Here is a 69,501-nt window from a genome sequence, read left to right on the forward strand (position 1 = left end):
ACAGCTCTTGTCTATGGTACTTATGAAAAAAAATCCGTTATTGGGTATGTTATTTAAATAATCTTATTCTTAAAATTAGTATTTTATACAATATTTATAAAAATACAATACTTCTAAAATTAATCATTTTAACAATTAGTGGTCAATCTAATACAATTTCTTATTCATTTATATTAATTTATGGAGAAAAATCATATAAAAATATAAATAAAATCAATTGCATGAATGAACATAGGATATAACGTGGAAAAATTACCTAGCAATCTATTAGACGTAAAAAAAAAGAAAAAAAAAAGAAGGCAAAATAATCTACCAAATATGAGAAAAATATGCATAGTTTTACCTGATTGGATGACCCTACTCCTTAAAATCTTATACTATTAACTATTAAGATCTATAATTTTTTTCCAATGTTTCAAAGGTGTTGTAAAGAAAGATCTTGAAAGTTTGAATAATAGGAGGATGTTCTATTGTGCATATAATCCACAACATAGAATATCTTTATATATATTTATAAAACTCCTTTTAGAATTATGAAGACTTTTCTAATTCTAAAATATTTTTAAAATCCTTTTTAAAATCAACAGATAATCATAATTTTAAAGCTTACTAAAAAATATTTTAAAATTTTTTTAGAATCAAATATCAATTTAGAGATAATCACATTTTTAATCGTAATTGTAAAACTTAAAAAAAATAAAATATTCCAAAGACTTGAGAAAGTAAGTTACATTGAATAAGTAATAAAGAAATAAAATTATCAACTAAATGAATATACTACCAGACATAATATGAATATCACCACTTTTTTTTCCTTTTTTTAAAGGAATATTACTAATTTCCCCATGACTCTGTGATATGATGGACTCAGCCTTCTCAGCTAATGGGCTTTCTGGGCTATGAGGCCCATGCATTTATGAAAACATTTTGAGTCACAAAATGAAAAAGAAAAGAGAGAAAAAATAGAAAAAAATAAAAAATGAGGAAAAATAAATAAAAAAAAATAATTCTGAACACAAAAATTTGCGGTAATGCTGAAGAATAGTGATTCCATTGATGAGGGAAGTAAATCAAATGTGAAAAGAAAGAAACGTTGGGCCTTGGGTTGAATGAAAGAACACCCAAGTTTGGGATTACACTTGTCCGTCTAAGGTTTATGAGCTCAGTCTTTTTAATACCAAAAGATATATTAATGAAATAATTATTGGTGGATATTTCTTTTTCTAATAATTGAGGGTATTTATCTTTCAAATAATTGCATACACAAATTGTATTAGCAATTATTAATTTTAAATTATTGTTATTTATTTTTAATAAAATAAAATCAATTAAGAAAGATGTTAATATCCATATTTTTATAATATTTATAAAATATATAATTTATGACTTTATTATAATATTACTACTTATATTTTATTAAAAAATATTACAAATAATTTTTATTTTTAATAAGAGTTGAAATAAAATTTTGTTTATAAAATCAAAATATAAAAAGGTTTTTAGTATTTAAATTTTTTAAAGTGCTTTTTAAAATAATTTGCATGGAATCAAAATATCTTCTACTAGGGCGATCTAATTTACTGTTTGGGCGTTTGACTCCTTAAATTCATGGACTCCTCGATCCACGCTTCACAATGCGCAAATGGGCTGACAGTTTGGGCTTCTATCCCCCATCCGATGGGCCTTTTGGGCATTCTGCCCATACAGCAGACTGAAATGCTTCACCATAACATGTACGATCTGATTTTCAACTCAATCGAATTTATTGATAAGATTTTTAAGATGGTTTGAACTTTTGGTTAATCTGGACGGTCGATTTAAAACATCAATCACATATATTCCGTTACCGCATCAAGCGAAGAAGAACCAGATTCCGAACAGCACGACGATAGTGAAACGAAGGTGGCTAACAGGAAGCTATTGAGTATGGAGTGGTCAAAAAGCAACACGCCACAATGCCTCTAAACAGAGGAAAGTTGGGGAAGATAGGAGAGCAAAGAATCTCAATGCTAATATATAATCAAAACAACATAATCTGATCACAATAGGAAACCATCCAAACAATCTGGACTTTCAATTTTCACCAAAATCAATTCAAATTATCAAATCTTTGTTTTATTTTGGTTCGCATAGCACAAGAACTCAGGCAGAGGGGATGAAACCAAAGATCCTCAAAGCTGGTCTTCCTCTAGCTCTATCTGTGGCTGCTTTCATCATTGCTAAGATCATGGAGAGAAGAAGTTTAGTTCCTAAAGCTTCATCATTTGAAAACCAAGTGGATTCACCCCCAGCTAATTCAATGGTGGAGAGTGTTGATGGCCTCAACTCAGCGTGCGTGCTTTTGGAGGAAGGTGAAGGACAGATAATCACAAACAGGTCTTTGGTAGAAAGTTCGGAAATTCAGGATCCGCCTGATCATGAAGAAGAGATTTTAGCCCTAAGACGCCAAATTGAACATCTTCAAGAGAGAGAATGGGAGCTCGCCATGCGGTTTCTCTGCTATTGTGAGATTAAAGAGCAAGAGTCTCGGCTTTTGGAGCTAAGGAGCCGGTTGCTGTTAGAGATAGCGCGTGTTGAGTTCTTGAATTGGGAGGTTTCGTTAATGGAGGCTGAGAACAAGAGGCACGAGGATTTGGTAGTGGAATATCTCAGAGTTGTAGAGCAGCTTGAGTTTTGGAAATTAGAAAATAGGTTGCTTCATAGGGAGGTAAAGAAGCTTGCCAAGAAAACCAGGCAGCAGTCTCGTGTTATAAGAGACTGCAATTTGAAGATAGAAGGTATAGAGAAGGAGATTTCAAGAAATCAGGAGGAGCTGGAGAGGAGGACCACTGCTATCAGTAAATTGGATAATGAAGTTAGGGAGCTGCAGGCTACTTTGAACCAATTACAGGAGGAGAAGCATCAACTTTCAGACAAGCTCAAACTGGCAGAAAAATCAGCTCCATCCACATCTAAGGTTCAACTCTTTTATTCTTTAAGCATACAAGGATATATATATATATATGTATGCAATGATTGTGCACTGGGTTTTAAAAAAGAAAGAATACAAAATATTGTATTTCAATTGATACCCTTCACTTGTGAATGTCCTGCTTTAAATTGATTAATTATGGCATGTGATTGCTTTGAAATTCCCATTTTGTAGAGTGAAGCAGAGGGAATAGCAATGGAGGATTACAATCAACTTGTGAATGAGCTAGAACGGCTACACAAGGATCGAGCAGCCGAAGTTAAGGAATTGGTGTACTTAAGATGGAGTAACGCGTGCCTAAGGCATGAACTCATGAGGAATCAGAACCAACCGGAACAGAACCAGGAGAGCAGCCAATCGGAGTTAGATTTTGAACCAAAAGGAGAAACCGGGGAGCATGCCTCAGAGCATGAATTGGAGAGCACGGTTTTGGAGCCGCCCAGTGAACCTTGCCTAGGCGTGAGTAGTGGCAGTCATATTTCTTCAAAAAGGCCAAAAATACTTCAAAAGCTTCGAAGATGGGTGGATGGGAGTGAGAAAATAAAACCAACATCAGAGGAAGGAGAAGAGCACGAAATCAAGTGCTTTGGGAAGCATTGTGTTTTACACAAGGCAGAGGAGCACCATGTTCATAAAAATAATGCTCTGTCCGTTATCATGAATTCATAAATTCCTGACCATTCATACTCAATGTAAAAGTAAAACCCATTCCCACAACCACAGGGCATGTGTTAATAAAAGCACTGAAAGTGTTTTCACTAATAGATTGTGTTTCCTCTTGATTTTCTCTAATGCCATTTTATAACTTGCTAATTAATAAGTGAGGATGATGTGACAGCCAAGATCATCTATGATCTAACTGCATGTACAATCGATTATGGGAATGGATGAATGCTGTGAATGGGACAGTTTTTATGGGAACTCAGTTAACTTGATTTTTGAGAAAAAGACCCAATTAATTACCCATGTTGGATGGGTATGGGTCAAGTTGGGACCATCACAAATCATCAGGGTGTTTATGTGTCACCATGATTTATGATTTTGGAAACCTCAAAATGTGGATGACATTGAGGATGTTATCCTCTTTTTTTTTTCTCTCTCACAAACCAAACCAACAGCACAACAGACTCACTCCAGCTTCCCCAAATGGAACTCTCACTTCTCTCTGGTCACCAACTCAACCCCACTCTTCTCCACAAGAATTTCAGCCCCCTTCCCATTACAAGTTCTCTCTCTTTCTCTCCACATTTCTCTCTTATATACTGTGGCTTTTGGGTTTTACTCATTTAGATTAAGAAATTGTTCGAAATCCACAGGGAAGAGGTCCTTCAAGAGGAATTCATCTGTGTTGTTTTGTCAATGCTCGTTCTCGTCCTCAGATGATTCTGCAAAACCAGCAACCCTATCTTTACAGCGTGAGGGAAGGAGGGCATTGATGGGTTGTGTTCTTGTAGCAGGTTATTCATAACTTTAATTTGTTTTCTCTCTGTGTTTTTTCCTTTCCTGAATTTCAATTTAATATAAGTAACAGAAAATAACCTTAGCCTTGGATAGTGTAATTTGATCCATTGGTTCCTGCAAAACTATGCACTCCATTAGTTTGTTATTTGGTTGCTGAGAAACCTGAGGAAAACAAAAGAAATTAACTTTTGATGTGTGGAATTTTTAATTTCTGTTTAGCTCGTCTCTGGGAAGATTTTGTTCTCACTGGTGTCGGGTAATGGAAACTGGAAGATTCAAAATCATTTCCTTTTCCCGTGTTCTCTGGGAGTCTCATAGTGGGTCATTGTAAGATGAAACCATGACTCTGTATCTAATAGTGAAGGCAGTTACTTAGTTAATTGTGTGTTTCATATACGACACTTTTTCTTTTAATTTGATCTACATACTGTTTGGACTCATGGCTCATTAACTTTAATTATGATTCAGCTGCTGGAATTTATGTCTGTGATGTGGCTGGCGCTGTTAGCACGAGTAGAAGAGCTGTAGGTTTTTCTTGTTTCAAGGTCTTTAGTGCCACTGCTGGATTAAAAAGATGTTTCTTACGTTTGTGAAATTGTGTTTCTTTTGTTTGTTGCAGCTTAGAGGAGCAAAAATACCTGAGAGTGACTACACAACTCTTCCCAATGGTCTGAAGTCAGTAAATTACCACAACATATTATACTCTCTCATCCCTCATTTCTCTCTCTTCCTCACACATATACAGAAGCTTAATGGATCAGTTATCAGATGACACTAGAGAGTACTTTTGTTACGTGTTTGCCTAGTTGAAATTCTACGTGTGTCAATAGGCCATATGTGAAATTCTAAAGTCCATTAGCAAGTGTTGATATTCTCTAGAATAATTGTTTAATTTTTATGTGCATGCCTTTTCTCCTTTGTTCCTTTTAGTAACATTTTTTCACTCAGATTCTGATGGTAATGTGCTTTAGGTACTATGATTTGAAGGTTGGGGGTGGACTTAAGGCTGTGAAGGGATCTCGGGTTGCAGTACGGTTGTGACTCAGTTAAATTTCAATTTTTAACTATACGATGTGAACTACATTCAAGATGATATGAACACTTACATGTATCAGATATAAAAAAATATGTGTTAGTTGCAATGCATTTGGGCATGACACCCTTAAATGTTTGATATGATCTCATCCAAAATGCTTTGGGCTTACATCTTCCTGGTTAGAACATATGTTGTTCTACTTTTATACTTATAATAATTTGTAAATGTCTGTTTTGAAAATCACTAGCTTCTAATTTATTTCCTAAACTTTCTTTTGGGCTCTTATTTTAAATTTGAAATAGCTGATGACGCCTAACAAGAACCTCAAGAAAATCAGTTATTTTGATTCAACATGTCATTAGGAATGGTTAAGCATAGGCAGTTGCAGTTGTGTCTAGAAATCAATAAAAGTGTTCTTTTGCACTACACCAGTTTATATTTTATGCATTTGCTTTATGTTTCATAGAATTTCAGATTTTATTTGAAATTGTATTGATGCTTGGTTGTCTTAAAAAATTACAGAAATATTCTGCTCTTGTTGTCATCCATTACCAAGAAAAATCCATATATAATGGATTTAGTTGTGTTAAACTCATCTTGTAGGTCCACTATGTTGCTAAGTGGAAGGGTATCACCTTTATGACAAGTAGACAAGGACTTGGTGTTGGAGGTGGAACGGTAAGATTTGAGTTGCAAAATTTTTCACAATGCTCAGTGTACTTAATTGTAGTAAGAGGGTTAATTATCCTAATATATACAGAAGAAACAACTATAAATGGACATCTGTAGACATTGCAATAGAGTGAACCAACTAACTCCAAGATTCATTTAGAACAACTCATTGCTTAAAAAAAAAACTATCCTAGCAGCGCCTGAGACTGGTGAACAAAGCCCCAAAAATAGTTGTCATCCTCACAGTAGTTTCTTAGGTCCACTGGTTCTTCCTTTTAAAACCATAAGTTTTACTCCTGTACCAACAATAGGCTATAAGGAAGATAGTCCAATGTTCCTTACCATTTCCCATTAGGTTTGAGCATTGTGGTAGGCCAAGTCTGAACATCATCACACACCAAGATGTCCTTGCACCCCAGGCAATCTTTTGGCTCCTAACATGTTTATTCTTTTTATTGCTGCAGCCTTATGGATTTGATGTAGGTCAATCTGAGAGGGGATCCGTTCTCAAAGGATTAGACCTAGGTGTTGAAGGCATGAAAGTAGGAGGCCAGGTAATGAATCTCCCCAGTGGTATCTTGAAAATTATGATCTCTACCATGACTTATAGTTCACATTTTTCAGAAATGATCCACATTATTCCTTTTTTCTTCAGTATCAATGTATTACCACTCCAGAACAGATCAACAACAAAGAGAATTCTTATAGTTTCACAGATATAATTGTTCTTTTACCATATGTAATTGTGTAAATGAGATATGTATCTGATGCCTGCACTCTCCACAGAATGGTTTATTTATGTTGTCTTGAGATTTGTTATTATCTGTCTATATGGTGAATCTGGTGGAAGTTTATTGTCCTCTCCACAATATTGACTGTTCAATACTGCACTAGGTAGTAAGAATCCAAGTCAATAGTTCACCTGCTGCTTAATTGGATGTTTTTTTGGCTGCAGCGATTACTAATTGTTCCTCCTGAGCTAGCATATGGAAGTAAAGGAGTCCAGGAAATCCCTCCAAATGCAACAATTGAGGTGACTTGTTTCAGTTTCTTAAGTTTGCTTTCTGGATGTTAAGAGCATGTTGGATGATAGCTAGAAATTGAATGTTACCATTATGGAAAAACATTATGTTTTGCATATATTTTAAAAGTACATCCATAATGAAGAACATGGACATTTTAAAAAGGGGGTCCATTGTCATAAATCACAGTTTGGTATTGATCTCAATTATGAATTTATTCAAAAAGTTATATATGAAACATAGTTAAGCAATTCAATTTTATTGCACATCCAAATATGCCCTAAGGATTTTGGTTTTTTGGTTCATCCTCAACTGGTTTGATACCCACTTTTGTGGGTGGAGAGTTGGGTGACAGAAACTCAACCCAGTTTATCTTTGGACTTGAGGAACTTTATTTGCCTTGAAATTTTTCTCGCTTGGACATAAATTCCCTATTTGGAATCACCCATTACTAAAAGTAGTGCTCTCTATTTATCAGATAAGCATATGATTGTTGATTCTTTTACTTGTATGGAATTAAGCTCCATATTTTGTTCTCAAATTATGATTGCCTTTTTCTCTTTTCCCTTCTTTTATGGCCTTTTTCTTTTTCATTTTTTTTTTTAACTAGTATGACTTTTTTGGGTCTGCAGTTGGATGTTGAGCTTCTGGCCATCAAACAAAGCCCATTTGGGTATGTAATGGGTTCTGAGAAGCATATTGGAATGTTGATCTGCTTTCTATCTATTGTATTTCAATATTCTTTCGCTTTATTGTGCAGGACTGGTGTAAAAATTATTGAAGGATAATGTGATAATGTTCTGCTGCTTGTCATGTTGGTCCGTTACCCTGGATGAACTGAAGACTAGATGGCAGCAGCCCCTGGCAGAAGTGGTTGACACATTGTTTTACCCTTTACCACGGACCATGAACCTACAATTTATTTGTCCCTGACTAGGAAAAATGTGATTGTCTAAATCAACACGAATTTTATTTCAAATACTGGTCATGATTTTGCAGGTTTTAAGATGTTTTATGATGATGTTTATTCTGTTCGAAGTTCTCTCTCCTTCCCAAATTCTCTGCTTCATTTTTTTTAAACATTGAATATAGAAGAAGTGTTGCCCGGGTTGGAAAGAGATTAAAGGTTCCAGAGTAAATAAGTTATATAGAAGAGTTTAATGAAAAAAAAAGAGAATATTATCCAAAATAACAATAAAACCCATCAAATAAGGAGGAAAAAAGGAATTTTAATCAGATTGTATTTGGGTACCTTTAGCTACAGGTTTCATACCTTCTGTCACCATCTGATTCCCTAGATTTTTGCATGCCCTCAATTCTCCTTTTTTCTTTTTCCTTCTTCTGAATGTTCTCAAGTGGATATTAGGATACCGTTCCTTTTCTCTACATGGGATATTTAGTTCCAAAATAATTAGTAGTACAATACAAAATGATATCTGTTTCCCATGTTATCATGCAGCTTGTGACTACCCATATTTTTTTTCCTTGCATACTTGTGTTAATATGTTGGAAAAAAAAATGATTTAACATTTTTCCTTGTAGACTATTTTTGGTTATCATGAAATTTTTTGCTCCCCTAGTTAATGCATGCTGATAAAGGAGACATTATGTTATTTGAGATTGTGCATTGTACATCCCTTCTACCAATATGTATCATAAAATGATTATGTATAAGCCATGTGTATGCCATCAAGAGAAAGGAACATTGGATTTAGTGGTGGTGAAAGACTTGTTATTCTGCAAATATCTTCTCTTATACATATAAAGATCCCTATCTTGTTGATTCTTTTCCTTTCTCTTCTTTAAGTAACATTTGGCTCTGCCATTCGAAAGATAGAAATGAGGAAAATCCTTTAGTTGGCAGTCATACCTCTTCGGGTTATGCATTTCCTCAAATAGAGACTAGTCCAGAAGTTTCATCTTTATGGGCATTATAGAGGGGGAATCGAACAGTCCTCCTACAAAAGGCCATAAGTTTCTAACCAGTTTTTTATATAGATTCTTGCAGGCACTTTTCTAATCATTACTTCACCCACTTTATTCTCTTCCACAGCCCTTTATTTACCCACTTTCCTTCTTCCTTATACCATAACCCCTTCAGCTCTGCCCTTGGCTCTTGCAAAACGATGGCAACTATTCCCAGCATGAAACGATCTCTCCTTTGTAGTTCTCTTCTCTTTCTTCTTTTCTTCTGTCATCACTCTTCTTCCCAAAAGGACTGTCCAAACTGTGGCTCCATACAGGTCCCATATCCTCTAAGCACAAACCCCAACTGTGGTGACCCAGACTATTCACTCCGCTGTGATGGCGACTCCCAGAAACTCTACTTTGATGGCCTTAATGGGAGCTCTTATCTTGTTCTCAGAATCATGGCTTCATCTCAAAGGATGGTGGTGCAACCATCACCATGGCTGCCTGGCACATGTGTTACTCAAGACATGCCAGTGAGTGAGGGCCTCTGGTTAAACCAGACACGCCCCTTCAAGATCACCTCATCCAACACAATCTTCCTCTTCAACTGTTCGCCTCGCCTCTTGGTCTCACCTCTCAATTGCACACCTTCTAGTCTTTGCCACCACTACCTGGAGAGCTCAGGTCATGTTGACAGAAAGCGTGCTCTTCAGTGTGCAAGTGGTCTTGATCCCTGCTGCACTTTCGTGGCAGGTGGTATGCCTTCTGCGTACAAGATTCGACTTCACAGTTCGGGTTGTAGAGCATTTAGAAGCATCCTTGGTTTGGATCCAGAAAAACCTCCAAGTCAATGGGAAGAAGGATTAGAGATTCAGTGGGCTCCTGCTCCAGAACCAGTTTGTAAAACACAACTTGATTGCACCAGGGATTCCAAATGTTCTCCTGCTGGTGGAAAAGGTCTCTTGCGCTGCCTCTGCAATAGGGGTTACTACTGGGACCTTGCTCGGGGTACTTGCCTGAAAAAGGAGAAAAACTCCAAATTGGCCATTAGCCTGAAGGTTTCAATAGGAGTAGTTTCCTTTTTCTCTCTTGCTGTAGCAATTGCTGCAGTCACAGTGAGGAGATCTGGGAAATTTTCTAACCAGGAAAAGCTCGTCAAGGCAAGAGAAGAAATGTTGAAGTCAAGCATGGGTGGGAAATCTGCAAGGATGTTTTCCCTGAAAGAGGTAAAGAAAGCAACAAATGGGTTTTCTAAAGACAGGGTTTTGGGAAGCGGGGGCTTTGGAGAAGTATACAAGGGTGAGCTTCATGATGGCACCATTGTGGCAGTCAAGTCAGCCAAAGTTGGCAACCTCAAAAGCACTCAGCAAGTACTGAATGAAGTTGGGATCCTTTCTCAAGTCAACCACAAGAACCTGGTTAAACTACTGGGTTGTTGCGTGGAAGCTGAGCAGCCACTGATGATCTACAATTACATTCCAAACGGGACCCTCCATGAACATTTGCATGGTAAGCGTTCCACTTTTCTGAAATGGGATACCAGGCTGCGAATTGCTCTACAAACTGCTGAAGCATTGGCTTATCTGCACTCTGCTGCACACACCCCCATCTACCACAGGGACGTGAAGTCAACAAATATACTTCTAGATGAAGATTTCAACGCAAAGGTGGCAGATTTTGGGCTATCCAGATTGGCTGAGCCAGGGCTAAGTCATGTGTCAACTTGTGCTCAGGGAACACTCGGGTACTTGGACCCTGAGTACTATCGCAACTACCAATTAACAGATAAAAGCGATGTTTACAGTTATGGGATTGTGATGCTTGAACTGCTGACTTCTCAGAAGGCAATCGACTTCTCCCGGGAGCCAGACGATATAAATCTAGCAATTTATGTGAGCCAACGAGCCAGTGATGGTGCAGTAATGGGAGTTGTGGACCAGCGGTTGCTTGGACAGAATCCTTCTGTTGAGGTGATAACAAGCATAAGGCTCTTCTCAGAGCTTGCCCTTGCCTGTCTGAGGGAGAAGAAGGGGGAGAGGCCTAGCATGAAGGCCGTGGTTCAAGAACTTCAACGCATAATCAAAATTGTGGATAAAGAAGAGGTTTTTAGTGAGGCAAGTGCTTCAAAAATATGAATGCAGTATGATACTTAGTGTACTTGGCAATAAAAAAAAAAAATAGATGTATTTGGATATAGTTAATGTTTGAATATTCATGTTTGTAAGGTGGAAATAATGCAAAGCAAGACCCTTATTATGAGTTGTGGTAGGATACAGAAGCTAAAGTGATTCCAAGATGGATTTGGGTGGGGGGTGGAAAGACAAAAGAAAAAGTTGGGGATCAGATGCTTACTTTGCACAGAAAGTATGAAATGAGCCAAAAGACATGGAATTTCCGGAGATGGGTGACTGGAATCTCTTGGGATTTACTTGGATTGCACACTTGGGGCCTGGGGGGAAAAGCAAGGTTGCTTTTGTGAAATGGGGAAGGCATTTTGTATACAAAGTATGAATTGAAAATTCAGACTTGTTAAATGGATAAACCATTACTCAGTTGTTTTATAATTTCTTATTTGTTGTGCCCATCATTCACTCCACTGCTTGCATCTAGTTTGGGAAAGTTGTCATTATGCTTCACAACTTCTCCAGTTTAGTGCTACTTACATACGTGGTAGCTATAGGTGTCCTAATGGGGGAAATGCTGTAGTTTCCTCCTGGGGTTACTTCTTAGAACAGCCACATGTAGTGGACAAATGCCCTTTCAACTTTTTTCTGAATAAATTCCTGGTGCAACAAAGTCTCAAGTGGTGGGCACTGGTCATTCTAAATAAAAGGGTGTCACTGGAAGAATGGGATTAGTCAAAAAAACAAGCAATTACCATCATAGTTTCCATTGTTTCCAGAGCGTGGGAGGAAATGTAATGGATAATATTTTTGAATTTAGTGACCAACAATTAATAGTTCTTTAGAGCAGTGAAAATAGTTTATTAAACCATAAGAGCCAATGATGCTGGAGAACACATGCTTCTTTTGGAATCACCAAATATGGAAAGGATAGGGAGGCATGAGTGGAGCTTTCCAGCAATAAAAGGGGATGCAGTTTTCTAAGACTTATCCCATGCACAATAGTATAAGTATTCATGATTTTATAAAAGAATTAATAGGATAAAATGGATTGCCCTCACTTTATGAATCTACCCCTTCCCACGTATTTTTACTTGAAAAATAACTCATTTTTTATATAAATGTCCTTTATCATTTCAAATATTTACATATGGATTTAAAAAAGAGAGTTATTTTTATAAGAAAATAATAAAAACATTTTTGTGCAAATGAAATTAAAATAAGATAAAGGATTAATTTCAAAATTGGGTTTTCAATAACCTTTTTAATCATATAACATTTTATAAAACATTACAGGCTATCAAGACACCATGTTTTTTCTTTTTAAATAATTTTTTTTTATATTGAAAAATTTGAAGGAAAAAATATAAAAAAAGGAAAATAAGAAGAAAAAGTGGAAGAAAATAACAAATGAAGAAAAATAAAAAAATATGTTTAAAATCAATCAATTATTTTGATATGCTATTTTCAATTTATTTTACTTATTTTTTCTTTTCCATGCATAAAAAAATAATTTTATTTAATATTTTTTTTCTTTTTTTAATGTTTTTCAAGAATCAAAACTTTATTTTTTTTTTTAATGAAATATTTGTAGAATAATATGGTAATTTTAAAAAATAATGATAAAAATATATTTTTTTAAATTCTATATTTAGTAAAAAAATAACCCAATTATCCGCATTCCTGCAACCAGCCACAGATTTATGATGAATGACATTTTAGGTGAAGACGCCAAGGCCCAAGGGTTTCGTGATATTGCATGTATGATCGCATTTCAAGGGCCACATGGGATATGAGCTTGAACTAACAGGCCCAGTGGGCTTTCTGAACGCAGAATGGTTATAATTTTGTAAGTTTTTTACCTGGTGGAATTTATACAACCCAAAACATAACTCACTGCCAACAAAATTTAAGGAATTCAATTCAAACATCACAAGATTTCATCCTCTGCAAACTCTATCTCTTCTTAACAAAGTTTGCTTCTTATGACTGTTCAAAAAGGAAATAACATTAAATTTTTTCCTTAGGCTATGTTTGGTTCCCGGAAAGTACAAAGGAAAGAAAAAAAATGCTAAGGAAAATGATTTTCTCATGTTTGGTTGTCTTATGAAAAATATCAAAGAAAATCAAATATAATTAAAACTAATTAAAAACTTATGTATTTTTAAATTATTTAATCTTTATATTGATGAGTTAAAATAAATAAAATGAGTTTGAAGTAACAAAAAAAATAATTTATCAACTTTTAATCTATTTTTTTATTTTCCTTCACTTTTTCTTTCCTTCTATTTTTCCTTTGTATTTTCTTTCCCTCGCATTTTCCCTCAAATTTTCCGGGAACCAAACATAGCCTTAGATTTTCTTTCCAATGGTTGCTACACTTGAAAAGAGAAAAAAATTATTTTTCATGTTTTTAAAATTTAATAATTATTTTGAAAAATAACTCTGAAAAATATAATCGTTTTTATTATTTTTATTTACTTCTCAATTTTATTTTATTTTTAATTTTAAAAATATCTCTTTGTCTAAAACTTCTAGGTTTATGAAAAAAATTTTGATTTAAAAACTATCAGTTGCTATTTTGTCTTTTGCGTTTTGTATGACTGTCCCAAATTTTGTCTGTGTGTCCCAAACTTCGGTTGCATATGCCTAGGTGGCAGGAGCACGCTTTCACCAAATCTACGTGTTGGAGCAACGGAACCACGTAATCCGCCGCCAAGAAATCAGAAACTGTATGATTTGCCGACTTTTGTCACTTTCCACGCTACTTTTTTACATGAATGCCATACCTCTATTGTTTTTTTTACGCAAATGCCATTAGCCTGGACATATTTAATACAATAATTTTGAAATAAATTAAGTAAAAAACTAAATTCTAATATGGTTAATAAAATATTTTTTCATTTTTGTTTTTTTGTACAAGATTAGGTGTAATCAAATACGGAAGGTATTTAGAGTATGTTACAATGATTTAAAAAAAGATTTTTATTCTTTTAAATATTTGAATGATAAAATTTTTTAAATATCAAAAAATATTATTATTATTAAAATACTAAATAAATTTTAAATTATTAGGATTTTAAATTTCTCATGGTTGAATTAAAAATTTAGTCCTAAATCAGAAGGAAAACAGATTAAATAATTTTTTATGAAAAACATTATGTGATTAATCTCTTTGAGTAGTATTAAATATATATATATATATATATATATATATATATATATATATATATATATATATATATATAAAATTTATTTTTAAATTAATGCAAAAATCTTTTTAATTTATTTAATTTATAAATCAAATAAATTTATATATATATATATAAATTTGGAGTAGTATCTAGAAAATGGAAAAAGAAATCAACAAAATAAAATATTATTATAATTTTTTTAATATAAAAATATATTAATAACCTTTCAAGTTATTAAAGAAATTTTGTTTTTAAAAATAGCAAAGAATGATAAATGGAAAACTCTTCCTCCCAAAGAGGATGATGGAATAATGATGGTATTTTGGACAATTTGCGGTCCTACAGTCCTACAGTCCTACTGCCATGGACCCGTGGGTAGAGCGTAATGATTTTATCATATATATGTGCCATCGCTTATGATTATTATTACTAAAGTGTCACTCCAGTTTGTACATTTTGAGAAGGATCCCCCCCATCCATTGACCCTTGTGGACCCCATATCTGATCTGTCTCTGTCTCCCTCCCGGCTTATAATAAATGAACGATTTTCGCTCACGCATGCCATTCTCATTTTCACTCTCGTGGTTTGTTTTGTGATTTTTTATTGTTGTGAGTATGTCTGGGAGAGAGCGAAGCTACGAAATAGGGGAGTCGCCATCGTCGTCTGAACGAGGGCCGCAGCGGGCAGCGGAAACCTCTGCTGGTGCCGCTGCCCGACGATACGACAGATATGAACATCAGAGGGCGCCTGGGGCCTTCACCCGTGACGGTGGCGGCCGACGTGACGATCGGGTTGAACAACGCTTTCCAGTGGATGCCTCCTTGGCAGTTACTGAAAGTTCAGGGCGATTTGATCTCCATGACCACCACCCGACACTGGAGGCCTCCTCAAACAGCCGTATCGGTCGTCGTAGATATGATCGGGAGTCGTCAGCGCAGACATCGTATGGTCGCAGCGGTGGCCGACGACATGATAGATACAATCATCCGTCGCTGGCGGAGTCTTCATCATCTCAAGGAGGTCGAGCACGCGGACGTGGTGTCGGCCAAAGGGCTTTAGGAGGTTACTCACCGACTTTGCCGTCGGAATTCACTCCGGTAGATAGCATTAGTCATGACCTCGAGGAGCGTCTCACACTGCAACCTCCTTTTCAGGCGTCACGGCCACCTTTTTCGATACCGTCTCAACCATCCACTTCTAGAACTCCTGCGGCGGCGCATTTCTCTTCGACTGTCTATATTCCTCCGCAGAGAAGAAATCAGGCGCCGCGTCCACCTCTGACCTTGCTAACTCGTTCCACAGCTTCCGGAACTCGGGGGGAGAGCACGCAGGTGCACAATCCTACACCAGAAGTAAATGCCACAAAGGAGCCGCAGATGTCTCCAGCGTCGCTGCAAGTTGCTACATTCGCGCCGAGGCCAGGGTACGGTACTCTGGGAAAGAGGTGTAGGATTACAGCGAATCACTTTCGGGTCGAACTCGCCGACAGAAATATTCACCATTATCATGTAAGGACACTTTTCTCTGAAACCTCTGTTTAGTTGATGTTCAGAACAAGAACACTTAAAACCTATGAAGTTTCATGTAGTTCGACTCCATAGTTTTTGAGAAAACTGTGATATCAGATTGGCGAGAAAGTTTTGTTTGAAGTTCTTAACACTTTGAGCCCCTCTGAATCATGTAGACATGTTTTAAAATCACGAGGACACCTTGGGCGAGGGCGAGAGTGGACAATCTCTGAATGATTTGTGTAATTACAAAAAAAAAAAAAAAAAAGTGTGGAAGAATTTCAGTTTGTTTTAAAACAATTTGAGACAACAACTTACACTTGCTAATCACGCCAAAAATTTTCATTATTTTTTAATCTTATCAACAAACAATCAAATCATAAGTAAGAATGACCATATCATCAAGAAAGCAAATCACAAGCAACAATGACTGTATAGCACTCTCCTAATAAGATAATATCATTCAACACTCTCGATCAAAATGAGTCAACGGTAACCCACAAATCACATTTTTATATATGCATTAACATTAAGATCAAATAGGGAATTATTTCACACTATTCTAAACATTAAATGATCCAATTCCATTCTATTTCCTCAATCAACCAAAATATTGAATCAAGGAAGGTTTTATAAATTAGGATAAACTAATGAAAAGAGAAGATAGAGATAAATAGACAATAATACCAAGATTTAACATAAAAAACCTTCTAATAGATAAAGAATCATATGCCTACAAGTGATCGAAAGCATTCAGTGCAAAGAAAATTAATTGAATATAAGGATTTACCTACCTTTTTGTTACAAAGCATACAAAGAGTTCACACCAAACTTGATCTCACCTCTTGTTGAATACACATAAGAAATTTGGATTTTACCTGAAAAATGACAAATATGAGAATACGGATGAAATATACATTGAATCAACCTATTTTCTTCATTTATCCATAAGACTTAGTTCTTTTGTAGTACGCTTGTGATTTTTATTTTTATTTTTTTTGTTCTAATAAATTTGTGCGATTCTACTGATGGTTAATTATTTAACAGTCTTTTCTTTGTTTCACTTTATTGGAACCTTTGCATGTCTGCTTGGCTGTTGAGAAATTACTGTTTACCAACTAAATGCATAGTCATGTATACCCTCTCTTGCTTTTTTCTTTTTCTTTTTAGTATTAATGTTGTGCTTAATCAACCATGTGTTTATATATGTATGGGTTTTGTTCAACTATCTTTCTTTTGTTTCCTTTCTTTTGCCTCAGTTTGGCTGCTGTGAAATCATTGTTTTACTACAAAATGCACATTTCTCTCCCTTTTCCCCTTTTTTGCTACCGTGTTGTGCTTAATCAACCATGTGAGCATATATATACCCCTGTGTATATGGTTTAGCACACTTTATTGTTTCTATGATCTATCATTCCTTTTCGGGGTTTTTTTTTTCTTTTGTAAAATAGAAAATGGTGGTAACTTTTATTGACAATGCAATAGTTTTTAATACCTCCCTTTAAAATTTTTGAAAATAATTTTTAACAACATAAGATTAGTATATTCATATTGTGTAAGAGAGTTCTTACTTTTTACATATAAGTTTTTATTTTTAAAAACAAAAAAAAACAGAAAATGTATCCAAATGAAGTAAGGTATGGCTTGGATATACTCTTATTTTTTGTTTTTAAAAGCAGAAAATGATAAATCCTATATAAAATGTAATAACTGTTGGAGACTTGCAATAATGATTTTTAAAAACTATTTACAAAATTGAGATATAAAAGTATTTTTACTACCTCAATTTTTAAAAATTTTGAAGGTAATTTTTTAAGGACATAGGGTAAGTCCATACTTTTTATATTGGAGCTTCTATATTGTATATAAAAGTTACCGCTATTTTTTGTTTTTAAAAATAGAAAATATATCGAAACAAGCACTAAATTTTATGTGCTCCCTTCTTTTACCACCCCCAAATATTGAATAATTTATTTTAGATAGGCAAGGAGCATATATATATATATATTTCTAACATTAATTCCTAGCAGCAAATCAAGGCCTTAATAATAACTGTTTGAACCAATGTTAAAAACATGTGATTTTCTCATCACTAGTATGTTAACTAAATTTAGTAGATTAGTGAAATCATTAGAATTATGAATTCTAATCATTCAAAGTATTAAACTATTAGTGGTTAGCATATGAAGTGTGGCAATCATGTGTTCCATCATTAAAGGAGCCTTCATTGGAAAACAGCTTCAATTGAAGTGGTCAGAAAATAATTGATTGCATTTGATTAAACATAAACTTAGATGGAGATTATAAAAAAATTTACTGACTTAAACTGCTACAACATGGCTGATCTTCTTTACTTGTATTCTAGTGATTTTGTTCAGTATGCCTTTTTGCATCTCTTTTCTTTCTTTTGTCTTTCCTTTCTTCCTTTGGGCATCATTGAAAGTTCCTTACAGCTTATTTTACTTTGCCCTTTTCATTTCATCCTTCAAATGGCTTGACGTTGTTTGATTTTACATAAGATTTTGAATTAGAAAGTGGGCTCTTGTATTAGGAACCTTATGATGTTGTTTAATTTTTAATTTTTTTTTATTTCCCTTTATTATTCATTTGCTTATTTCTTTAAAGACAGAAATAATGTTTGTAGAAGTTGATCCAAGCAGGGCACCGGGTTTTTTCTGAACCATCATTTGCATGGTCTTCTGTTAATTCAGTTTGTCTTGAAGTGATTGAATTATATTTTGAAAGCAAACTCAGTAGGACATTTTATTGTGTCAGTACCATATGCATGATTGATTTTGAACTTAATCCTTGTGTAACTGTTAATGATTTTATGATATAGGTTTCAATAACTCCTGAGGTGACATCTCGAGTCCTTAGCCGGAGCTTGATCAAAGAACTTGTTCATCTGTATGGACAGTCACACCTTTATCGAAATCCTGCTTACGATGGAAGGAGGGGCATTTATACAGCAGGTCCTTTACCATTTACCTCAAAGGAATTCATGATTAAGTTGGAAGAGGGAAATGATGGAACTCATGAAAGGTCATCTCCCCCTGCTTCAGATCCCATAATTTAACATTTTTGAATTAGTTTCTTCTTTTCTGTCACTTTAACTTGATAGTGAAACAACATTGTTTGCCGAACAGAAAAAAGAAGGAATTCATAGTGAAAATTAGATTTGCTACCAGCACAGACATTCACAATCTGCGAGAGTTCTTGCTCAGCAGACAAAGTAATGTGCCATATGAAATCATCCATGCTCTTGATGTGGTTCTTAAGGATTCTCTATCAAACAACAGGTCATATCTCTATTAACAGAAAAGATAAAAGACTGTCTACTTTCTGATGCTCTTTAAAGATTGTTCACCTCCAATATTTGAATTCCAATATTAGTTTATCCATCCATCAGTCTTCTTAATGCAGATGCACTCTGTCGGGGAAGACATTTTTCCCACTTGGTTTAGGAGCAAGAAGTGAGATTGGCAATGGGGTACAATGCTGGAATGGATTCTACCAGAGTCTTCGGCCCACCCAGATGGGATTGTCCCTGAATATTGGTATTGTTTTATCCTAGATTTCCTCCCTCTTATTCTTCTCCTTTTCTTTTTCTTATAGTGTGTAGCTTATCTAGATATTTGGACATTGTGTGCATTTCTATAGATCTTATTGTAACTGAATTTTATGATATCTATAAACATCATTTTTCTGCTTCTAGATGTGTCCTCCAAATCCTTTTACGAACCAATTCCTGTCATCGAATTTGCTGCTAAATTTCTAAATTTGGAGGATCCATCAATAATGGCCCGAATGCCTCTGTCTAATGATGATCGTTTAAAGGTATAGCTTGTGAAGGGTGCATGGGAAGTTTTGCAATTCTTACTTATGTTTTATTTAATTTTTCCTATCTCGGTTCTTTTCCACCCCAAATATTTGTTTCTCAAATGGGTTGTAATTATTCATATCATCATTTATGAGACCTCTTCCCATTAATATACATAGAGAGGAGGCACACTTTTTGCATTTTCCCTGTAATTAGTTGGCTAGTGCCTACTTCCTACAAATTTGGAGGACAACAAGGGTGGTGGCCCTAGCAAGCAAGTGGATACAAATTTTAGGATTTGAAAATTTTGTTTTACCTGCTTTTTTTCCCCCAAAGTGAGGTGATGATCTGAGTGTAATCAAGAGAACTGAGTGGTGGAAAGTAAAGGAGAGATGAAAAGGCTTGACTTTTTTTAACTGTGTACATTTGATATTTTGAATGTCTACTGGTCGTATAAATTGTAAAATTTTCTTTTGTTTAGCATCACCAAGTTTTGTTTTTCTTTTTGCTACTTCAAGTTGAAGAAAGTTCTGAAAGGAATCAAGGTGGAAGTCACTCATGGGGGACAAAGGCGTTACAAAATTTTTGACATAACGGAGCAACCAACAAACCAACTAAGGTGAGCTGCTCCTTTTTCACATATTTTTCATGTCTGCTCTTTTCTTAATCTCATGCACTGAATGATCCTGTTTTATGAGGGCATGTGGTATTATTCCATGTTCATTTGGGATTTATTTGGCAAGCAGCTATCTTTATTTTATCTTAATATAGTGACAAATATCTGTTTGGATTAACAGCCGGCATATTGACAACACCTTTTTGTTTCCTTAGGTTTACTGAAGATGGACAACAGAAGTCAGTGGTTCAGTATTTTCGTGAGAAATACAATATTGCCCTTCGTTATGCCTCTTGGCCTTCACTTCGATCAGGGAAGGATTCAAGACCCATTTATTTACCCATGGAGGTTATTTTGTTTTTGCTACAAGCCCTTTTTTTGTTTTGTCATTTGATCCTAGATCTGTATGTGTTCATATCTGATTTTGGGATTTTATCTTGTGCAGACATGCACAATTGTTGCAGGGCAGCGTTATGCTAAGAAGTTGAATGAGAGGCAGGTTGCGTCCATGTTGAGAATGACATGCCAGCGGCCCTGGCGGAGACAAGAGATTATACATCAGGTGTTAAAACATATCTAGTCTCTACGTCACATTGTTTTAGTTTCTGTTTCTAAGTTGTTGTTTATGGTGTTTTGTACCTCATGCAGCTCTTCCATCTTTTATTGGTGATTATGCTTTTATGTCAATTGCAGATTGCTGATCAAGATGATTATATAAGGAATAATTTTGTCAAGGAGTTTGGAGTTAATGTGAGTGTGGATATGGCAGCCATTGATGCCCGAGTTCTCCCACCCCCTGCTGTAATTCTCTTTTTCCTCCCATCTGATTTTAATTATGTTTAACATGACATTATCCTTCTTCTAGCAGTTCCTGACATTCTACAGTTTGTTTTGGCTTCTTCAGCTCAAGTATCATGATTCTGGAAGAGAGAAAACTATTAGACCACGCACAGGACAGTGGAGTGCACAGCATGCGGTGAATGATATTTCCATTTGTGCTTATTTGGACAGAAGTTAGAAGTTCTATCTGGTTATTCTTTTTCCATATTAATTCTGAATTTTTATTGCTGCTTCTGGTGGTATTTTTTAGAAATTATATCATGGTGCTGTAGTGGAGTACTGGATGTGTGTAAACTTCTCTAATTTAAAACAAGAAGTGGTTTTCAATTTTTGTCAGCATTTGGTAGACATGTGCTGCCGCAAAGGAATGGTAAACCTAACCTATATTTGTGTTCTTTACACCTGCCATTGTCACTCGTATCTTGAGAGGTAACAACACTTGAAATCACCAATGTGTTGCCAGGATTTTGCTCGTAACCCTTTGTTTCCTATTCAATCAAGTCCACCTGAGCAGATAGAGGCAAAGCTCTCAGATGTTCACCACCAGTGCAGAGTTGAGGGAAAGCAACTCCAAATGTTGATTGTTATTCTCCCCGAAGTCAATGCATACTATGGTAATTGGATCTAAAAACTTGCTCTGGGGCATGAAGGAAGGCAACTGGTCTTTTCTTCAGTGGGTTTTTTTGTTGTTATGCAGGGAAAATCAAAAGAATATGTGAAACAGAGCTTGGAATGGTTTCTCAGTGCTGTCAGCCCAGACATGCTAGAACTTGTAATCGGATTTATCTTGAAAATATCGTCTTGAAGATCAATGTGAAGGTTTGTCATGTTCCCTCTATAGTTTGATATTCTTGTTAATCACATTTGGCTTCTTCAATTTTTTGATTATTTAATTATAATATAAATAGGCCGGGGGTCAAAATGCTATATTGGAAGACACTCTATATGGAAGAATACCTCTTCTGACCGACATTCCTACTATTATATTTGGTGCTGATGTTACCCATCCACAATCAGGGGAAGATCAAGGCCCTTCAATAGCAGCAGTATGTACAACGAACTTGTCGCTCTAACTTTCTAATCCTGTGGAAATGAGTTTAGATTTCTGCAGGAATTGAATCATTTAATCATATAAATCATAGGTGGTGGCATCAATGGACTGGCCAACAGTGGTTACATACAGGGGCCTGGTTTCTGCACAGCCTCATCGATCAGAAATTATCGAGGACCTCTTCAGAGTTAAAGAAGATCCAAAGAGAGGCATAGTTCATGCAGGAATGATAAGGTAAGAATCAAAAGTATCCTATTTGGCTAGTGCTTTATCTATAGTTTTCTTGTTTCCTGATCTCTTTTTTCCCTTAAATCTTTTCAGGGAACTCTTACTCGCTTTCAAGAGTTCAACTGGCCTCAAACCTTTGAGGATTATCTTCTTCAGGTATATATTTGCCTTTGGATTGTGGGACTGGATCATTTTACATATTACTGCTAATTCTGTTTCCTTTTATATTCAGAGATGGCGTTAGTGAGGGCATGTTTGAAATGGTGCTGCTAAAAGAAATGGATGCCATCCGAAAGGTGAAGGTTCTGGTTAAGACGTAAAAGCATAGGATACCATGCTGTATTTTAAACTCAAGTGATTGTTTTCTCTTCAGGCTTGTGCATCTCTAGAGGAAGGATATCTCCCGCCGGTCACTTTCATTGTAGTGCAGAAAAGGCACAACACCCGGCTGTTTCCTACAAATGAAGACAATATGGATAAGAGTGGAAACATACTCCCTGGTTTGACACTTTTCGTCACAAGTTATTAATATGGTGTTTTTATAATTCCTTCTCACTTTTTCTAAAGGCCTTCATTTTGAGCAGGAACTGTGGTGGATACGGTGATCTGCCATCCATCTGAGCATGACTTTTACCTGTGCAGCCATGCAGGAATTCATGTATGGCTTTTTGAATATTTTTCGCTACTGTTCTTTTGGTCTTAAGTTGCTTTGCATGAAATGAAGAATGTAGGATCATGATTCACAAATTTGTACAGGGTACCAGCAGGCCTGCGCACTATCGTGTTCTCTTGGATGAGAATAAATTCTCAGCTGATGCATTGCAAATGCTGGCAAACGATCTTTGCTACACGTAACTTAAAAATTTCTTCTACACTTTTCTTTGGTTTAGTGTGTGGATTTGCTGTTACTTCTAAGGTATAAATAAATCTCTACTTTGGGTTCAGTGTTTTAATACGTTACAAAATTGCTGCAGGTATGCAAGGTGCACCCGCTCTGTTTCCATAGGTTGGTCCATTGTCCTAAAAGGCTGTTTTATTTTTGGAGTCATGAAGTATACCCTGATTCTTTTTCCTAGTATTTCCCTAGAGTTATTAACGTAGTAGCCAAGAAATTGGTTGAATTGTGCAGTGCCTCCTGTTTATTATGCACACTTGGCGGCATTCAGGGCGAAGTTCTACGTGGAAAGAAGCGGTGCCCAATATGAAGGTGGATCAAGCACAGGGCCTGATGATAGAATAGAGCTGCCGGAGATAGATCCAACTGTGAAAAGCGTCATGTTCTACTGCTAAGACACCTAATGTACTATTCTCTCTCCTCTTACCTCTTCTAGGCTTATTTGGAACTTCTGTTTTTGATCTTTAAATTTTTGGTCTATGCTTTATGATCTCTATTTCAGACGGTGTAGCTTGACGCAATTCTTATTCTTGCCGCTTCATGTTGGAAGAACAATATACTGTTTTATTGAGAATGAGAACAGCATATGATGGTCTTAAAAGGGCGTCTTCCTCCTTGATGGCTGGAATCCTATGTTATCCATTTTGTTGAACAATCTCATGTACCATAATTTGAATTTTATGTGTGATTGCAAACTAAGACCGTTTCATTTTAATTTACAAAGGAAAAATTCGAACAAAATTTCCAAGAATGGAGGTATACAGCCAGAAACTCTAAGTGGACCACTTATTTTGATTCCATGCATGTCATTTTGAATGGCCAATTACATATATAGGCACAACCAATAGATGCAATCGTGTCTAGCAATAGATAGGATTGTTGATTTGCGCTCAAGACCTTAATTATATTTAATGCATCTCCTTAATGTTTGATTGAATGTCAAATTTTAGTTGAGGTTGTACTTGTACAGTGCTCATTAGTTTTTTAACTTTCGGTTAAAAAGAACTTGTTTTCAAATTTTAGATATTTTTTTATTTTACTTTTTATTGACTTATTATTTATTTTAAATTTTTTTTGATAGAATAAAAAGAACTAAAATATTCAGACTTTTTTTTTAATGTTAAAAATGAACCATTACAGTCAAAATGAATCTATTAGTTTTTTTTAACCTTTTAATACCTAATAGAAATAAAATATTAAAAGTACAAATATAATGAATTTAATTATCTTTACCATTGTTGCCTAATGGAAAGGCATCACTTCTTGGTTAACCGAATCCCTGAGCTGCTTCTACAATCTTTTCTCACAGCCATCGGCGCGCAAAGAGAATCTTTTATGACCCTCCCAAGTCCAAACTTCTACCTGGGCCTTAACACCACCCCCACTCCCTCAATGGGCTTTTCGGCCCTGCCTATAAGCTCCAACTTCTAGAGAGCTTTTCACGCCCAAAAATTTCTTCGCACGAACAAGGCCCATCTCCAAGTCCGAACTACCCTAGTAAAACGATTTCAACTAGCATGTAATGGAAGGAACCCACTTTGTTTAGCAATCAAAGTAAATGCGATACCTTTGAAATAGATGAGTCAGCAAGGAGTTGGGCATTCGGATTTATTGCCATTTCTAAAATAGATAGAAGTTTAATTTACTAATTGATGAAGTTCATAAATATGCTACAATACGTTGTACTCATAATTTTAGTTATCAATATTAGTTTTTTTTTCAATATTAACAGAATACACGAGTCTATATCATGCTGAATATTATTTTTTCAATATTAATAAAGTACATGAGTCTACACTATACTGAGTATAATTAAGGACAACTCGAGAAAGTAGGCAAACCTTTTTTCATCCAGCACAACTACATGGGGCAAGTTCCAGGTCGCCTCCAATAAGTTGGAAGAACTTTTTCACAATCCTCAGTTCCCTCCATGGGGCAATTGCAAATTTAGTGTGGGAAAAAAGATGGGTCTCAAAACCACCGACCCACGTCTCACCTGCGGTATCGGTAGCGCTTGAAGTTGAAATAAACATGCAAAATACCCCGTTCGAATGTGCACTTAAACCCCTTCTTATGAGAATATTCCCATTCTTTGTTCACAATCCGGAATGCCTGTCGTGGATTAGGAGAAGCAACTGAGCAATCTAACTCTAAATAGCAACAAAAACAATAATATTAGCAGATAAAGAGCACTTACAATATCTTCATAGGGTGGCCCAGCGTGAAATCTAATCAGGCACGTCTCCCCACTGCTCCCATCCTTCTCAATGGTATAAACTGGAGCCTTCGTCTTGTCCACCAGGTCTGGGTAGAAAATATTGAATTTGTATCCTTGCACAATCTTTGGAGGTGGGTTATCATGATCATAGTGAGTTTGATTGTATTTGTTCCATTCATATCCAGTATGAACACGGTTGAAGTACTTTGGCTTCCTAGGTCGGTACTTGTCATGCCACCAGTACACCTGCAATCCACATTTTATATGTTTAGAAAAATATAATATGATTTGACAAGGCTTGTAAAAAGAAGATGGCCAATATTACACACCTGAGAGTCCAGGTTTACTTCAGCACCAGAGCCAAATACGGCATCACCTTCTTCCATGGCTCCCATAGCTTTCATGACCTTCAGCTCCAAGTTGTCTTCAGATGGAGTTGGTTTTGAAGCCATTGCTTCTTGAATCCGTTTTTGCTGTTCTTCTAACACTGCAATGCGTTTCCGTTCCTGTTCAAGTACCAGTACACATGTATCGGTTAATCAAGAGATGTACTTAAAATACAAATTGACTCGTATATTGAGAGACATTATACCAGTATAGCTCTATCCTCTTCAGGATCAATTGCTTCTTCATTTTCGTCACCATGCAACAGCTCTGGTGAAAATGAACCAGCCTCTTCTTCTGCTTCATGAGCCTCTTCATGCAAAATGGGTTCTGGAGAGAATGTTTGAGCATCTGCATGCATGACGTAATATTAGCTAACCATTCTAGGTATAATAATCTCAAAAAGCAACTTGCCTTTCAACAGAAATGACAAAAGTCTATACCTTCTAGATCTTGGATGCTATCCTCCACTTTAGGCTCTGGACCAGGTTCTGCTTCTAATTCATCTTCACTCTCTGAACGAGGCTCAAGATATTGAAGATGCTTGTGTAGCATTTTGGCATGAATTTCCTTCAAGCAAGCCTGTAATTGCAGAAATGGACTTCTTAGGTCCAACAATGAAAATTCTTCAAAAGATAATAAGCATTAAAAAAAAATAGAGGTATAGGTACCTTTGCCTTGTATATATGGAGGCGTTTTAGAACAGCCTCCCAGTACTCTACTACTTTTGCTGTGCCAGAACGCATTTGTGACTCAATCTGTGATTGTAATACCTCCAACTCACTGTATGTTTTCCCTTGCAGAAGATTCTTGACATCTGCTTCAATACTTGAATGCAGACCCCTTTCTTCAGCAAGCAACTCAGCAGGTGGTTCCTCCCCCCGCACCCTAGCTCGATCCAATGCATCTTTTTTTCGAGCTTCAGCTAGTTCCCAATCACAAACCACCAAGAGTGCCTGTACACATACCAAGATCAACTCTAGATGGTAACTACATTAATTTTCAAGCTACATGTGGCAATTAACATTCAAATTCCAAGTTTTTAGGTGTGATGTAGGAAACATGGTCGCCCCCATGGTGATTAAAAGTGTGCAGCTTGGAGATTCAACTCAAAAAACTAGGTAGTTTGAAATAAACTTCAAGATAAAGCAAAGTATGACAAAGAAAGTTCAGAAAAAAGCATTTTTTTAACAACAATGGCCTAACCGCAAATTTGGGGTTAACTACCCAAACCTATTCTACCCTTCAGCTCTATCTAGTACTAGATGTTCTTTTATGGGTAGATTTTGAAGGAAAAGCAAGGAGGAACTGTCAGTATAGAATATTCCTAATTATGAGTCACCAAAAGTAAAACTTTTCTGCAGCACCTGAAGAGCTACTTTTCTGCCAAAAAAAGAAAAAAAAAAGGCATCTATGAAAGAAAGCACTTCCCCACAAGACATTAGCACCATATTAAAGCCACTGCACCAACTACTCACAGAAGGGGTCATCTCCCAACAATTGCTTCAACCAATATTGAAACTCCATGTAGTTAGTTATGATTATGAAGGTGATCTCTGAACTAAATCTTTCCCCCAATCCTTCTGTACTCTTTGTGATTTGTTTTTGCAGGGAAATAGAACAAAACTTACATGGAGAAGGAAATCAAAGAATGATTGGCTCATATCCTAAAATACCTAAATGAACTTGGATTTTTAATGGAACTGAAGCATTTGAATATGACAAGTGGAGTATGGGATGCGATCACATTAAGGACTATAAAAAGGTCAGTCAATACATATATAGACAAGGTAAAGTGATAATACCTCCCAATACTCTATATGTGTTGGTGTTGCCCTGTCCATATCTAGATGCATTTTGAGGTCATCACGGAGTTCTTCCATTTCTTTTACTGTCAAACCCTGTAGCATACATTGTCCCAAATGTCAATTTTTTAAGCCAAACAAGATGAAAAAAATATTGAATACATTAAACATCAGATGCATGAAGAATCATACTATGACATGTATTCATGAGTGACACAGACAAAGAAAAATGATGGGAACCAAAATTGTTGTTTCCAGTGGATTAGCTAAGATTAACACCAATAAGCAGCAGAAAATTCTGCCTGACACTGAAACTACATAAACCTGGTTAAATTTACTTTCTGATATGGAAACACCAGATGGAAACCACAACTCAGAGAATGAAACAATTTGCTAGCCAAATTAACAACCACAAAGCCTTGAACAATAACTCCATAAGTCATAATAATAGTTGTGCATGGTTTTAAAACCTTCCCAACACTTCCATTAACCAATTCCAGTCTTAAAATAGACTATCTCTTAACCTAAAGTCAAACTTGAAATACAATTTGCATTTTTTAAAATTATTGTCAAGCTTTTCTACTCCATGCACACTTCCACTCTCAAACCAACTGAATTTCACCCTGAAGACAATTTAAACCTTTTTTTTTTTCTTTGGTAAGTAAAAAGAGAGAAATATATATTAAAAAGAGACACCAAAACAGCGACTCAAAGTATACAACAAAAGATACACCCACCCCCACCCAGCTGGAACAAAAACAGTTGACAAAAAGGAGGTGCAAAAATTAACCCCGCCCTCAATGAGAGCCTAATCAATCAATGCTACCAAGTAATGTTGAAGGACCATCTTTTATGAACAATTTTGTCTCCGACCAAAGAAAACAAACAAAAGAACTTTTAAGTCTTTGGATGGACAACACATCATTTTCAAACTGTTCTTTGTCTTCCAAACCATCCAAAAAATACGTAAGGGGTCTGCTCTCCAAACTTCCCTTCTCTTCTTTCCCACAAAGGACCCGTCCCAACTCAAAAGTGTCACCTTTACTGAAGAAGAAAGCACCTACTGCACCCTAAAAAGAGTGAAAAACATTGCCCATGGAGTCCTTGTCTTAGCACGATGGAGGAGGATGCAATCTATCGATTCTTCATGCATTTGGCAAAAATAACATCTATTCGCTAAAGGTCATCCTCTCTTCTGAATTTAGTCCAAAGTAAGAGCTTTGCCCCACATTGCTTCCTACCCAAGAAAACTCACTTTGGACTGCACACAAGATTTCCAAATGATATTTGATGGGGAAAAAACTAGAGAGCCTGGTTCTAAAGCTTTGTAGAGAGACGTAATGAAAAAATTCCTGCACTTAGCCTCTGTCCAAAGCACCCTATCCTCCTCATCCCACTAGACACTCTTCCTATTGAGACCTAATAAGAATCTATCGACCTCATCCACCTCCTAATCATTGAAAGGTTTAGAGAAATGCGGGCTCCGACTTCCCCCTCCATCAGAGAAACTCCACATATTTTTCACCTAGGCGTCCTTGGAGACGGCTAGAGCAAATAAAGTAGGAAAAGACTCACAAAAAGGTGAAGGCCCGCACCATCTATCCTTCCAAAATTGCACCCTCCGACCATTACCCACCACAAAAGAAAGTCTACTACTTACAATGTGTCACTCCTTCCTAATTGCTTTCCACAACCCCACATCATACCCATCCCTCACTTCCTTAGAACACTATCCCCCTTGCTCCTCCCCAAACTTTCCCCTTATCACTTGATTCCAAAAAACCCTTCTCTCATTTGCAAACCTCCACTCCATTTGCACAAGAGAGCCTTGTTAAGAGTAGAAAGACACTTCACCCCCAACCCCCCTTTTCTTTTGTCTAAGCAACCATTTGCCCACCTTACAAGATGAGATGTCCACTCAAGAGCCCCACCTCCCCACAAAAAATCCCTCTGAATTTGCTCTAACCTCAATCTGATTGTCCTGGGTAAATAAAGCACAAGCATGAAATAAATGGGCAAGCTAGCGAAAGTGCTCCATATCAAGGTGATCCTCCCTCCTTTGAAGATATATTGTCTCCTTCATATCACCAATCTCTTTTGAAACCTCTCCTCCACTCCATCCCAAGCAATCACAGACTTAAAAGGAGCACCCAACAGCAATCTCAAGTAAGAGGAAAGGAGACTCCCGAACTTGCAACCAAGTTCTATAGCCAAAACCTCTGCATTTTCCACACATCTCACCCCTGGATTAACTCACTTTTATCCAAATTAATTCTCAACCCCGAAATGGCCTTAAACCACACTAAGGTCCAACATAAGTACTTCATCTGATCCTGAGAAGCCTCACAAAAAACCAATATATCATTTGCGAACAATAAGAGACACACCCGAGCCCCTTCACCACCTCTACCCCTCACCTAACAAGCGAACAAAAAACCCCCATTCACAACTCTCATTTGTAGGCAACTAAACCTTAGTGAAGACAATTTAAACCTTAGTGACCACTTCCAATAACATTGTCCATTAAACCATGGTTTAAAAAATAAGGTTAGTGGGACATGGTTGTCTAAACTTAATAATTACATTATTTTCTTAAATACAATAAGTTTCCTATGTACCTATTATACTTATATATAAGTAAAGTAAAAAAAGAATATGATCTTTGAATTAAAAATATCCATCTATCTTAGGGGTCATCCAACCATTCTAGTAGATTCAGGCAGCAACACGAAGTCCATTCTCTTCAAAACTAATTTTTTTTTTTCCAAAATTTTTCATATTTAAATGCTAGTCCACAATAGCACCCCCTACTTCAAAGCTGGGGATCCAAGCGCACAGCAGAACAAAATGCTGCATATGGAAACAAGATCTTTCTTTTCTAAGAAAATGAAGAAATTTGAACATGTATACAATGTCTTAATTGTTATTCTAATTCTCTATCTGGAAATAAGAAGAATGCATTTTTTTCAGGACTACGATACTCTACCACAAGCTCAGGGATACCAAGAAACCATGTCAGGTAATATTTGACCCCAGGCAAAATAAAGACAGGAAAAACCATCACATAAGATATAAACAAATTGGAGGCTCTTGGTGATATCATTGTGCAGACAAAGATTCTAACTGAACTATTTGTAGCTTTGGGATGGCATGAATGAGGGTCTAGGATACTGAAAAGTTAGGAGAAAGCTAAAAGGAACATGGTTAGATTTGATAATAATAGATTCACAATTAGCAGAATAAGTGCAGTAAGGTAAACAAGTCAAGTAAACTGTTACTGGTCCCAAATGTTTAACATCAAGGCATTTCAATTTTCAGATAACAAATATTTACCTTGAAGACCATATATGGTTCGCTTATATCCATATCAAAATCATCTGAGCCATTGAGCAGATTGGAGAGAATATCAATAGGCTTTAAACGCCCTTCGCGCAATCTAATATCTGATCTGACTTTGCTTTGATCAAAGTGGAACTGTATATTGGACATGTCAGATAATTACAAATGAAAGAGAAATGGCAGCATTAACACAGCCAGAACAGCATAATTGAAAAACACATAAATAGCCATCCATTGGAAGAAACAGGGATAAGAGAATAGAGTGGCAGTAGTTTAGAACCATACCTCTTCTTCTTTCTTCTCCCAATCTTGGAACTCAGCCCGAGCACGTTCTCTAGCAAGCAATGCCTGCAGAAAGCAATAAAGTTATATTAAGATATCCTACCCCAAACTATATCTGAATGTCAACCAAATAGAGAAGATGAAGTAATTAAGCCAAAATCTAGTTATCTTATTCAACAGACCCAACAAGAAGCCACTTGCATCATCAGAGGACCAAACTTACCATTTCTTCCTCATGTTGTGCCTTTTCAATTGCCCTTTCCTCCCTTCTCTTTTTCACCTTTTCAATCTCTGCCTGTAGTATGAATGCAAACACATGCATGAAAATCTGAAGGCATGCAATAGTGAAGAATAATATATAATAAAATAATTACAACATGCATATGATGTTTGCAGCAGATAAACCCAATGTTGAAGGCATTGTGTTCAAGCCTTAATGATAGTCAAATAGTGATTAATTGAAAGACCTATGCTGTCTAGAACAAGAATCAACTACAGTGAAGCCCACATTGGGATAGCAATCTCGCAACAATGCTAGTTTGTAGAAAAACCCAATACAAATTCAATAAACAAAATGGCACTCTTGACACAATTGGAAGATGTCAGTAATTTTGCTTTAAAATGGAAGGTGGAATGATGACAATATAAATTTCTGTAGGAATTTTTAGCAAGGGCTATTGTTTCACTATAAAGTGAAGCTCAAAAAATAATCCTTGCAATGCAAAAAAGAATATATTTCTCTTACTTTGTGTGTCCTGAAATGAAATGTTCTTTCTTCATAGGCATCCCAGAGACATCGAGAGGGGATAAAAGCAAATACTCTCTTTGTGGGTCAATTTACATAGTGTGGAAAAGTGTAGGAAAAAAAGATAAAAACATTCAACAACCATCACATTTTTCTTACTATTGTCGCAATTTTCAATTAGTGGAGTTTAGCAGATTGTATCAAACTTCTAATCACACAATGCATGTGATTCTAGTCTCTTTTGGTGTGATAAATCTCTTCCTACCAGATTTCCTTCAAAGTTTTCCACTTCCTTTTCTTCATTTCTCCTTTATTCATGCCTTTTTACTTCTTTTATCAATACTAACAATTTCAAATGTCACAAGAGAAAAGTTGTCTGGTTAGCATAATACGATATTTTGTTGTACTTTTAACTCTAAACTCTGTCTAAACATGACAATGCAAGACCACTCATGCCTTTTGTCACTAGGTACAAATAACTAGAGAAAATTTACTAAATGATAGTATGATACTACAAGGCTAGTTAAGATTATCAAAAGCTTATAAAACAGAAAAAATCAAAAAATGATTTCTGCAAATAACTCTCAGAAAATAACCTTAGCAAATCATAACATACCATCCTTTCTCTCTGTCTTTTTTTCTCGGCCTTTACTGAAAACATGTCAAGTGGAACACCTTGAGAAACGTCACGTTCAATCTTCTTTCGCCACACAAATCTGCGAATTTAAAGAAATCCAATGTCAACAGTAAAGCATCTGAGGTTATCTGTTATTATGTCAAGCCCAGAATCCATCAGATAAGTAGCTTTAGCTCATATAAGATTTGAATGCAAGTGAAATTGTTAGATTGGTTGGAAATTTAAAATAGTGAAGTTTTTAGGCTATGAACTGCCCATACAGGACTTGCACAAAAGGACAACCAACAGCAGAACATGAACAATATGAAGCCCTACCAAAGCATAATTACAAACCTAAAAGTTCTAGGAGCATTATCTTTTCTTTATGTCTCCAATACACTAAAGAAATAAAGGAACTACAGTTGAAGAACTTTATTTTCGGACTGTTTCATCAAAGGCTGTTACCAGTGCAATTCTTTTTTCAGGGTTTGGAGGGTAACAGACTTCACCTCAACTTTTTTGCATGTAGCAGTCACAGAGAGACTCAACCTGTACACATTTCATTGTTTAACTAAATATAACAATTAAGCATTTATGAAAGCTGTGATTAATCCCTTCCAAGAGTGGTTGTAGTCTGAGCAAGGGACAGTCTAAGACTCATATCTCGTTATACGCATAATCTTCTCTTTCTTGGTTCTAAATTTCTAGCTGGTTATTACTCACAGACTGACAAAATTTTTGCCACATTCCTTTTAGCAATTCAAGCTAGCTCACAACTCATTCGTCCACAATATAATCACACCATCCTCATAACTGCTCCTTCACCCATTTGAATTTAGAACATTCCGTATTCTCATAATTTGGACAATCTCATTTTGGCTACACTCAGCTGCGCTCTGGTGAAAGCAGAGTTATCCTAAACAAATAACAGAGATTGATGAACATAAATCATGTCCCTAGATTGAAAAATGGTACAGATCCTCACTTTATCAGATGGTTAGAGTGGACTTAAATTTTTGTTTATATGCACAACTTCATGAGCAATGGTCACAGACAGTCTCATTTATGTGGTCAGAGACATTGATGAAGACCCAAGCACCATCACTGTGAAACCCTAGGCCACAAAGTTTTCCTTGTTCAATTGGTTCTTATGAATTATCATCTTCACAATTTTGTTCGATGTTAGCAAACAAGAAGCAAGACATTGTTCAGCTGGCTCTTGTGAATAATCATCTTCACAATTTTGCCTCATCTTCGGAAAGATAAAAACTACTGCAAGAATGACCTAAGAACAATCTCCAGCTCCCAAAGATGTATATTATTTCACAAAATTTAATCAGACATCTAAGATTATAATTTTCCAAAATATGCAAAAATAAAATAAAAAATAATTAATAGGGCATTAAATCAATAAAGAAAAAGCTAATCCACAGAATAAAAACTTACTTCTCATTGAGATTGGCATCACCAAATGGATTTGAATCATTGGAATACCCGGAAACGGTCTGCGACTTCAACTTCTTAGCAACTCGCAACGCCTAAACAATCAAAACAATATAAATTCTCGTCACCTAATTATAAAAAAATAAAACCCTAGAAATCGATAAAAAAAAAACCAAACACATACTTTTTTCTGAGCTTTTTTGGCCAAATAGTCAGCAATTTCCTCTTCGGTAATGTTTCTGGAGGACCTCTTCTTTCCGCCACCATCACTTTTGCCACTGCTATCGGAATCATCCAAATGTCGCGAAGAGCTCCGGCGGCGACTGCTGCGGCTGCGTTCTCTTCGTTTGCTGGAGGACCTATCCGGCGAAGAGTCAGGGGTATCAGAATCATCGGAATCGTCGGATCTTCTTCGACTCTTCTTTCTCCTACTGCTGCTACCGTGCGTTCCCATCCGAGGACAACCAGAGTAGAGAAAATGACACGAAAGCCGTCGGTACTTGGAACAGCCCAAGAGTTTTTTCGCACGTATTTTCTTACAAATATATATATAAAAGGAATGTTACGTCCGGAGACTAGTGGCTGGAAAATCACCGCTGAAAAGTAATTTCGAAAACAACCATCAAAAAAATTATTTTAAAGATGAGATGTTATTAACATGTTCTCTATTTTAAAAAATATATATTTTTATTCATAATTTTTATTTTTAATTATTTTATATTTAAATAATTATATTTTAAAACAATCCTCAAAAAATAAAGTTTTATTTGAAAAGTATTTTTAAAAACAATTCTATAGAATAATTTTTAAAAACTATTTTACTATGTTTTTAAAATACTATATTTTTAGAAATAATAATATTTAAATAAAAAATTCAATAGAGATTTTCTTACACGATAAAAAAAGTAAAGGTTAGTCGGTAATAGCACGGTTTGTGCGCGTGTCTTTTTACAAGCAAGATTATTTTTCCAAGTATAATAGTTCATGCCTAAGTGTTTGATAAACTTCTTGTTTAAGTTATTGAGATGCAAATGGCAAAAATTTTAGCCAATTTTCCTTATTTATGTCTAAAATTAGATATGGATTTAAATAAACCATTATTTATTTATATTATAATTTTGATATAAAAAGTATGTATTTATGGGTTCTGTTTGATTGATTGATGAGATATAATATTTATGTTTTAAGATATCATATTTTTAATATGTATACATTAATACATCATTTTTAATGGACTGTCATACACTTGGATATGTTGTGTTATAATTATATTTGATTTATAAAAAAATATATATATACAATAACAAAATACCTTTTAGATTTCAATGTTTAATATTTATTTAAAATATCCCTTTGCTTACAACTCAACAGTTAGAACCACCTGCCACTTTTCTTTTCTCTGCCTTGCAAGTTGCAAGTTGCAACAACCTGCAAGTGCTACATGCAGATGGAAATAAAATGGGGATACTTGCATCCCATTCATCATTTCTCTACCGAGGTGCGGATTGGCTTTCAACGACTGCAAGCCCACCCAACCTCAAATGTATATGGCCTCTTCGGACCCTGAATGAATGTGTTATATACATAGAGAGACACACACTACTATCTTTTGCTCTTCACACACTATTATCTTTTGCTATTCTTTTATCAGCTAAGAATTGACATCGATTCCCACAGACATCAGCTACCTCAATATATCTTCTGACCTAGACAATGAAATCCTGCAGCAAAAGGCTTTGGTCTCAAGGCAGAATCAAAACTAAATCAAATGGAAATAGCATGAGCATATCTTCAACTAACAGTTCAGATAAGATAGATAGATAGATGTGTTCTTCAAATGTCAAATATTCTATACTGTAAAGACTAAAGTGGAAAATTGTTAAAAGCCAGAAATTAAGAAGGTCCACCAATACAGACTATCAAAAATATCGCTCACTCGGAGTTCCAGCCCAACCATAATCTCCAAACTTTCAAAAAGTGGAAAATTGTTGGGCACAAAAGCCTTTTCAGTTAACCGCAACCTCAGCAGCCAGGTAACTAGGATGAAGTGTGTCCTGTCCAGATGGTTTAGATTTGGAGAGCTTGAGCACCTGCACGGCTTCTTCCACTTTGGCAGCCAATGACTCAGGGGATTCCAATAACAGGAGCAGTTCCGAGTTGTCCATCTCCAAAAGCATTCCCGTTATCTTTGCAGCAAGATCAGGCTGCACAAGAGGATTTAAGATTTTTAATGGTATCAAGGACACAATTTCTTGAGAAAAAATATCCATGAGTGTATTTTTAAAACAATTTCAAAGAAAAATGACTTCTAAAAGAAAATAAAGCAAATATAAAATTTAATTTGATTTTAACAGTGTGAAAAGAGATTTGTAACTATTCTAATGCATGGATGTATTATAAAAATGTGCAGGTTCAGACAAATTCCACATTCTACTAGTGTTACCTTTTGTTTCTGGACAAGGGGATAGAGATGCTCGCCCAGAATCTGCTTCTGCTGCTCAGGAGAAGCAGCAGCAAGCATGCTACTCAGCATCTCCGATCCTTGAGATCCAGTTCCAACAGAATTGGAAGCAGCAGATGGGATTCCAGATCCTTTGCTCATCTCATAGGAACGGCCATTTGGCACATACTTAGCCTGCCCAGCCCGCTGCAATTCTCACAGATATTAGAATTTGTAGCATATCAATGGTAGACTAAACCAGTCATGTTCCTTAGGGCAAACAAAAAACATGAATCTCAAGTGGAATTGCGCTTGATGAGAAACCATGTATTTCAACCGTGCTTCACCTAACATTCTTTTTTATGTGCAAGTAAACGGTGAAATGTCAGTTAAAGCTTCTAGCATCATAACAAACCAAAACAAGGTGAAAGTTGTATATATTCTTAGATTATGCTACTTAACATTCAAAGGGCATATGTGCAAATAATGACAAAACATGAATCTCAAGTGGAATTGCACTTGATGAGAAATCATGCATTTCAATCGTGTTTCACCTAACATTTTTTTTTTATGTGCAAATAAATGGTGAAATGTCAGTTAAAGCTTCTACCATCATAACAAACCAAAACAAAGTGCAAGTTGTATATATTCTTAAATTATGCTACCTAACATTCAAAGGACATATGTGCAAATAATGACAGGGCCAAATTCATTTTAAACCATGTCAACCACATAATTTGAGAAAGCCTGCATCTTGTGCAAGCATACGTGGGAATTTGCATGAGAAGGACTTGAAGGGTAAGGTGATTCAAACATTTTTTTACTGGGCTGACTATCACAAAGTAGCAGGTCCAGTTTATCATTAACAAAGTGTTGAGCAAACCAGACAACAAACCGATTTTAAGAAAGTTTTCATACTACTTCTCATTGTTTGTTAAAAAATTTACCATCTTACAGTGCATGCGTATCCACCTGTTTATTTCCAGGTGGCATTTACATCATGTGAGTCAATCTATCTGTAACTTTATCTGAAGTTTGGAATAAAATTCCGGATGAAGAGACACTGTCATGTTATAAAGAAGGGTGAAGACAAAAAAAAAGGAACACGCTGATAGTCATGGAGGAATTTCTGAGAGAATGCTGCTCATTTTCCATTCTCTAAGATCCTATATGATACCTCAATTTTTCCTAAGCTCAACCCATCCTCACCCTGCATCCAAGATGAAGATTCTTCACTGCTTGTTATAACATTAGATACAAGATTTTAGACTAAATAGCAACAGAAGAAAGAGGATAATTATTTTCCAACAGAAGAAAGAGGACAATTATTTTCCCTACATCTCTATTTGAATGGAGGAATAGCCACCCACCACCTTCCTATTAAAGATCAAACAACATTTCTTAACACATCTTATTAGCAACTGAGATACACAATATATCAGGAGTACCCTTCAACATTCAAAGCAACTTTAGGCAGCAAAGCAAATCAATAGCAAGTTGAACGTGGGGTATCTACAGAAACTACTTGGAACTTGGAGTAGACTAGCATCCCTTCCTACCTATCTAGTTTGTTTGCCAATGATACACTTTGAGGGATTATTAAGTTGAAAGCAGTTTAGTTACATTGATTTTGAAAAATTCTAGTATCTATTCTCAAAAGAGCTGATATAGGAAGAAATATTTTTAGAAAGGCCAGAAAAGAAAAAAAAAAAACTATTCAGTGAAAGGAAAGGAGAATTATTAATACTATGGTTATTATTTAAGCCTGCAAAACTGTGTATCCAGTGTTAACGTCTTTTCTTAAAAAATTTATTTGAAATTAAATATCTAATTGGAAAGGCATGGGTTCTTCTGGGCATTGTTTGTATGCAGGGCTACACTACACTACACCAACTGTATAATAACAGCCACCAGGCATGGAGAGGTAGAAAAGGTAGGTACCACTCATGGACTACAAAGTTTGTGGAGAAGACACCAAATAGACAGGCCTTTTTTATGGTAGGACATATCCCAAAGCCTTTCCTATGATAAAACATATCTTAAAACAATTTAGTCCAAACAAGTCTTTCTATCTCCAAATAAAGCCAAATGAATGTTTCCAATAATGTATATAGAAACCCTCATGATATCAAATGGGAATTAGATGACATAAATAAGGCATCTAAATAAACCATGCTTGAGTAGTCATGCAGCACGTATGAAATGTAGGGAGCAGCAAACAAGCAAAAGAAAGACCGGTGAATATGGGTTGAGGCATTGAGAAAAAAAACCCAATTACCAAGGATTTAACACAAAATTTATCCAACCTCACATTGCTTATTTGAGTTGAGCCACATACAGGACTGAACAATGCATTAAATTCATCAGTAATTGCAGCAAGTGAAAAGCTCCACCATACCAAACATAATGAGAAGAAATGGTAGCATGAAGAAAAAGATGGAAAAACCTGCTGATTGATTGAATCTTTTGGTGAAATCACTGGTTGAGTTGGCTGCTGCAAATGTGGCATAAATGAAGTAGAGTGACCACCACCCTGTGGAATATGCCCATTTGTCCTGCCCCTGTTTTGCCTGTGCTGCCTTGGAGTATTAGGCATCTGTAGAAGGAAAGTTAAAGAAATATAAGCAAGTCAATTACATCTCAACCATTAAAGACAATGGCATAAACAAAATACTTGTTCACTTTTCTAAATGAATCGACTATAATTATTTTTACAGCAACGGCAGATGATTTGACAGAATCTAACCCATAAAATAGAGCAAAATGGCAAAAAGAGTGCATGTAATCAGGAGAAGACTTTGTCCATGAGTCAGCAGAGAACTTATAATATAAGACATGGTATTTACTATTTACCAAGGGAATTGGTGATGGCTGAAAAGCTGGTCTGGTTGGAGGTATAAGGTTGTTAGCTCTCCATCCTGTGCGCAAACCCAAAGGCTGATACATCAGGCCCTGTCTTGGAGGTATAACACCAGGAGGAGCTGTGTAGTACAGAGGAGGATATCCACCAGGGATAACAGGAGTAGAAGGTCCTGCAAGTCCTGCCATACGTTGTGCATAATGAAGCTGCAGTTGTGCTTGCCTGTCCTCTTTCCTTTGAGCAATAGCCACATACAATGGCTTTCTGTGAAACATGTACCCTGTAAGACATTCAATGGTGAGATGATTGGCAGCCTAAAGAATAGACATGACTACTTCTACTGATAAAAATAAAAGATCTTATGTATCAAACAAATTGTAAAAAAACCATATGCATGCAAAGAGGACAAGTGCAAATACAAGAATTGTGATGGTAACATTTTTAAATATTGTTTTCGCTCCCATTTTTCTTCAATATGACTAATCTCCCTGTCAATCTCATGGATTTAATAGCATAAATGTGAATACACCATTAACAACTTTGACTTGTATGTGACCCTCAATTGACGACATTTATCCTCAAGAACTATAACTAGACACCGGGAAAATGACGAATGTAACAAGACACAACCTAATGCACCCGACACAGAGAACATTTGTACAGGCCAATATTTGACAAGGTTCATTTATTTTAAATCATCTGATGGTAAACTTTTTTAAATGCTTCTTCGATCCTATCATATGATTATAGTAAAATTGGAGAGTACATGATTCTTTGCCCTATAGATCTCTCAGTTGTGTTTGTTTAGTCATCCAATCCTCATTCTCTCTTCTAAGACATAATTCTGTAAAATTGGAGCTATGAGGTTTAAAAAATTTGGATTTTCCCATTTATTTGAACTTCCTATAGCCAAACTTATATGGGAAGTATGAGGATAGATAATATTTTGATGGAAGTTAATCTTCCATTCTACATCGGCAAGTTGACGAACACATTTGAGGTTAGCTAATGATTACAAATTTTAGAAAAAGAGGATGAAAGTAATATATGCTTTTTTGCACATATCATTTTATACTATGGATGAGGAAAGATTCAATGAACTGGATGATAGAGCACCATAAATTCTATTGAAATTCATTGTTCTATTGACTGCATTGTCCACATTAACTTATTCATGTGATTCATTTATTCTCATATTGTGAAAAGTTTTTAAACGCAATATAGTTTCCAATAAATAATGTTAAAATGGAGCTAACCCCTTTACTAGAAATAGCACATCATTTCTCACTAAAATGATGGACCGGTACACTTCCTCTATTCTAAAGACATTGCCTAAAAATTAATTAGGATTCACAAACAAGTATTTGATGCATACTAATTCTTCTCCTCTCAAGTTTTTTCAGCAGATTTTGCGCTTCCATAATTTCAACTTACTATTATTTACATTGCCTAAACTTTCAGGGCTTTGATTTCAATTATTATGACATCAAGTTAAGGCAGAGACATATAACACATGCATCACACCTATTAATTGTGTCTTGGGATCTGCTCATAGCATTTCATCCACATAGCAAAAATAATCCATCTAGAATCAACTTATGCAGACTGTAAGAAGGTAACCTCTTTTTTTCCCTCAAGATTACAAGAATAGAACACCTGCACTGTCCAGACCCAACAAGGTTTATGTCTGTGATTTGATTTTTCCTTTCTAAATGGGGAAAAAGAAACAAAGAAGAGTAGGGAAGAAGGAACTTCACCCAAACACCAGTGTATGCCTATGTTTTGTTTTTGCCTTTCTAAAGGAAATGAGAAAGAGAGAGAGAGATGAAGGAAGAAAGAACTTCCTTGGAAACTAATCATGTGTTAAAGCAAAGGTAGTGATTGAGGAACACCAATTATAAAATGAGATCTCTGTTAAGTGGTATATGAGCTAATAATTACACATCAATATATTGTTCTAAACCATGAAACAGGAATAATTTTCAAGATCATGAAGAGTGAAATTCTATGACGTCTAGCCAAATATGTAACTCTACCAACTCACCATGAAAAGTGTTCACAGCTTTACTGGCCTCATCAGGAGTGGAGAAGCAGACAAATCCAAACCCCTTGCTTATCCCTTTTTGATCTCGCATGAGTTTTGCAGAAGTGATCTTGCCGCACACACTAAAGTGTTCCCGCAGGTCATCATCATTGACATTATCATCAATGTTCTTGACATACACATTTGAACCCTAAAAGTTGGAGAAAAATGACTGTTAACCAAAAAAGAATACATACAATCGCAAGTAGACAAATTTAGGGAGAGAAAAGGGCAATGAGGAATACCCTGTATTTTAAGATTTGCTCGTTACGTTTCTCCTCAAATTGGCGACGTAAAAGCTGCTCACGTTCGGCTTTCTTCTGTGCCCTTGCTACATACAGAACCTTCGAACCTGCTCGGAATAACCAGTGACATAAAATGTTTTAAATTGAGCAGTTGGTGCATGCTCGACAATTTACATTGACAAAAATATAACCTACCAAGTTGCAATCCATTTAATGCTTCCAGTGCTCTTTTGGCATCTTCCGGGCTCTCAAAGTTCACAAAACCAAAACCTCTGGACATCCCATTTTCATCCTTAGAAATAACCAAGCTAGCAATTTTCCCAAACTCAAAGAACTTCTCTCGTAGAGCTTCTTCTGTGACATCTGGATCCAAATTCTTGATGTAAAGATTTGTATATTTGGCATCAGGATTGGGCAGAGCCCTATCAGTCTTTCTGACAAACTTCCCAGCATATCTGTGCCATAAATTAGCATTAAAAAGGGTCAATACCTAGAGAGCAAAAAAGAAAGATAAGGAGGGAAAATTTGACCATTTCGATCACCATATACAAGTAATGGACACAACTTCTTTCAGTACATAATTTTCCTGACAGGGAGAAACAAAGGAAGGTAATTGCACATACATCTGTTTGCCGTCAATAATGAAGCCATTTAGCTTCTCAATGGCAGCATTTGCATATTCCTCAGACTCAAACTGAACGAAACCATATCCTTTGCTCTTCCCATCCTCAGTCACAACCACTTTACAAGACAAAATATTGCCAAATTTCTGAAACATGGCTTGAAGCCTCACATTATCTATTGAGTCACTCAAATTCTGCCACAAACCCAAACCTCAAATATATTACAAATGCAACCAGAAAAGCACATACCAAACAAACAAGAAAATATAGTTCAGCATCAATGATACTGGTCACAGCAAAAAGATATACCTTAACAAACACATTCCCTATTCCACTCCTTCTTGCATCTGGATCACGATGTGACCACATAACTCTTATCACTTTTCCATGCAGCATAGTGTGATTCTTTGCCTCAATGGCATGAGAAGCTATTCAAAATCATAAGATTGCAAAATCAGAATAATTAAATTTAATATCAAAATTATCCTAATAGTGCATCCAGTATAATCCAACCCACATTAAAATAAATAGTCTCTTCGTTTTTTCCTTGATAAATCAAGAACCACTCATGAAGGACTCATCTCTTCTGTCTGCTCTCTTTCTTGATAAATCAGAACAGTTTCACCATCAAATGTGGGAAAAGGCTAAAGTTAGTACATTGTTTGAGAGAAGCACGAAAAGGTTGAAACCAGAATTTCAATTTGGGCCACAAGTAAGAAACTAAGGCATAAACTAAGTTGAGTAAACAAAAAACATAAGATTCAAGATTCTCTATTCTTTTTTCTCCCTTTTCTTAAAAGGGAACATAGAAAGGATCAAACAGGACAACGGACGTAACGATTGTTGTGCACAACCTTTCCGGATGCGAGATTTCTTCATCCGATCAAACGTTCTCGTCTACTCATGGTCCCAAACAATGCAAAACCAATCCATTCCCAGAATTTCCATTTATTTATCTTTTCAACACTTTCTAGGAAACCAAACAGAGGTAATAAAGGAACAAAATGCGAAAATACAACAGAACAATACGGATAATTACCGTCTTGAGGAGAGATGAAGTTGACGTAACCGTAACAGAGGGAACGGCCAGAGGAGGAGTCACGGCAGATGCGCACAGAGGCGAGGCTTTTAAATTCGGAGAAGGCGTCGAAAAGCAGGCCATCGGTGATATCAGGGTGCAGGTCACCAACGTAGAGCGAAGCCGGAGCGGCAGGGACGGTCGGAGGAACCGCCATTGACGAACTCACAACAATGCACTTGTAGAGAGAAATAGAGAAACACACTAGAGAGAAAAACCAAATGGCGTTTCGGTTTGGCCTCTCAATTTCAGTAAATAAATAAATAAATATAACAGGTGGCGTTAGACAGAGAAAGAGAGTACTATCAAGGAAGAGAGAGGGGGCGACAGAGGCACTATTTGTCTGTTTGCCTGTGGAGATTTTCTCTTTGAGAGAGAAAGAAAATTAGGGAAAATTATTAAGGAAAGATTTTTTAAGATGGAGAGAGAATTATGTTTTTGTGCGGAACTGCGGATTTGCATGGCCGCGGGAGGTTGGGGGTTTCCTAAATGATGCCAACGCTAGAAACGAACTCCTACGCGCACTGCAGGTGCGTTTCATAACCATGTTTTAGCGTTAACAAAGTTAGGAAACATTACTGCATCAGATTTCACCAATCAGGTAAGTCGGAAGTTTTTTAAAAGGAAGCAAGTATATATTTTCAATAAATTTTTTATCAAAAGGATTAAAAATAACTTTCTTATTTAAAAATTGTATAAATAATCTCATTTTGATTTTTTTTATCTTAAAATTTTTTATTTAAAATTTATTTAATGTAAGATAAGGATTCAAAAATTATTAAATAATATTTTTTTTATTTATAAAAGAGATAACATTTCATATTAAGAAAAAAAAAAAAAAAAAAGTCCTTGGTGATTTATATTTTCTGTTTTAATCGAAATAACCTGAGAGAGACTCTGGGTGAGGGGGAGAGGAGCGCGTAGGGAGTAATGGACACGTGTATGAGAAAAAGGTCATGGTTGGAGAGTGAGAAACGGGTTAAAAAGTGGAACCCAATGACCAGTGCGGGTGCTTGAAACCTCACTATTGACACTTTCACAGCCCGACCTTAACCACAGCCACAAGGGCCGCCCTAAGCCACGGACACCCACCCTTTCAGGTCCTCTACTCCACTTTTTCATCCCTATTCTTTCTTTTATTTAATTTAAAAAAAAAATTATTCCAAAATATAATTAATGAAAATTAGGCCTCTAATACCCGGCCCATAATGGGCTGCTTCAAGCCCGATTAATGCAACTCCGTTACTTTTCTATTGAGAAAGTGACTTCTTTTATGATTTATCAGTCTCCAGCCATACCATTCTTAAACATCATTGCTTACTATTTTAAGACAACCTCAAATGCACAATTACTTCTTAATCAGGAAAAGGGGATTTATATGGAAAGCAAGGACGCATAAGAATCTTCAGAGTCAGTGGGCCCAAACATATGAATGATCTCAATGGGTTCAAAAATGTAGACATTGTTTGGATTTTGTCACAAACCATGGTGGATATCTCATTATGATTATACCCAATGAATAAATATTACAATAAATTCACAGCATTAATGTAAATTTTAAACCGGTATAAAATATTGGAGGTAATATCGTTTTTATCACATGGTTTTGACCAGGCTGAGGAAGTAGTGATATTTACTTTACCGTGCTTTAAGGTTATTTAACCTTTTGACAATGAGTGGTTCAATAATAATCGTAGGCAGTAGTAACTGATGGAAAGATGGTCAATGAAAATCATCAAACTGATAGATGGTGTTTGGAATATCCAAGTACGGCAATCAAACATGCACAGAACCTTTTCTTTTTTTGTGTTGGGGTGGTTGATGGTTGGGTCATGTGAGAGGTGACATCTCTCAAAGAACTTAAATAGAGTCTCCAATACTAATTTTAAGATGATGTGAGAAAGGCTTAATAATTGAGCGTATGATAATATAGCACTAATATATAAATGATCATTCACATCAATCAATGCTGTCTCGGAAGCAACAATGGGATGGCAGTGAAGCAAGGGAATTACATTGTTCAGTGGGAAAAAAGAAAGAACAAAACAAGCTAACAAATACCAATCTTTTTTTGCAATTACCTAATAGGCCTTACAGATATCGAAGTGCTGTACTTGGGCACTGTACATCTCTTGCTAACTCAACATAGCTGCTTTGTGGTTTGTACCACCAACGATGCCATAGTTCAATTCTTCAACCCTCAAGAAGTGGTGCAGATACAATTTACAAGGCGGCATTGCTCAAGATGCAGTACTCTCTAGGAGGAGGAAATTTTGGTTAGAAGAGGGTACACAACACCACATTTGCCAGCAATCAGAATTTGAATTATATAGGACAAGAACCAGCTACTGCTAGCAATCCAAATAATAAGGGAACTGTTGGCCAACCACCATAAATAAGAATTGACCAGGCCAAAACACATTGAACAAGGAATGGGATTTCAAACCTGAGGCTTAAGTTACAAAGAATAGGAACCCACTGAACACTAAAATGTGGATAAGGAGAGCCTTAATGCTTCTAGGGATCGGCTCAAAGAGCATGTTCTGTGACGAGCTGCTCATACTCAGCTGTCCTGAATTTATGAATTCATCCTTACCAGATGTTACAGAGACATTTACAGACAATGAACCTGAAATGGGAAAATTTCAAAAGAACAGGTACTGAGTCAGAATCCCTACAAAATAACCAACAAACATTTCATAGGGGGTATTGCTGATTGAACTCACAGTCATAGTTAGCCCATCCAATCCGTTGATGAGCAAGGTCATAAACAAAGATTTTATCCTTAAGAACAAGATCTGCAAAAAGAAGAAACCATGGAGATGTGAGTGTGAAGCATGGTATTGGAAGAGTAATGGAACATCAAAATGCTGCAATTCAGATTAGATTATACGTTCATGCACATTTTGCAAAATTATAAATAAACAATGCTCCACAACTGATTCTATCGATGGTTTTTATTTCCAAAAATAATTGAGTTGTAGTCAGCCAGACATTAGGTGTAGATTAACGAGTATATAAGAAAACACTAGACAAACACTAGACAAATACTAGAACACAAAAGAAGAGGAAAGGCACACCAAAGAAGCAGAAAACTAGAACAACAGAAATGCAATTTGATAAAAACACAAAAAATTTGGCTGCACAATAAGTGAGCAATTTGCTGCACCCCCAATACCAATACATCACATCATACCTGTGAAGTGTTGGGTCATTCCTGTAATGTATGGTAAAACTTAGTTACTGGATACCTTACATTTTACAGAAATGATTCAACACCCACGGTAGCTGTAGATGCAAACACTACAAAATTGGTGGTTGGACTGATAGAGCAAATTGTCGCAGCCCCAACCAAGTATGCAGCATAAGTTCATTAAAAGAGGCTGTAGTCCAGGGTCCAACCTCCTAAAATTGTTATCCCTGGCTCTGCAACTTTCTGAAATCCAATGCACCACATTGCAGCACCATCCTGTAATACCAAGATTGCAAATGACAAAAGAAATAGTACAGCACATCTCACTAGTGACAAGTGAAAACAGAATCATGTCTACTTCCATAAATTCAAGGAAATTAAAATAAAAGATGCAAGTTGAACAACTTACAGAAAAACCAAGATGCATAAGGTATTCTCCTGGTTTTAAAACCATCGATGCACCGCCAGCGAAGTTTAAACTGACTGGAGGAAATATTTCATCTACACTGCACAACAAACAGATTTGGATCCAGTCAGTATTTAAATAATGAAAGTAAAAACAAAAACTTGCAGAGCCTTTCTTGAAATAAACATGGCCCAAAAATCACTGCTTGGTTAATAAATTAGGAAACCAACCCGGTGGAGACTAGATAACACTGGTTTCCTTTTGAAAGGACAGGAGTCGTAGATGATGAAACAGTTGCAGTTATCTGTGCATTCAATGTTACAAATCTAAATTCAGAACACGCTGAAAGTAACTTTAACAAATCTCCAATTCAAGAAAAAACAGCTTGTTACCAAGCTTCAAATCCATCACAACTGTGAGAACTTGTCCTCTTCTAAGTACAGAAATTGGCAACAAAGTGAACATTAAGCTTATGTCCCAGAAATTACTAAGAAAAGAAAAAAAAATTACTAAGGAAAATGATTTTTTATATATTTTGATAAAGGTGAGAAAAAAATACTAATGAAAAAGAGGAAGAAAAATGCAAAAAGAATTTTCTCCCCATTTTCCTTGGATAAAGGTAAGGAAAGTTCCTCAACAATTCAAATTTCCTTCAATTTTTCTATAGACAAACAAACAAGAGAAATTCTATAAAATTTTCTTACATTTTTCTTTCCTTGTATTTTTCCTTTTTATTTTATTTCCTTCAAACTTCGCAAGAACTAAACATAGGCTAATGTTTACCTTGGAGATTACGGCAAGCACCTAATTATAGAGCTTCCCAATTGTTAATAACACTACAGTGTTACGAATGAACAAAAATAAAAAGAATAAACAATTACAAAGTCTTATAAACTTTCTGGATAAGCGGTAATTATCGACTTGGCAAAAACCAACATCCACCCAAGGAACTAAATCTATTTATGCCTTAATAGGTAGTTAATGTTTTTTCCATATATAGAATCTTTATTATAGACTAAGCAATGAGGCCAATGAGGAGGATGCACCATCAAAATGGCCTATTTAGAGAGCCCACGATGAAATGTAAAGGATTTTACTGACCACATCCATTTCACATAACAAAAACCCATGTCACAGTGAGGATCAAACTCATTAACCGAATTTTTTTTTTTTTGATAAGCAAGGAAAACTCATTAACTGAATATCATTTATAGGGTTATCATCAACTGAATATGATAACCCTTCTCCCTTTCTCTCAAGTGTTTATACGTTTCTGTCCATTCTAACCTCAACTTTTATGCAAGTCAAGTTGCTTATCTGGAGAGAAAGAAAAGTAGATTTAGTTTAATAAATAAATAACATTACATTCCTATTTTTTTATTTTTTTTATTTTTTGTGATAAGTACACATTCCTAAACTAATTACTAAGAAGTTAAAAAGAATCGGAAAGAAAAAAGAGAACTTACAGCGCTTACAAAAGGATCATAAGCGGTTTCCACTAGGTATGTCAAAGTTGTTCCAGAATCAACAATTGTTCCTTGGTTGTCTGATGTTGCAAACACAGCCGGATCAATTGGCAGCAGTTGCCCATTGACAGAAATGCTCTGCAGGTTTAGATTATAATGAGACCTGAAAGTTTGAAAATGAAAGCAATCAAAAATTTTGCAGAATTGCCATTTAAAATATAAACAAATATTCACACCACTGTGGATTAGTAACAGAAGGTATTAATATAGAACTAATTAAAAAGTGAAGAAAATGTGGCAATAACAATACATGTTTGCATGAGATAAATTCATATATAGAGCCAAAAATCTAAGCTCATCCAGCAAACAGCAGTTGCAGATTGGCAATAGAAATATATTTAATAAGGATATGGTTCAGAAAATTCCCTCTACCACAAGGAGTAGACAACAAATAGTGTATAGCTGTTAGTAAAAAAGGATTGGTGGAGAACTTTCCCACCAAAATTTGCACAACATTCAACAAAAGTTCCCAGAGAAAAAAGTGCAGGTCCCATAGGAAACAAAAGATTGAATGAATTTAAGCATAGGTTGAAAGGCAGTGTGCAAAATTAATCCCAAGTGAGCTGTGAAATGAGCATTTGTACGGTACCAAACATCAATCTGTTATGCACAATAACTGTTAAAGAACCATATACTAGTGAGATACACTGAATGAATGAAATGTTACTCTTATTTTTCTTTGGTACAAACTCAATTACTACCTACACACAGTCAAATATCTAAAACAAGCTTAAAAGTTGAATTAGCTAAATAGACAAGACCCTATGGACCCTTAGGATGTAACAGAGATAGTACAGAATTGAACTGCAGTACATGGGCCAACAAAAAAGGTGTGCATATGAACAAAAAAGTAGCTAGTTCTAAGTGCTAAGTATATAATCAAATATTGAAGAAAAGATTGCTGTTGACAAAGAAGAAAGTTTCCCATACTGGAAAGAGAACATACTGTGATGGCACAAGTGGACTATAAATTATACTTGGCTCCAAAATCTCACCGAGGACCAGTTTACCCCCACCATCTCCTTCTCCTTTCAAGCAATGGGAGAAAACCTTTGGTGTTATCCCTAGCGATGACAATTGTGACACAACAGATAGATCCTGCTGGCCAAACCCAAAAATTCCATCAATTGCCTTATCCATTTTAGTCAAGTCTCCGGATTGGTAGGTGCTACACCTGTTTCCAACACCACCATCCAAGACAATGAGCTCCAACTAACCAAACCAAAACAAATGTTGACGTGAGACTAACAGCAACTTAAATAGAAATGGAGAGAAGAGAAAAGCAAAAGATGAAAAAACACACAATTGTTGATTTATTGCATGTTCAATGCAGATTTGAGATATATTCCATAAAAGGTAAGCACTCCTCAAAGCCTTCTGGTTTAGTTATAAAACCCTTACCACTCCTCCATTGTTTACATAAATAAATCACCATTAACCTAGGAAATTCTGCACCATTAACTATTGTTTTATAAAAATAATTTAGTAATCATTCTCCAGTGCCATAACAAGTGCTATAATAGGAACTTTAGGTAAAGATCATGCAAGTGAGGAGATGACTCCAATGACCCAATGTTCTGTCAATTAGTGTAATGTAACTTTACAGTTGTTATTGTATATCTCACTAACAACCATGAAACTCTTATGCTAGTAATGGTACCCACGTAACAGTTATTGTTGGGAAAAAACCTTGTTGATGTATTTTTGAGGTGGATTTATTCTTTGATTCTTATGCTTATCTTTTCTCTCTGTTGGTATTGTTTAATCCCACATCAAATACACCAGATTTCTATACAAGTCATAACAGCTCACCCAAATACAATGGAAGCTGAGGAGTTAGCAATCAAAGAGTCCCCCAAAACTGTGTCAAAATAGAACATGTCGGATACATAATAACCTGTTGTCCCACTTCCATCCCCATAGTGGAATGAGTAACTGCACTGATTGCTCTGAGGGGAGCACTCAGCTGCAGTGGTTTGAACTAGGGAAGTGCATATTGGGTGTGAACAGGAGACTAGAGAAGTGGTTGATGAGCTGGAAGGATCAAAAAAACTGAGCTCAATCTGCAAATACAAAAAATGAAAGTTAGATATCAAACTGTATTTCTTATTCTAGAAACTCAGATGAAATAAATTTTTACTCCGAGTCCGCTAGTTCTGGGGCAATCATTGCACGAATTGCAGGTAACCCACAATATATCACTTCCAGTATCAATCTGCACATTGAATTCCCTTGGAGGAGAGCCCAGTTTCACTTTTGTAAAATAAAGCCTACCATAAGAGCAAGAACCCAATAATGGAAAACAGTTTAATCAATGCCATATCAGAACCATATTTTGAATACGAAAATCACGAAATAACTGTTAGTCCCATCCTCAGAAGAAAAGACAAACAGAACAAAATGAGAAGCAAGGGGAAAAGGGAAGAAAGCAGAACATCAAACATTGATCAATTCATGGATCCGGTCACAAGCAGCAAAATGCTCGAACTCCCAAAACAGAGGAACCAAAGTAAACAACGGTTCAACTATAAAGGATTTTGAAAAAAAATAAAGATCAATGTAGCCTTTAATATCAACCAAAATAAATCTATAAAAAAAACTGTTGAAAATTAAAAAAAGGCAAACCCCGTCAACTCTGAGACTCTTCGACAATTTGGTTAGCAAGAAAATGTGAGAAAGTTAAAAGAAATTAAAATCCCGACTATCATATTCCCATAATTTTTTTACACCAAAAGAAGTGACAAAAACAAAAATCTCCACACCCCGCTGAGACTAGTAGAATCACTGGCCAGGTTGAATTGAATTTTTCTCTTTCTTTGAAAACCAAAACAACGGAACCACGGAACTCATTACTCTGCTTTTCCTTTTCCATCTTCTCATTCATCAAAGGCAACATATTTGGATTCTTAAACACGAAGAAAAAAAAAAAGTATCCGTAAATAAACATCCAAAACTTGCATAAATGACAGACCAACACGAATCAAAACCACCAATTAAAAGGCCTATAAACAGTCAAACAATCATCTGACAAAAAAAAATCAGAAAATAAAATTATAGACAGGGTTTGCGGGCTCTCATAAAATTACCCAACCAGGTACGGATCGGAGGTACCATAGACGGTGAAATCAACAACACCCCCAACTACACCTCGCAATAATCGTCCGTGCCGGGCTTGATCACGAGCCCTGAGTACCTCGAGCTCGACCCGCTGGTTCACCGGAAAAGCCCTCTCCAGAGTGAGAAGGCTGGCCGGAGAACCACAGTGGACTACGGCCGCCGTCAGTAGAATGGCGGCGAAGGCCAAGATCAGGGCCAAAATTGAAAAAGACGACGGCATTGGAATTGGTTCTGTGGTTCAGTAGCAAAGATCGATGTGATTGCTTTTCAGCATTTTTAGAGAGATAGAGAGAGAAAATGAAGGGAGGCTTTAGAGAGAGAAGAGGAGACCAGTGTCATAGACAGAACAGCTGATAATAGAAGATTCAAATTCGGATTAGGAGTCAATATATTACCTGAAAGATAAATTAAATTAATAAATTACGAACAATGATTTGGGCACCGCCTACTCTTTCTTTGACTCTTTCCCATCCCCCTCATTGACTACCTTGCCGTGGCATTTTGTTGTTCCATCGATTTATTTCTCCACAAATAATCTACCAATATTCAAAATAAAATAAATTATTGTTCCTTTTATTTACAAGTAATAATAATAATAATAAATTTTTTAATCCAATTCTTAAGCTGCAAGTAAGAGCTCCGCCACGCTAAATCAACATCATCTTCTTAAAACACTGCGGGCTTTGAGTCAATAAAAAATAATTTTCATGATTTCTTCACTCAATAGCTCAACCACTGAATTTAACAATGAAATTATTAAATAAAATTGACTGAAATATCAATATCACGTGTTACTATTATAATATATGATTGTCTTTCTTGTCGGGCATCATTTATGGACGAAAGAAGCATTGTTCAAAGGTCGCGGTTCAAGCGGCCGAATCCATGTTCACATTCTACCACTCGGCTTGAAATTGGGTACAAGTTTCTCACGTCTTTCTAAAGGAGATGCATGGAGGAAAAAATGGGCGGCTACTTGACCCTGCATTTGTTGGGCTAATAATGGCAGCAGGACCCATGACAACGAGCGTTTCTCCTCCTTCCCATCCAATTAACCTTTTCCGAATTCAATACTATGTATTGCATTTTTAAAATAAGTGAATGCGATATGACAACCTTTTGTATAAATATTTTTTTCGTAAACTCTACTTTTAGTAATTGCTTTTCTTTGTTTCTATTTTTATTTTTTATTTTTTAAAAAAAGGAAACATCTTTCTTAAAGTTGAATTTTAAATTTCAAATATCTTATGTCTTAAAACATTTAGTGCCAAAATTGGAAAAGTTGATTAATTTTCATATTATAGAGTCTGCTAATTGTTTTAAAAAACAATATGAAAAAAATGATTTTTGAGTACCATTTTTGTAAAATAAAAGTCTATTTAAAAAAATTAAAATATTTTTAACATATTTTTAAATATGTTTTAAAAATAATTTTTTATATATAGTGTTTTATTTCTAATTATTATATATTTGTATAATTATTTTTTGAAATCATCATTGAAAATAAGTGAAGACAACTGAAAGTTGTTATATAAAATATCATATAAAAAAATAATTTTTGATTATTAAATGTATTTTATGTGTTTGTTATGGAGAATAGACAATTGTTTTCAAAAATAATTTTTAAATTCTAATTTTCTATTATTTAAAATAAAAAATAATTATTTAATTTAAAAATATATTTAAGTAAAAAGAATTTTGAGATTTTTTAAAATATTTTATTTTTTTAGAATAAAATTTAATTATTTTTAGTTGTTTTTCAAATGTTAATAGAAATAATTTAAAATATGATAATATTTTATTAATTTTTATTCTTGAAAATAGTTAACATTTATTTGAAATCCTTGGTATTGACATTTGAATTGAATATTGGGGGATGGTGATGGAAACGTGAATAAAAGACATTAATTTGTCCATTTATCCACTAAATTGTTAAAATTTTCGGCTCAAAATTTGCTGCGACGTGTGGTGGTTCACGTATTTCTTTATGATGTTTCAAATTTCAATGGTGTGTTTACGACATTTTCCAATTCAGGAGACATGATTTGATATTTTGAAAAAAGAGATAAGCAGTTTAACAATTACTCACTTTTTTGGTTCATTAAAAATAATAATCTGACCCTTTGATTTTCCAACGGTACTATTCTCGAGCCGCAGTCCGACATGTTCTTTTTCCCTAAAATACAGCTATGATCCCTTTTATTTATTTTATTTTATTTTAAAAATGAAAAATAAATAAAGTGGGTTAAAAAGATGATTTAAAGCATAAAGCTAAGTCGAAGATGAGACATTTTTTAATCTCATTTTTGGACAATAATTATCAATTGCAATTTGGTTTATTATTTCCTTTTTCCATGTTTTGTTATGTAAAAATAAAACAAAAGAAAAACTGATTTTTTTTTGTTTCTTTAAATTTAATTTATTTTTTCTCTTTAGTATAAGAACTAAATAATTTGAAAATATATAAATTTATATTTAATTTTAATTATGTTTTATTTGTTTATATTTTCTATGGTAATAAATGAAAATTTAGTTTTTTTTATATTTTCTTTTTTTCTTTTCCTAATTTTTTTTTCTCCAAAAAAAAGGTTTATTTTTAAAAATTTTAATTATTTGAATCTTTAGACTTTGGTTTTTATTTTAAATTCTTCTCTCATTTACGTCAATAAATGAGAAAGATATTGGATATTAAAGATATCACATGAATAAATGAGAAAAAAAATAGAAAATTAAAGATTCATCACATGGGAAAACTTAATTTAAAACAAACAAATACATGAATTCGTAGTTTTGATTCTCTGCAATTTCAACTTACATATTATCAAAGGCTTATAACAAATGCTACTACATATAGATATGGTAGGGAGTCACCATTTGAAGAGTATCTCGAAGCTTCTATGGAAGATGTTGCACATAAATATGCCAACTATCTCTAACATTTTCATATTTGAGTACTCCTAAATTTTCTGCTATATCCACATAATAGTATTGTCTATTGTATAAAATAGGATTACAATCGAACTAATGACAACGTAACCATGATTTGAAGTCTTCTATGATCTAATTATCATCTCCAAATTTAATGATGTCAACTATTAAATGTCCCAATATAATGTTAAATCCAATAATCAGACAATCAGAATAGAGGAAAAATGTATTTTATGAAATTTGACATTTGACCTTATTTGTAAAATATTTATTATAACTTTTGTAAAGGGATCCAAGAAAAAAACATAATTATTATCTCGTGAACCCGTAAGTAGCCTGTCATGGTTGAAAGAGTAGACCCTCGTATGGGATAATTTTGAAACATTAGTTTAGTAGGTGATGTTGTAATATGGATTGAAAAAATCAAATGTCCAACTTATTCCATGCAACAATAAGTAAGGAGATTGGTAATATAAACAATGAGACATAAGCTACGAAAGAGGAGTAACATCTCACCATGACATACATGTCGCCCTAAACTTATGATAATTACTATAATATACATGGCATGGTGTTAAACTTAAAAAGCTCTTCGAGGATACTAAACCAACTATTATCTTTTTTCTTTTCATCTTTCAATTTTCGAGCAACTCCCATAGATAATAAGGATGAAGTAACAATGGTTTATTGATATAATTTTTACTTTAAATGATTTAGAAAATATTGTAAAAACTTCAAATAAAGATGATAACTTTTATCAATATTATGTACTTTCTCAAGGTTTAATGATTAAACCTTAAAAATAAATCAATGCCACCAAAGATTTCTATAATTTAAAATAAAAAGCGGATAAAGAATGTCATATGTCATTCTTTTCTCTTTGATACAATTGTGTTGAAGTAAAGTATGAATGTTAATAATTTAATGAACACTTATTTTAAGTATGAAATAAGATTAAGAAATTGACCCAAATAAGAGAATAGAACCACACTAGGAATGTAAATAAAATTACCTAGTAAAAATAGGTAAATCTCACACCTTACGACTTATTAAGGGGTATTTAGTGAAAAAAAAAACTAAATTTTGAAAGGTGAAAAAAATTACTGGTCTCTATTTTTAGGTGCATTTGACAATATAAATTTTAAGTGGGTAACTTTAGGGACTTACAAAATTACAAATATTTACAATTTTTTTATTCCATCCTTGTACTTTTTTTTAATAAAATAATTTATTTTTATTCTTGATTTTTTTATATAAAAGTTAACTTCTTTTAAATTGAAAATTTATTATTACTTTATAAAATACAATAAAATCAAATTCTATAATTATGGACCCTGCATTTTGGACGATGCGTTCCCACTCGATGGCGAAACTCGCTTTTCATTTATTTATTTGGTTAAAATTTGATTTTTTTTAGGAAATACTTGGAGTCGTCACTTATTTTTGTTTTATTTTTAAAGAGAAAACAAAATAAGAAAGAAAACCCTAAGTATGACTCCTTATTTAGAAAAGATGGTTTACGAAAAACCAAATTTAGGTTTGGGGGTCAGGTTACTTATTGGGAATGTACATAACACCCCTTTAAGTCCTTAAAAATGAGTTTCTACTAATGAAATGAAGCAAACATGACAATTGATAAGGAAATCAGTGGATAGCAAAATGAAATAATCAAATAATAAAGCAAATAATGAAGTTTGAGGTTTTTAGAATTAAATTTGGAGATTGAAAATTTGAAAAATTAAACTTCGATATAAAAAGAAAAAAAATGAAGAATTAAAATGAAAATATGGGTTGCACAGGCATGAAAGAGAGTTGGAAGATATTTAAGTGGAGGAAATAGTGAGATAAAGAATAAATAAATAAATAATGGCTTTGGTGGTGGAATGAGTGGAGGTCATCAAACTAAAAGTCTTATTCATGGCCCAATTCCCCATATTTGATAAAGAATCCATGCAACGTTACTATGTGCCACTTGAGCCAAAATGTCTACATTTTCCACTCTTACACCATCCCATTGCAGTTCGCACCACAACAGCCACAACAACAGAAGTAAAAAAAAAAAAAAAAAAGACACGCCAGATGAGTTGACCATGATGTCACCTCTTCCAATGCAAACAATACACTTTCAACTAGAGCTTTGAAAGCCATAGCCACTCCAGCACGAGAGCGAGGTAAACTAGGGCATCGGTTCCAACGTGTTGAGAATGACGGCCTTTCTTGAGGCATCTACCGATACGATCGACCGAAAACTGAAGACCGGTTTTAACGGAGCGGGATACAGGCTTCTTCTTAGGACCACCACCTTTCCCTTCACCGACCCTCTTCTTAACTTTTTCGGTAGACTTCATTTCTCATAGTTGCAGACTTCACCGGTGGCGATGAGCGTGATTGAGAATAATGGATCTGGAGCTGTCGGTGAGAACAGTTTTCCACCATTTACGAACTGCTACCTCTCTATCACTACTTCGAGCCTCGCCGCCAACAGTTGCACCTAAAGCTTCATCGCCATGACCCACAAGAGTAGCCATAGCGGCGAGTATCCAATGAAAGCGCAGATTTGCGGATTCCCTCCAACATTAGCGACGATCTTGAGTGCTTATCTTTCATCTCTCTACTTCATGAGTGGCTTGGTAATGAGGTTCCAACATGGAGTTTTTCGGCTTGAGCTTGGGATTTATTAAAGGAAGGATTTTGACGGAGGCTTTATCACAGCTTTGGGTGGCCATGCATGCGGGTTACGGATCCATGAGAAAAAAAAATAAAAAAATAAAAAAAATGGGTAGGAGTTCACGAGGAGTGAGCGATGGAAGAAATGAAAAGAAATGGGTGGAAAGACTGATTGGCGGGCATACAAGTGTGGGATGAACTGATGGTGTGGTATGAGTTTTGTGGGTATGCGGGCACTGGGTGTGGAATGAATGATGAATAAAAAAAGAATGGGTTTGTAATATAAACGATTAATGTTAACACATCACACAAGAGACAAGAATCCAGATTTACACACATATCCAAACAGAACCATATGAACAATAAATGAGACCATGCCACAACAAACCATTGTAAGAGTAAGAAAAAAAAAAAAAAAAAAAACGAAAAGACGAACTTCAACATTTAAATACAAATTTGGAAGTTGTAGGGAAGTGATGTATGGAGAGTCACCATGACCATGCCAGAACAAACTCACAAACAATGCAAAATAATCACGTAAAAATAAATAAATAAAAAAACGTAGTAGGATGACTAGTAATAATCCATGAACCTGATCAGTCTTACCAGGTAAAGCTCTCATTCACCTGGAGTTTGCTGGGCTTCGACCCAACTTATTTCCCTCTGCTTTGCCTTTCTCTGCTCCTCGTTGGCTTTTCCTTCTTTCTGCCACCCCCGTCCCATCTGGCTGCCTAAAAATAGCTTACCCATGTTTTTTTTTTTTTTTTTTTAGTTCCAGTCCCATCTCACCGCCCCAGAACAACTCATTCTGTCATCTCTTACCGCCCCAAAACGGCTCATCCTTGGGGTGGTAAGAAAAATGGGAAACCTTCTCCCAATGGGTCTACAATAATATATGTATATATATAAATTAATTAATTAATTTATAAGATTCATTTATAATGAATATCTCTTAAAATGAAACCTTTCATTTTTATTTATTTTTTAAATTTTAATATAGTAAAATTAAAATCATAAATAATCTCTATTTAATTTATTTATGAGAATTATGTTTTTTTGTTGAAAGGTTCCAAACTTATTTTGTATAATTAAGGAGAAAAACAAAAGGAAGAAAAAATTTAGGGAAAAGTGAGATTTGATTCACCAATATAAAAATATACATAAAAAAAGCCCCAAAATTTTAAATTAGTATTATTTTCATCAATTTAAAATTAATTTAAAATACATGCACTTTTTAATGAGTTATCAAATTATTCCAAAAAATGTCGTTTTACTCGTAAGATTCTTATTTTAGTTTCCTCAAAGTTTAGGAAAATATTGTACAAAAAAATCCTATTTAAATAGGATTAATATATATATTATTTATTTTATAGAATTTTAAGAGGAAATATTGTCAAACAAATCCTGTTTAATCATAATTATCAATTCAAAAAGTAACAAGGTTGTTTATTAAATAATAAATAATAACTAAAATAATATATAATTATTCTAATTCTGATTAATTTATTTAATATAAAAATATTTATTTAATATTTTTTTATTTTTTTACTACATATCAAAGTACAATCATATTGTCTTATATTAAACCATTATTAATATTATACAATAAATACAAATTTATTATTGGTTTATTTATTATTAAGAATATGGATTTATTTTTAACTTATTAATACTAGAATAAACTTTTTTTTTTCAAATTCTTGCTTTATAATATTTCTAGAGAAAAAAAAATCTCTAGAAATCATTTTAAAAGTTATTTATTTATTTTTATATTTTCTAACTTATTTTAAAATTTAAATTTATTAATACATTATCATAAATGCCCTCACCCAAATTTGATTCTTATTCTTTTATAAATTGAATCTATTTCAAATCATTTTAAAAGTTATTTTCAAAATTGGTTTATATTTTTTCACAAGTTTATTTGGGAACTTAGGGATCAACCGTTTTTCATGTTCTTAATTTTTTCTAAAAAATATTTTTTTAATAAGAATTTATTTTTTATTATAAGAACATTTTTTAAAAACAAAAATAATATTTTTGAAAATAAGAGCCTCCTTGAGGAGTTTTTAAAAATAATTTAATACTTTTAAAAATAGAAAACAATTTTTAAAAACTCATAACACTGTTTGGTTATTGTTTTCTATTTCCAATTTTTAAAAACAAAGTGAAATAAAGAATAACTTTTATAGAACAAATAAAAATTATTTTCATCAACTTTTAAAAATAATAGAAAAACACATATACTCTATTATTTTTCTTATACATAAAATTATTATTTTTAAATTTTTTTATTAGGCAAATTAACTATAGATTAAACAAGATTTAATACGTTGAATTTGTTAATAACTCTATTAATTTTTATAAATAATTTAAAACTTAAATAATAAATTCATTAATACCATCAATTTATTAATATAATAAAAATATATATATATATTTTATATATAATAAAATAGTATATTTCTACTAAAATATATACTTCATGATTTTATTATAATATTACTATTTATATTTTACTAAAAACTATATATTTTTAACTTTATTTTTAATTACAAAATTATTTTCATTTTCAATAAGACTTCAATTAAATTTAATTAATTTACATTATATAAATTGAATTTATAATATTTTTACAAAATCAAAATATTTTTTTTTTTTAAAAAACAATTTATTTGAACAAGTCTTTTTATTTTTTATTTTTAAAATCCTTTTATAATAATAACTTATAAAATATCCTTAATTTTATAAACCATTAAAAAACTTTTTTTGATTCTTTAACATTAAAAAGGTTTCTAAAAAATTACATAAGAAATCATGATCAAATAAAAATAAAAATTAAAGTACTTAATTGACTTGTATTAAAAATAAATATTAAAATTATTTTTATATTATATAAATTTTTGTTTCACTATAATAAAAAAATTGTTTCATGATTTTTTTAAAAAAATTTATCTTTAGTTTATATATAATTGTAAATTTAATTTTTATTTTTAATAAGACTTAACTTGAATTTGATTTTATATTATTATAAATTAATTTTATAATTTTTTATAAAATAAAAGTAATAAATTATTTTTAAAAACAATACAAATTCTTTCCTTCAAGCTTTTTATTTTTTTATTTTAAAAAACTGTTTTTTTATTCTATATTTTGAAAAACACCGCGATACAGTCCTATTTTTTTTGTTTTTAAAAATCGCCTATCGGTCTCCCTTTATGTTCCATTTTCTAAAATTAAAAAAAGAGCATTTTGAATAGAAACGGAAAGTTAAAAACGGGGAACGGAGTAGAGTCGGTTTGTAATTTTGTAGGAGTGAAAAGGGGAATGGTTACAAAATAGGGGTTCTAATTTCTAAAGGCGGTGAGCGAGCAGTACCTTGACTTCACTCTCAAATTACTCTGCTGTTTCCTCTCTCACTTTGGCATGGCGGAAGATGCACCAAAGCCAAAGCAACTGTGGGGAGATGTGGAAGATGATCCTCCGTCTTCATCTTCCACACCTGCAGTCGACCTCCCCGTGGAGTCTTTGACTATTCACGATGAGGCCAAGGAGGCCGAATCACTTGACGAGCCGGAGGATTCGAGCATCCAGGCGGTAAGACCTCCTTACGATTATTTCTCATGTTTTATATGAATTTATTCGATCTACTTGCTTGCTGAGAAAGAGGTCGAAGGGAATAACAGGAGATCAAGTTTTATCACAAACGCTTGCGAATTTCGAGCCCTATTAATTGGAATCAGCCGCTGATCATATTCTAATTATTTTGTTTATTTTGGGTAGATTCTTTATCCGCGTAATATAACCATGAGAAATATGAAACTCTGAACTTTGGTGTTTCTGGATTTTTTTGCCCTTTTTTTGTCAGCAACCAAACCCTAGATTGAAGGTGTTTTTGTTTTATTTTATTTTTGTTTATATCTATTTTTTAAAATTTTATTCTGGGTTTTTTGGAGGGTGGGTTATGGTAGGCGGGGGCGGCGGAAAAAAGGGCGGGTTGGTGTTGGTCGGATGGTTTGGTTTTGCTCTTAAGGTAATGTAGGTCATGTCAAGCTATTCGAGATCTCTTCTCGATGTTGTTCTCATCCCCCCGTTGAATGCCAGATTCTGTTTGATTGATCGGAAATGTTGGGGAAAAAATAGATCTGGAAAATTTCTAATTTACTTTTTCAATGATCTTACTGCTGGTTTACTTGGCTGGATGAATGTATTTCACAGGGCTTCAAAATTTGATTTTCTTCTATTATCTTCCATTTTCTCATTGACCAAGCTAAGGATAGGAAGTTTGGTTTGGTTTTGGTCTTTATGAGTTTTGTTAGCAAATAAATTTAGGCCAGTCTTCAATGTGTCATCATTTAGGTTTTTAAATTTTGATTGTTGATGCATTTGTGCTTTAAGTAAATTTTGGCTAGACTTGCCCGTATGTTCTGGATCGGATCGCCGATGCATTTTATTTTAATTCAATGTTGTTTAGACTTGTGCACACGCTGTGGGTTTGGTTTTGACTGTGATATATCTCTAGTTTGATATAATTTAGGTTGTTGAAAGTCACCCAAAAAGGGGGTAGTGGTGTTAGTTGTTATTTTTTTATTAATTTGGATCCTAAATGCAGGTTACTTCTGGTGATACACCATACACTTCTGCCAGTACTTTTGAAGATTTGAATTTGTCACCAGAGCTGTTGAGGGGGATTTATAGTGAGATGAAGTTTGAGAGGCCTAGTAAAATTCAGGCAATCAGTTTGCCTATGATTTTGACTCCTCCTTACAAAAATTTAATTGCTCAAGCTCACAATGGTTCTGGCAAGACGACTTGTTTTGTACTTGGAATGTTGAGTCGTGTTGATCCAAAGCTGCAAGTTCCTCAGGCCCTTTGCATTTGTCCTACAAGAGAATTGGCAATACAGGTTCTGTTCCTCTTTATTATTATTACTATTATTATTATTTTATTTATTTTTTATGTTGTTTTTTTTCTCTGGAAAAATTATATTTGAGGGAATTACCTTTCCAATAAAAAATATTCAGGCATAAAAAAAGACTTTTTCCTGGAATCACAATTAAATACCTATGAACTAAGCCAATAGATTAGTGTCCTTGCGAGTTTTTACAAGAGAAGACACACACTACAATTAATACCCTGTGAAGTATTTTTTTTATATTTTTGATAGGTACCTTGTGAAGTGATTTTGATAGTTTATTACTCAGTACTTTTTACCAGAATTATATCTGCTGAAACATATAGAGGCTTATTGTTTGAATCTTTGAGGCTTTAGGCTTTAACAGCGGAAATTTAATGGTGCAGAATTTGGAGGTGCTTCGTAAGATGGGAAAGCACACAGGGATTGAATCTGAATGCGCTATTCCAATGGACAGTGCAAACTATACTTCAATTTCACAGCGACAACCGGTGAAGGCGCAGGTAGTGATTGGCACACCTGGTACAGTAAAGAAATGGATGTCACATAGAAAATTGGGCATAAGCAACATGAAGATTCTTGTTTTTGATGAAGCTGATCACATGTTGGCTGAGGTAATCTAACAATCTTGTCAATACAGTTCAGAATCAACTCTGGGTTTTCTGTTACACTGTTTGCTTAGGTGGGTTCTGTTGGAATGTTCACTTGGACTCATTTAGGCTCCAAAAAAAGGGAAATAATGTTTCAACTATTGGTTGACAATTTGACATCTATCTCAAGCTGCCACTATGCAAAAAATTTTCAACATTTGTTGATAAGTTCCTGTCCTTACGATTTACATAGGGGTTTGGAGATCAAGCTTGAAAGGGTGAAATTTTTAATATATGAGTATTAATCAGTTGACATAAAAATTTTGAAGGTGTTTTTTGTTTTCAGTGAGTAAATAATCAAGTTAAGCTATAGGTAAGCTTTGATTATATTCTGAAGATTTTTTTTGTGTAGTTTTTTTAATCTGTAGAGATTCTGTTGATGGATGGCTTGTGAGTGGTAACTATAGTCCTGATAAACCGGGGGCATATGACATGGATATCAACTCAAATTACATCCCCTTCACTGAAGGGAGGGAGGGAACATTAGAAACTTTACCTAGTATGATATATATTTGGGATTTTGTTGCTGTTGGGTTGAGGTTGTTTGAAGTTTGCAGGAGTGTTTAGCAAGCTACAACCTAGATAAAAAATGAAGTTGTTGTACTTATATTCACAGATGATGCTGTATTGTGTGTGTGAAGTTTACATACTACCGAGAAAATAGCATTGCAACTATCTTTCTCTTTGGATCATGTAGGAGAGTCACCAGTAATCATTCTTGTTGAAGTTTGGATGACATTCCCTATGATCCTTAGTATTATGATATATATCCTTTTCCCCAATTCTAGGATGCAATCTTCTCCTTCTTTAATGAAAATTGGTTATCGCTGCCGTTAGTCACCCCTGAACGGCAGTGTTACTTGAACGAATAATATTTCACCATTGTTCTGATGCTTGAAGTACATGCTATTAAGAATTTGTTCATCATTATATTTATTTTGATGCAGGATGGATTTAAGGATGATTCTTTGAGGATAATGAAGGATATTGAAAGGAGTGGTGCTCAATGCCAGGTTTGTACCCAAAGTTCTTTGCTATTGGATTGTACTTGCATATTAGAAGTTGACAAAAATCATAGCTAGGAAGATACATCACAAGCTTGGTTTGAGGATGTGTGATGGATGACTGCTTAACTTTGTATAGCCAGGCTTCTGAAATCAGGGTCTAATTTTTTTTTATCCTTCTTCCTTTTTTTTTTTCCCTAAGAATTAAAAATGCATTTCTTTATTTTGGGGAATGTTTTTTACATCAAACTGATGTCAAGACTTTTAGTTTCACCCTTAGTTACATTCAACTGAGAAAAAAAAAAGAAGAAGAAAAGACTAAGGTTCTCCTCATTAATGCGATCTCACTTGCACATGCAAGTTTTAAGTTCTCATTTCTTGGATGGTTTGGATCTTTCTGATCAAGTTCTTAGTTTCATGTCAAAGAGCTAAAATCATACTATTGACTTCCTTTTTTTTGTTGTGTCTTGAATTTCATTAGGTGCTTTTGTTTTCTGCTACTTTCAACGATACAGTAAAAAATTTTGTAACAAGGATAGTCAAAGACTACAATCAAATGTTTGTAAAGAAAGAAGAACTATCCTTGCAGTCTGTGAAGCAGTATAAGGTGAAATGCCCTGATGAACTCTCCAAGATTCTTGTGATTAAAGACAAAATTTTTGAGTTAGGACAAAAGCTGGGGCAAACAATTATTTTTGTCAGGACGAAGAATAGTGCAGGAATGTTACACAAAGCACTTGTGGATTTTGGTTACGAAGTTACTACCATTCAAGGAGCTCTTAGACAAGAAGATAGAGACAAGATAATCAAGGAGTTCAAGGATGGATTAACCCAAGTTCTCATATCGACTGATCTCCTTGCCCGAGGTTTCGACCAGTCAAGGGTAATTAAGTACTTCTAGTTTCTGTCTTTCTTTCTTTTTAATTTTTTTATTCCCTTTACTGATAATGAATTTCCATGATGCTATTTGCTTCAAATTTGTCTCTGAAGGTGAACTTGGTCGTCAATTATGATCTGCCGCTAAAATATGGGACACAGGCAGAGCCTGACTATGAGGTGTACTTGCATAGAATTGGCAGGGCAGGACGTTTTGGCCGCAAAGGTATGTTCTTGATCCCATGCTTCTGCTGTTGTTACTTTATGCTTGACATAATACTTACTCCATTGAAATGTAATTATTATGCCTGCTTGTATGTTGTTGATCCCATGATTCCTTTTTGTTTCAAATATGGGAAATCAATAATGTAGTTTGATTCTCCTGTTGCCATTCATTTCAAGCTCAGATTCTAAATTGATGTATCCCTCCACCAAAAAAAAAAGAAAAAAAAGTAGAGTATTCTAACGGATTTGTTTTACATGATTCTACAGGAGCTGTTTTTAATTTGCTGTGCAGTGATAAGGACAACATCCTGATCTCAAAAATTGAAAATCATTTTGGGGTTCAGATAGCAGAGGTAAGGTCTCCTTTATGATTGATTTGGTTGAGCATTTATTTATATAGGATAATAGAAAAATTTGGAAAAGATTTTGGAAATCATCCTGAGTACTACATGGGTTTACTTTTTGAGCAAAAATTAGAAGAAAGTATCAAAAAGATTTTAAGTCTTATTCCAACAACATGGATCACAGATTCCTTCGTGGCAAAATGATGATGATTTTGAGGCGGCAATGAAAGATGCTGGACTTTGTTAGTGGATAGAGCCAAGTGGATTATGGATATTCCAGTTTCAGAAGAGAGTTGATTTTTCAAAGAGGGACAGAGGGACAGATGATAGTCATCTAAGGACCTTGTCTGGAAGGAGATGATTCTTTCCTAAGCAAGACATACATTCAAGAAAGACTTTTTGGAAGATGTATCTTTTATAATTTTCTTGTTATTTCAGTTGGGTTTTTGATGCAACTCTACTTATATGTAGCCATATGTAAACCCTTCCTCTCTCCTTCTCTCCCTATCTCGTCACCTTCATCTCACATGATTGGTTTTTTGTAATTTTTACCGTCTTCTTTGGTCATCTTTTTCTTTGACGAGGTTTGATTTTGATTCTCCATCACCGGTATATGATTCTCGGAAATTATTTAACAGATGTAGTTGTTAATGGGGGAATTTGAGGCTTTGGTCTTCTGGTCTTGTTGGCAGCTGGCTTTGTGTTTGTGAGCGGTTGTGTAATGGAATTTTCCGATTTATGTTTTGCCTCACTTCCTTCTCCAGACGCAGACAAGTAAAATAATTAAGCGGGTGGTTTTTCAGTTATGCAATTTGTCCGTTTCTTTGTGTCTTTCGTGTCCTTGAAGTAGGTTCTTTCAAACTTCCAGTTTAATCCTTTGTGGAACAATGTATGAGACCCATCACTTTGCAGTCCTGTATACTCTGTATTACATTCGAAATAAAAACTTAAACAAGATTGTTTCATTTGATGATTATAATTTATAACAGCCCCGGTGATTACCAACCCTTACCTTAACCAACTAACCAAGTGAGTTAGAGCGCGGGGAAAGAGTTATTGGACTTCAGGAATTCTTAAACCAAGAAAAAGTAACTTACCCACCTTCTCCGGGCGTGCCCAGGGTTTGGCTAGTGGTCCTTCTGCCGGTTGAGGGGCGTCATGTAGCCTACTGTGGGCCGATTTCTCAGCCTCGCCCACCAACCTGCTACGTAGGTGGAGTAGGAAGTGGCCGATACGCCCTGACGGAAGGTCTCTGAACTTGTCAGTGTCGGCCTCCTCCCCTTGTCGACCAATCACTCGGTAGGGACATTCAGCCAGCACCTGGCGTCCCTCTTCTGCCTTTCATGCGGAGGTACGCAGCTATGCTGCCTCTATTTTGTCACTCGGAGGCGTCAGGCATGGTTACTTTCCGGGCGAACGTGCTCTATGGCCATGTCCGGGGTGTGTGACGACAGTCTGCCCAGATTAGCCGTTTTGGATCCCCTTTGGCCCAGGGTTAAGAAAATGGTAAAAGCAAAAACAAGGTAAAATTGGCTTTTATTTGAAAAAGAAAGATGGACTTAAAAGATAAATTGGTTGGATGGTGATGAGAATGATAAGCGATTCATATTTAGAACGTTACTGTAATGAGAAATGTAATACTATGCTGATTCAGGAACGAAAAATATGTTATCCATTCCATATTTTTTTTTTATAAAATATAAAAGATATTCTTATAATATTTGATTTTTTTAAAAATATGAAATCTTTTTTATATTTAGTGTCACTTAAATATCTTTTCAAAATTTATATTTTAATAGGGTTAATTTTATTGATAGCTTTTAAGGCTTGGTGTGACTACACCGATCATTATTAGTTTCAAATTTTATTATTAATATTTCTATAAATTTATTGTGGTTATAAAATTCATTTTCAAGGGATTTTATGTAAAAATAATTTAGATCAGTGTTAAATTTTTTTCTAAAAATTAAAATTTATTCTTCAAAAAATAAAATTTATACGTGAAATACTAATATAGAAGTAATAAATGACGAAATTTGAAATTAATAATGGTTTAATGTATTTATATTAAATCTCAAGAGTTCTCAATGAAATTAATTATATTTTAATACATAATTATTTATTTATTTTTATTTATATTGTTAATAAGTAAAATATTTAAAATTTTATAGATGAAAAAAATTATTATATTATAGTGTCAATCTTTTGCTTAAACAGGTAATAGTATTATATTGGGGCATATAACTAGTATATATATATATATATATATATATATATATATATATATATATATATATATATATATATTTCTTTTTCAAGCTCAAAAGTAAGTAATATGAAAGAAAGAAAGAACATGAGAGAAATAAATTGAAGGAAACCTATGTCTCCATACACCTATTTGTAAAAAACCATAAAATAATAACTCAAAATTTATAAAATCCAAATTTCATATATTTATCTAAAAAATAGTTAAGATTTTGTAAAAAACTATTATTGAGTTTATTAAACTCGAATTATTTTCAAATGATTCTTATTAATGTGTGAAAACATATTCTTCTCATAGATTCTTAAAAGTGAAATATTTATATTTTATATCTTAAAATATACATTTTCTCATATATTTACAAGAACGGATATTTATATTTTATATCTTAATGAAAGTTTATTATATAAAAACACACATATCTTGTTTTGTCTTTGGTTAATTAAATAAAATAAAAGGTTATTTGATGAAAATGGTTTTTGAAAACCTAATTTTTAAAATTTGGGGCCTGTTTGTTTAGTGTTTTCAAGAACTGTTTTCTGTTCTTGAAAACAAAAAATACCAAAAACTCGTTTGATTGAGAGAGTCGTTTTTGTTTTTGTTTTTGTTTAGTGATTTCCCATTATTTTTCGGTCTTATTTGAATAAAAATACTTTATTATATTCTTATACTAATAACCCTCCCATTATTTCATCCTTTAAAATAAATATTTCTAAAATACTTATATGAATCGCATGCCAAATAAATTGATATAAAAAAAAGACTAAAACTCGTTTAAACTTATAGTTTATAAGATTTTGGGTTTCTATAATTTTATCTTTATTTTTTGAACTAAAAATTATTTGTTCTTTTTCTATTAATAAAAACTATTATTTAGATAATAAATAATTATAAAATTGATCAAGAAAATGGAGGAGGAGAAGCCGTGTATTCATCTGCAACATATGAAATTCAATCCCCTGTAAAATAAAATTTCTAAGTAAAAGTCATGATATTGTCCAACAGAAAGTCTAAACTCCATCCTTTTAACCTAATCATCAGCAAAAAGTCAAAACTGCAAAGCATCAACATCACAATTCCATGTCATCCAGATCAGGCAATGGAAACCTAAGAATAGCAGCAACCCCAGTTAGCTGACCTAACTGCTCTCCCATTACATGATTGTGTGAATACACCAAGGCCATCCCTCCCGCCTTCTTTACCGACTTAACTAAATCCGTGTACTTGTGCCTACTTCCATGGTTTGCACTCCGGTAAAGTTCGTCACTTATAAACAGAGTGTCGATTGCCATCAATTCATTTGCCTTCTCCACACTCTTTGATCCATAACACGCCCTACTTGAATCGTTGCTCAACATGTCGCACAAGTCCTTCCATGCTGTTATCTGCACTGCCCCGTTTTTGCCCCGAATCAATTTCATTACCTCGGGCTCATGCAACACCGCTTTCAAAGTTGCTTTTCCCGAAGTATTCACCACTACCACACGTTCCTTATTTTCTTCTATTTGCTGCAGCTTCTGCCTTCGTGATTCTGCTAGCAAGTATTGCCGAAACTCCGTCCCGACAGGACTTGCTATTATGACCAAGCTTACGAAGTTGAAATTTACGTGCTTTTCAAATTCTGTTAAAATGTTTTCAAAAAACTTGTTTGACTTTGACTGAGATTTCGATTTTGCAGCTCTATTCTTGTTGAGATTGGTTTTAGATGGGGCTTCGATGTTGGCACAAAGTGTAGTGGCTATTTTCCCTATCGAGTACAACTCCGCGGATACGTCTTGTATCAACAAGACTGCGAGGTCTGCTTTAGCAGCATTGCCGTAGGAGCGTAGTTCCTCGATTGCATCAGAATCCCAAACTTTCTTCTTCAGGTCAAACGG

At 34.6% G+C, this 69,501-nt stretch overlaps 9 protein-coding genes across 11 annotated transcripts in view; 5 read left to right on the forward strand and 4 right to left on the reverse strand.

Annotated features, from left to right (window-relative positions):
* The first annotated feature begins 2,050 nt into the window (after positions 1-2,050).
* Positions 2,051-3,733, forward strand: LOC117920940 (protein CHUP1, chloroplastic). The gene is made up of 2 exons (XM_034838650.1): positions 2,051-2,956; positions 3,146-3,733. Exons 1-2 carry the CDS (start codon positions 2,156-2,158, stop codon positions 3,638-3,640), a joined length of 1,296 nt encoding a protein of 431 aa, XP_034694541.1. The 5' UTR covers positions 2,051-2,155; the 3' UTR covers positions 3,641-3,733.
* A 322-nt stretch (positions 3,734-4,055) lies between these two features.
* LOC117920941 (peptidyl-prolyl cis-trans isomerase FKBP16-4, chloroplastic) lies at positions 4,056-8,197 on the forward strand. The gene is made up of 10 exons (XM_034838651.1): positions 4,056-4,196; positions 4,288-4,428; positions 4,901-4,956; positions 5,052-5,107; positions 5,404-5,461; positions 6,072-6,146; positions 6,605-6,694; positions 7,096-7,173; positions 7,795-7,835; positions 7,923-8,197. The coding sequence occupies exons 1-10, from the start codon at positions 4,118-4,120 to the stop codon at positions 7,948-7,950; spliced, it is 702 nt and encodes a 233-aa protein (XP_034694542.1). The 5' UTR covers positions 4,056-4,117; the 3' UTR covers positions 7,951-8,197.
* Positions 8,198-8,286: 89 nt separating this feature from the next.
* LOC117920939 (wall-associated receptor kinase-like 20) lies at positions 8,287-11,611 on the forward strand. Its single transcript, XM_034838649.1, has one exon. It carries the CDS (start codon positions 9,289-9,291, stop codon positions 11,206-11,208), a length of 1,920 nt encoding a protein of 639 aa, XP_034694540.1. The 5' UTR covers positions 8,287-9,288; the 3' UTR covers positions 11,209-11,611.
* A 3,394-nt stretch (positions 11,612-15,005) lies between these two features.
* LOC117920674 (protein argonaute 5-like) lies at positions 15,006-24,134 on the forward strand. Its single transcript, XM_034838270.1, has 23 exons — positions 15,006-15,899; positions 18,739-18,941; positions 19,046-19,198; positions 19,323-19,456; positions 19,615-19,736; positions 20,238-20,338; positions 20,551-20,683; positions 20,781-20,897; positions 21,029-21,136; positions 21,240-21,311; positions 21,426-21,545; positions 21,639-21,789; positions 21,873-21,994; positions 22,084-22,221; positions 22,318-22,460; positions 22,548-22,610; positions 22,687-22,750; positions 22,828-22,954; positions 23,039-23,112; positions 23,211-23,305; positions 23,429-23,460; positions 23,584-23,754; positions 23,852-24,134. Exons 1-22 carry the CDS (start codon positions 15,006-15,008, stop codon positions 23,742-23,744), a joined length of 3,327 nt encoding a protein of 1,108 aa, XP_034694161.1. The 3' UTR covers positions 23,745-23,754; positions 23,852-24,134.
* Positions 24,135-25,060: 926 nt separating this feature from the next.
* On the reverse strand, positions 25,061-34,700 carry LOC117920751 (cactin). Its single transcript, XM_034838359.1, has 13 exons — positions 34,366-34,700; positions 34,185-34,276; positions 32,739-32,838; positions 31,601-31,672; positions 31,381-31,443; positions 31,090-31,230; positions 27,757-27,852; positions 26,623-26,907; positions 26,395-26,533; positions 26,160-26,302; positions 25,897-26,073; positions 25,547-25,813; positions 25,061-25,461 (listed from the first exon to the last, which is right to left on the reverse strand). The coding sequence occupies exons 1-13, from the start codon at positions 34,633-34,635 to the stop codon at positions 25,342-25,344; spliced, it is 1,965 nt and encodes a 654-aa protein (XP_034694250.1). The 5' UTR covers positions 34,636-34,700; the 3' UTR covers positions 25,061-25,341.
* A 1,250-nt stretch (positions 34,701-35,950) lies between these two features.
* LOC117919639 (polyadenylate-binding protein 7) lies at positions 35,951-44,016 on the reverse strand. The gene is made up of 10 exons (XM_034836847.1): positions 43,472-44,016; positions 42,742-42,860; positions 42,433-42,626; positions 42,005-42,264; positions 41,810-41,916; positions 41,526-41,715; positions 39,475-39,761; positions 39,068-39,217; positions 36,625-36,828; positions 35,951-36,385 (listed from the first exon to the last, which is right to left on the reverse strand). Exons 1-10 carry the CDS (start codon positions 43,665-43,667, stop codon positions 36,188-36,190), a joined length of 1,905 nt encoding a protein of 634 aa, XP_034692738.1. The 5' UTR covers positions 43,668-44,016; the 3' UTR covers positions 35,951-36,187.
* Positions 44,017-45,416: 1,400 nt separating this feature from the next.
* Positions 45,417-52,106, reverse strand: LOC117920869 (aspartic proteinase-like protein 2). 3 transcript variants are annotated; one of them, XM_034838536.1, is made up of 11 exons: positions 51,722-52,106; positions 50,776-50,905; positions 50,448-50,698; positions 49,582-49,809; positions 48,576-48,738; positions 47,340-47,413; positions 47,113-47,209; positions 46,913-46,979; positions 46,237-46,308; positions 45,957-46,139; positions 45,417-45,767 (listed from the first exon to the last, which is right to left on the reverse strand). In XM_034838536.1, exons 1-10 carry the CDS (start codon positions 51,970-51,972, stop codon positions 45,964-45,966), a joined length of 1,509 nt encoding a protein of 502 aa, XP_034694427.1. In that variant the 5' UTR covers positions 51,973-52,106; the 3' UTR covers positions 45,417-45,767; positions 45,957-45,963. The 3 variants fall into 3 exon arrangements, with proteins under 3 accessions (XP_034694427.1, XP_034694426.1, XP_034694428.1); XM_034838535.1 differs by having other exon boundaries at positions 45,417-46,139; positions 51,722-52,105; XM_034838537.1 differs by lacking the exon at positions 49,582-49,809 and having other exon boundaries at positions 45,417-46,139.
* An 8,602-nt stretch (positions 52,107-60,708) lies between these two features.
* On the forward strand, positions 60,709-66,167 carry LOC117920725 (DEAD-box ATP-dependent RNA helicase 38). Its single transcript, XM_034838320.1, has 8 exons — positions 60,709-60,944; positions 61,960-62,253; positions 62,649-62,876; positions 63,860-63,925; positions 64,398-64,799; positions 64,907-65,018; positions 65,285-65,370; positions 65,546-66,167. Exons 1-8 carry the CDS (start codon positions 60,774-60,776, stop codon positions 65,606-65,608), a joined length of 1,422 nt encoding a protein of 473 aa, XP_034694211.1. The 5' UTR covers positions 60,709-60,773; the 3' UTR covers positions 65,609-66,167.
* Positions 66,168-68,694: 2,527 nt separating this feature from the next.
* Positions 68,695-69,501, reverse strand: part of LOC117920675 (protein PELOTA 1-like) — a 1,107-nt gene continuing 300 nt past the window's right edge. Inside the window, exon 1 of the mRNA XM_034838271.1 lies at positions 68,695-69,501. This exon is cut by the window's right edge and continues 300 nt beyond it. Within this exon, the coding sequence (XP_034694162.1) occupies positions 68,695-69,501 (807 nt within the window).

The sequence above is a fragment of the Vitis riparia genome, chromosome 8 (genome assembly GCF_004353265.1).
Source record: "Vitis riparia cultivar Riparia Gloire de Montpellier isolate 1030 chromosome 8, EGFV_Vit.rip_1.0, whole genome shotgun sequence".
Taxonomy (NCBI): domain Eukaryota; kingdom Viridiplantae; phylum Streptophyta; class Magnoliopsida; order Vitales; family Vitaceae; genus Vitis; species Vitis riparia.

Bases quoted from the DNA above. Each gene is read 5' to 3' on its own strand.
- LOC117920940 (XM_034838650.1), top strand. From the start codon at position 2,156: ATGAAACCAAAGATCCTCAAAGCTGGTCTTCCTCTAGCTCTATCTGTG. The intron at 2,957-3,145 runs GTTCAACTCTTT...CCCATTTTGTAG, and splicing joins CAGCTCCATCCACATCTAAG to AGTGAAGCAGAGGGAATAGC.
- LOC117920941 (XM_034838651.1), top strand. From the start codon at position 4,118: ATGGAACTCTCACTTCTCTCTGGTCACCAACTCAACCCCACTCTTCTC. The intron at 6,147-6,604 runs GTAAGATTTGAG...TTATTGCTGCAG, and splicing joins TTGGTGTTGGAGGTGGAACG to CCTTATGGATTTGATGTAGG. The intron at 7,174-7,794 runs GTGACTTGTTTC...TTGGGTCTGCAG, and splicing joins CTCCAAATGCAACAATTGAG to TTGGATGTTGAGCTTCTGGC.
- LOC117920939 (XM_034838649.1), top strand. From the start codon at position 9,289: ATGGCAACTATTCCCAGCATGAAACGATCTCTCCTTTGTAGTTCTCTT.
- LOC117920674 (XM_034838270.1), top strand. From the start codon at position 15,006: ATGTCTGGGAGAGAGCGAAGCTACGAAATAGGGGAGTCGCCATCGTCG. The intron at 20,898-21,028 runs GTGTTAAAACAT...TGTCAATTGCAG, and splicing joins GACAAGAGATTATACATCAG to ATTGCTGATCAAGATGATTA. The intron at 21,137-21,239 runs GTAATTCTCTTT...TGGCTTCTTCAG, and splicing joins GAGTTCTCCCACCCCCTGCT to CTCAAGTATCATGATTCTGG.
- LOC117920751 (XM_034838359.1), bottom strand. From the start codon at position 34,635: ATGGGAACGCACGGTAGCAGCAGTAGGAGAAAGAAGAGTCGAAGAAGA. The intron at 26,908-27,756 runs GTATTATCACTT...GTATGTGTACAG, and splicing joins CACATATAGAGTATTGGGAG to GCACTCTTGGTGGTTTGTGA. The intron at 26,534-26,622 runs GTACCTATACCT...CTGCAATTACAG, and splicing joins TCCATATATACAAGGCAAAG to GCTTGCTTGAAGGAAATTCA.
- LOC117919639 (XM_034836847.1), bottom strand. From the start codon at position 43,667: ATGGCGGTTCCTCCGACCGTCCCTGCCGCTCCGGCTTCGCTCTACGTT. The intron at 42,627-42,741 runs GTATATCTTTTT...GGTTTGTGGCAG, and splicing joins TAGGGAATGTGTTTGTTAAG to AATTTGAGTGACTCAATAGA. The intron at 39,218-39,474 runs GTAAATAGTAAA...TTCCTTCTACAG, and splicing joins AGCCATCACCAATTCCCTTG to ATGCCTAATACTCCAAGGCA.
- LOC117920869 (XM_034838536.1), bottom strand. From the start codon at position 51,972: ATGCCGTCGTCTTTTTCAATTTTGGCCCTGATCTTGGCCTTCGCCGCC. The intron at 47,414-48,575 runs GTAAGTTCTCTT...TTGAATGCACAG, and splicing joins ATGATCCTTTTGTAAGCGCT to ATAACTGCAACTGTTTCATC. The intron at 46,140-46,236 runs GTGAGTTCAATC...TTCCCATTTCAG, and splicing joins TGGATGGGCTAACTATGACT to GTTCATTGTCTGTAAATGTC.
- LOC117920725 (XM_034838320.1), top strand. From the start codon at position 60,774: ATGGCGGAAGATGCACCAAAGCCAAAGCAACTGTGGGGAGATGTGGAA. The intron at 62,254-62,648 runs GTTCTGTTCCTC...TTAATGGTGCAG, and splicing joins CAAGAGAATTGGCAATACAG to AATTTGGAGGTGCTTCGTAA. The intron at 65,019-65,284 runs GTATGTTCTTGA...ATGATTCTACAG, and splicing joins AGGACGTTTTGGCCGCAAAG to GAGCTGTTTTTAATTTGCTG.